General features: G+C 34.6%; 6 protein-coding genes and 1 pseudogene across 7 annotated transcripts in view; 2 read left to right on the top strand and 5 right to left on the bottom strand.

Annotated features, from left to right (window-relative positions):
* Positions 1-2,375, bottom strand: part of LOC120209230 — a 2,514-nt gene extending 139 nt beyond the window's left edge. Inside the window, exons 1-4 of one of the 2 annotated variants that reach the window (XR_005524380.1) lie at positions 2,137-2,375; positions 1,496-1,690; positions 1,338-1,402; positions 1-502 (exon numbers count right to left, since the gene is read on the bottom strand). The exon at positions 1-502 is cut by the window's left edge and continues 139 nt beyond it. Coding sequence is in view for 1 of the 2 variants with exons in the window: in XM_039208290.1 (XP_039064221.1) it covers positions 185-502; positions 1,338-1,352 (333 nt within the window). In the remaining variant the exon portion in view is untranslated. Of the gene's footprint in view, positions 503-1,337; positions 1,403-1,495; positions 1,718-2,136 lie in introns of those variants that run through there. The other variant, XM_039208290.1, reaches the window with a different exon arrangement.
* A 15,763-nt stretch (positions 2,376-18,138) lies between these two features.
* LOC120209224 (endonuclease 2-like) lies at positions 18,139-19,933 on the top strand. Its single transcript, XM_039208283.1, has 9 exons — positions 18,139-18,284; positions 18,371-18,542; positions 18,625-18,732; positions 18,834-18,889; positions 18,972-19,055; positions 19,127-19,219; positions 19,342-19,409; positions 19,515-19,588; positions 19,702-19,933. The coding sequence occupies exons 1-9, from the start codon at positions 18,165-18,167 to the stop codon at positions 19,794-19,796; spliced, it is 870 nt and encodes a 289-aa protein (XP_039064214.1). The 5' UTR covers positions 18,139-18,164; the 3' UTR covers positions 19,797-19,933.
* A 3,456-nt stretch (positions 19,934-23,389) lies between these two features.
* On the bottom strand, positions 23,390-24,580 carry LOC120209222 (transcription factor MYB62-like). Its single transcript, XM_039208281.1, has 3 exons — positions 24,334-24,580; positions 24,108-24,237; positions 23,390-24,035 (listed from the first exon to the last, which is right to left on the bottom strand). The coding sequence occupies exons 1-3, from the start codon at positions 24,485-24,487 to the stop codon at positions 23,447-23,449; spliced, it is 873 nt and encodes a 290-aa protein (XP_039064212.1). The 5' UTR covers positions 24,488-24,580; the 3' UTR covers positions 23,390-23,446.
* A 7,571-nt stretch (positions 24,581-32,151) lies between these two features.
* Positions 32,152-42,742, bottom strand: LOC120209236 (annotated as a pseudogene).
* A 6,284-nt stretch (positions 42,743-49,026) lies between these two features.
* On the top strand, positions 49,027-51,524 carry LOC120209221. The gene is made up of 2 exons (XM_039208280.1): positions 49,027-49,824; positions 51,498-51,524. Exon 1 carries the CDS (start codon positions 49,089-49,091, stop codon positions 49,821-49,823), a length of 735 nt encoding a protein of 244 aa, XP_039064211.1. The 5' UTR covers positions 49,027-49,088; the 3' UTR covers position 49,824; positions 51,498-51,524.
* Positions 51,525-55,594: 4,070 nt separating this feature from the next.
* LOC120209228 lies at positions 55,595-56,840 on the bottom strand. Its single transcript, XM_039208288.1, has 3 exons — positions 55,987-56,840; positions 55,826-55,903; positions 55,595-55,742 (listed from the first exon to the last, which is right to left on the bottom strand). Exons 1-2 carry the CDS (start codon positions 56,704-56,706, stop codon positions 55,883-55,885), a joined length of 741 nt encoding a protein of 246 aa, XP_039064219.1. The 5' UTR covers positions 56,707-56,840; the 3' UTR covers positions 55,595-55,742; positions 55,826-55,882.
* Positions 56,841-63,391: 6,551 nt separating this feature from the next.
* On the bottom strand, positions 63,392-64,067 carry LOC120209227 (zinc finger protein GIS3-like). Its single transcript, XM_039208287.1, has one exon. The coding sequence runs from the start codon at positions 64,016-64,018 to the stop codon at positions 63,392-63,394; it is 627 nt and encodes a 208-aa protein (XP_039064218.1). The 5' UTR covers positions 64,019-64,067.
* Positions 64,068-72,089: the final 8,022 nt, after the last annotated feature.

Genomic DNA, 72,089 nt, shown 5'->3' with positions numbered 1-72,089 from the left:
GACACTACACCGTCAACACACCTCAAACTATCTTCCATCTTTGCGGGATGGTTTCCTAACACCACACCTAAACTACGGCTCTATGCTTCATTTTCTTCAACAAACTCATTTACATTGTATACAAAGAACCCCCTCCGAAAGTATTTACATCAGGGGTGGGTTCTAAGCTCCTCTTCATCGTCCTCTATGTACTTTTCTTGTTTCTAAGCCAGTGCAGGGATGCCGCAATTTCGGCGCAATCGAACCCCTCGACTCTCACCGCTGGTTTGTTCCCAAAACTTGCTCGAACACGGCCCCCTTTCCTTGAACCGGACGATGGAGACGAGGACAGGCCCAAAGGAGGTGGGATCAGAGACAGCGATATAAGTGAGGTGGTGAACTTCTCATCCCCAAATCGGGAATCCTGTATTAATGGGTTAGCTACTCTGCTCGGCGGCGACCCACAAAAAAATGGGGGCGGTGACGCTACTTGTGTAGGAGTCTCCTCCAGTCCACAGTCACCCTGTTATATTCCAAAACCAAGAGCCATAAGGATTTTATAAGAAACGATGTACTAAAACGTGAAGTTCTAATAACTATATTCTTTAGGTAACTCTAGTGTTCACCAAGTGGAATGCTGGTAAACATATTTCTAGCATTGAGATGCCGCGCCATTGTTTATGGGACCAAACCTTAGTTTCCTTTATAATTTAAAGAATGATTTACTAGTGTCTAGGAGGGCTGTAAACGAGCCGAGTTGAACTCGAGTATTGTTGAGTTCAAATCGACTCAAAAACTCCAAAATGGAGCCCGACTTGACTCGAAAACTTCACGAGCCTAAAATTTTCAAACTCGAACTCGAAACCATGAATTGAAGCTCGAAATGAAAAAAAAAATCTTAAACTTAACCTGATTAAAGCCTCAAACTCGAACATGAACCTTAAATACATAAAAACCTTATATTGCATTTTTTTTAAAAATAAACATTTAAATGTTAATATATAATGGTTGTCCCTTGTTCTCATATGTAATGGGGTAAAGGGGAGGTAAGATAGTAGGATGTCCCTTGTTAATGTTATCAATAATTTATTTTAAAAAATAAAATCGTAATATATTATATTTTCGAGTTGCTCGAGAGCTTTTAGAGTTGAGTCTCAAGTAGTTTGTTTCGACTTGTTAAAAACTCTAATTTGAGCTCGAGCTCAAGTCAAGTCCTATTTATCAAACTTAGACGGAGTCGATATAACTCATGATCTGTCTTGTATATCATTTACCGGGTGTCTAATGCCATTATAATTCCTACTTGTTAATAAGTTCATAATTTATGAATATAAATCAATTAGCAGAGAGAAGCATACCTTTGTAAGTACCATATCCAGAACATCACTCCCTGGTTTTGAATCACAAAACTCCCCCTTGATGACTGAAAAACACAGAACAATTTGCCATTTCTTTGCTTTAGCCTATATGGGAATATAAGTAAAAGTTGAAGGGATTATAAAGAGGGGAAAATTACCTAAGTTGCCATCTAAGTGGCCTAACAGGGTGGTCGTTGAAGGAGGTGTTCAAGAGACTCAAACGACGTGGTTTTGGACAGACCATAGTCTCTCCCCGATCCGTAACCATAACTGACATCGGAATGGAGCTTTGCATCTCCTCACGGCTGATTCCAATGGCGTTTTTATGGATCACAAACTGCTTCATCATCCACCTTTCACGATTTTTTCTATCGATTATTAACAATTATTTCCCCTGTTCAGCCAGCAGCAACATGATTAATAAATTATCTTCCTAAAATAGAAAGCAAGATATAACTGCATATTTTTTTCAATATTAAAATCGCACAAAATCACTTCAAAGCAGTTCTAAATCCACAGATCTACACACACAATATAATAAAACAAATTATATTGCAATTCAGAGCAAAAAAAAAACCTAAAGTAGAGCGTTGTTTAATTTCTTCACACATCTACCGAGGCGTAACAAAAGTGATACGAAAACAAAAATTAAGCCTCCAGTTTCTAAATCTAGATTCCACTACAGACATGGTCCAGATCAAGGAAAACATGATTCATAGCCGACATTTTGGAGGGAAAAGGCCACAACTATACCAAAAAGATCAACAGAGAGCTAATGGAGACGAGGAGAGTAAATTACCTTAGCTTTTAACTGTACAGAGCCTCTGGAATTCTTGGAGTAGATGAATTAGTACAAAGAGAGCAACCCAAAAACTTTAGAAAAAGAAAATACATAATGGAGACAAGGGTACACCGTACACGGAAGGATGGAAAAAAGAGAGGTCTGGCGTGATTTATAGAAGACGCAAGAGAATCACACAAAATTGAAAACTTTTAAAAAATTAAAAAAGAAAAGAGAAGTCGTGTGGGAATTTGGGGCTGAGAAAATAAATTAGTTAATTAATTATTTTTTTTAAAAAAAAAAGAAGAAGAAGGAAAAGGCATGAGATTGAGGGGAGCAGCCACTTCACTGCAATCTGGTCTGATATTTATTTATTTATTTGTAAAATTTAGATTATTTTTTATTTGAGTAAAATATACAGTTTTTACTTTCTTTTTCATTTTACTTATCGTATTTTTAATTTTTTAATTTTATTCACTGAACTTTATATATTTAATCATTTTACTCACTCTGTCGTTAATTTTTTAATAGTATTATGACATAACACAAGTATCAAAACTACGAAGTCTCGAAAAACTCAAATATACACTAAAACGACGTTTTGAATCCTCTTCTTCTCCCATTGCCACTGTCGATCACCGTGTCATTTTTTATTTCAATCGTAGTTGATGGTAGTCATTCGGTACCAAAATTTATGGGTCGGTTCGTCTCGACCCCATGAGTTCAAATATGGTGGTTGTTTCACCGAAAAATGTCCAAAAATTCGTGAATCTCGATTGAAACGTTTCGGCTTCTTCACTTTTAATCTCTGTTTCGTTGACTTCAGAGTAAGTTCTAACAAAACGGAGGTCGGATGACTCAATGTGTCGAGGCGAAGAGACCCATGAAATTTGGGACCGAACGATCACCGTCTACGGTGGGCGGCGGTGATATTTGACCACCTTCCATTTTTTATTTTATAGTTGGATGAGTAAAATAGAAAATAGAATAAAGTTTAGTAAGAAACGATGTAATTTACCATTTATATTTTTAATTATTTTATATTAAATAATAATAAAATAATAACACATCATCACACCGTTATAGAGATAACGATAGATTAATTAAAATGATTCAATATGTAAAGTACAATTGAATAAAATTAAAAATTAAAAATATAGTTGTCGGAACCGTCTTTCGGTTGGACCCCGAGATTGGGCTTCGACTTGAAATGAGTTGATTAGAGTCGTCACCGACCACTTTAAAACGAATTTAGGTGGGCCAGACACCATCTTACCTGATATGCGTTGTACCAGAAACGTGTCGGGTTCGGGAGTCAATTACGGTCAAGGAAGGATTAGCACCCTTGAACCGCCCTTTCGGTACCAATTAATTTGTCGGTTGTCTTTAATTGCGAAAATTGGAATTTAAATTGAAATTTAGAAATTCGATTCAAATTACTTACCTTGGATTGATTGTGAATTTCTCTAAAAAAGGGATCGGGAATGTTAGTCAAAGAATAATAAATGTTGAATAGATCAAAGAAAAATGTAGAAATAAAAAAAAGAAAAATAATCATTAAATCAAAAAAAGGAAAAAAATAGATAAAATAGAGAGGAAAAAAATAAAAATAAACTGATGAAATAAAATGAGATAAAATAAACAAAGATAAATGAATAATAATAATAATAATGCTAAAAATAAAAAACAAATAAAAATATAGAAATAATAAAAAGGATTAAATTGAAATAAAATCAAATTTGAGGTTCAATTTCAATGTAAATCGAAGAATGAATGATTTTCATGGGCAAAATGAAATGTACAAAATATACGGGGGACCAAAATCATAGTTACTCCCAAAAATGTGGGACACGCGTGCGAGATTACCAGATGAGGAGGACTAAAGCTGAGATTATCCCCGAAAATTTTGAAAAACACGGTGATAAGGGGTTCAAAACGGCGTCGTTTTGATTCCTAGATTTAAGCCCCAACAAAACCTCAAATCCCTCATTCCTCTTCATTCTCCACTTTTCCCTTCTCTCTCTAAAAATGAGAGAACCGAAATTTCCCTCGCCTCTCTCTAGCCCGGCCAAGATCCGGTGGCCTCTCCACCGCGCCGGCCATCACCGGCGGTGGCCAAAATATCTGAACCCCCACAGAATGCTCTCCTCCGCACCGTGAACCCAAACCCAACCTCTAAATCCCCAAAACACACCCCAGTAAGCGTAGATCTAAGATAAAAACCCTCGGTTCCCACCTTTTTCCGATGAGACTCTTCGACTTCCGGCGACCGGCTCTTCTCGGTTCCAACGCTTCGATCGGGGCTACCTTCGGTGTTTTTTGGTATTTGTTTTTTTGGGTTTTGTTTCTGTATTTGCCTTGTGGTTCGTGGTTTTTGGTGTTGTGATATTTGGCTGTGTTGTACCGATGATGGTTTTGGTTTACTGTGTTGTCTGTTGGTCTGGTTGTGTTTGATGTTCGACGTGGGTCTCGACGATTTTGTTCGATGATGTCCTCGTGGGTTTTGTGGATCCTGTTGTGTACTGTTGATGGTTTTTTCCCGTTGATCCCTTGTGGCAGTGTTGATGCCTTGATTTTATAGGCTCCCGTTGGGGCCATTTCCGGTCGTGGTTGGAGTTGATCCCGGATATTTCGGGGTGGTTTTCGGTGATCTCGGATGGTTCAGTCCGAGTAGCTCCGATTTTGGTGCTGCACGTGGTCAGAATTCTCGGCTGACCGGTGACTTTAGATCTTCTGGAACCCTTGATCTCGACCGTTGGATTGGGTCAGATCCAACGGTCCAAGATCATATGCGGCGCTGGACATACGTGATAACCCTAATCTGCTGTTGGGCTAGTTCAGGCCCGCTTAACCAATATTGAACCCTGGTCTTGGACAGATTGGACCCCAAACGGATCTGAAACAGAAGAAGTAAAATAAAAATAAGTAATAATAATAAATAAAAAGAAAAAGGTAAATAAATTAAAACAAAAGAAGAACATTTTCTAAAAATCTATATAATATATTTTTAAAAACATTTAATATTATATTATATATTTTTAAAAAAATATTTTCAAAATTATATAGTTTTCTAAAATGTTTTAAAAACTATATAATATATATATTTTCAAAAATATTTTAAAAACTATATATTATATTTTATTTTTAAAAACGTTTTAAAAAATTATATAATATATAAATGTTTTCAAAATGTTTTAAAAACTATATATTATATATTTTCAAAATGTTTTTAAACTATATAATATACATGTTTTCAAAAATGTTTTAAAAACTATATATTATATTTATTTTCACAAACGTTTTAAAAAACTATATAATATATAAATGTTTTCAAATATATTTTATAAAATCCATTTGCAAACTATATAATATAGATATATATATGAAGATAAATAAATAAATGGACGAAAATGAGTGTCTACAACTGCCCCTCTTTGTCCTTTTTCGTGGAACGAAAAATAGGACAAAGATAAAAAGACACAAATTTTCGTTCAGTGGAGTTGAAGAATAACTCCCTGTCGAATTGGGTTGCGGATGGCTCCTCCGTCGCGAAGTCGAGTCCATCTTGAAATGATATGGAATTGAAGCTGTGGTCTGGAATTTGAATTGGAACGTGACTTTTCGTTGTCCAATTGTAGTCAATCTTAGTCTTCTTCTCGGTTTAAAGACCTTGGTTTAGAAATCCGACTGGAAAGTAGTTCTTTGACTCCACCATGTGATTGATAGGCCCTTGAGCTGAATAAAACCGAACTCGAAAGGTCTTTGTCGACAGATGGCTTTTCTCGACTTAAGCTATGCTGTCGGAAAGCAATTTTTTGTCACTAAGGCACGGTTAACCCAGGTGTTCTTCTTGACTTTGAAAACCTCGATTGCAGCCGGAAAGTAGTGTGATTGAGGTGTCATCGAGCTGATTGGAATCGAACTCGACAATTTTATTGACAGATAGCCCTTCTTGCCTTGAGCTATTCTGTAAGCTTGATTTGCCTCTAAGTTGAATATAATCGAACTTGAAGGTCTTTAGCAGATATCCCTTCTCGACTTAAGCTATGCTGCAAATGATGTGCCGTTGAGCTGAGTGTAGTCGAACTCAAAGGTCTTTTGTTGGCAGACAACCCTTCTAGACTTAAGTTGTGCTGCAAATGATATGCCTTGGAGCTGAGTGTAGTCGAACTCGAAGGTCTTTGGTTGGCAGATAACCCTTCTCGACTTAAGTTATGCTGCAAATGATGTGCCCTCGAAGCTGAGTGTAATCGAACTCGGGGGTCTTTGGCAGATAGCCCTTCTCGACTTAAGCTATGCTGCAAATGATGTGTCGTTGAGCTGAGCGTAGTCGAACTCAAAGGTCTTTTGGTCACAGATAACCTTTCTAGCCTTGAGTTATGCTGTAAATGATGTGCCCTCGAAGCTGAGTGTAATCGAACTCGGGGGTCTTTGGCAGATAGCCCTTCTCGACTTAAGTTATGCTACAAATGATGTGCCTTGGAGCTGAGCGTAGTCGAACTCAAAGGTCTTTGGTTGGAAGATAACCCTTCTCGACTTAAGTAATGTGCAAATGATGTGCCCTCGAAGCTGAGCGTAGTCGAACTCAAAGGTCTTTTGGTCACAGATAACCCTTCTAGCCTTGAGTTATGCTGTAAATGATGTGCCCTCGAAGCTGAGTGTAATCGAACTCGGGGGTCTTTGGCAGATAACCCTTCTCGACTTAAGCTATGCTGCAAATGATGTGCCTTGGAGCTGAGCGTAGTCGAACTCAAAGGTCTTTGGTTGGCAGATAACCCTTCTCGACTTAAGTTATGCTGCAAATGATGTGCCCTCGAAGCTGAGCGTAGTCAAACTCAAAGGTCTTTTGGTCACAGATAACCCTTCTAGCCTTGAGTTATGCTGTAAATGATGTGCCCTCGAAGCTGAGTGTAATCGAACTCGGGGGTCTTTGGCAGATAGCCCTTCTCGACTTAAGCTATGCTGCAAATAGTTTGTTTAAAAAATGGCTTCCCTTAACGGGTTGAAGCCGGTCATGATTCTTCAGGTGGTTCCTCTGAGCGAGAACCAAGTAAGACAATCTTTGGATGACTCCCATTTTATGGGAAAGCCCGTTGATGAATTCTGACAGCCAAATATCTTCCGTTGTGGAATTGAAATCTGGCTTGAAGACATAAACTGGAAACATGTTGCTCATTGTTGAGTTGAGCTGAACTGAATTTGATCTGAATTGGTTCTCGAACCCATCTGAAATTGGTTCTGAGATCTGTAGATATGTAAAGTCGGTTGAGGTGTAGCTTCTTGCTGCTGAGTTACACCATCGTTCTTTAAAGGTGCTTGCAAGTCGAGTAGCCTTTATCCTGAAGTCGAAGCTTGACTCTGAAAGCTGCAAAATTATGCATGCTAAAATGATGGATGTAATGCACCTAAGTATGTCTAAGATGCATGCAACATGAATAAATTATGTGTTATTTCTTAGATGGAGTCTCGTGCTTTGTCTGCCAATCTGGTCCTTGGAATCGATCGTGCCCCATTCTCTTTTCCGGGCTTTGGCTTTACAGACCTTTCATATCTGAGACTGTCCTGTTTGAAAATATTTTTCTCATTTTTCTTGTTTTAGGAGGGAAAAGGATGAAAATTCTGTAAAATATTGTTCGTAATTGAATCAAATTGTAAATATGAGTTCAAAGTATATCAAAGGAAGCAATAGCTCTTTTTATGATTTCAGAGTTACAGCTCTTTGACAAATGTTCAAAGGGATGAGTCGGCTTTAGGTTGGCCTCCTATTTTCTATGGTTCTGGCAAAAAGAAAAAAAATGTCATTTTTTTTGTCATTGTAACAGACTCTTTTCCTTGGCTTGGCTTTTTAATTGGATGCGGACAAAATGACGCAATTAGCATTATCGATTACTAGACCTTCTATTTCGGTTCTCCGAAATCTTCCATTTGTTCAAGTTTTGTAGGCTCCTCTAACAAAGGTAGTGCAGAAATATCGGTCTAAAAATAAAATCCTTGAGTGCTCGTGTGAAGTTGACTATAACAAGTGTTCTTTAACTCCCTTAGTCCATTTTTACCGAAACTCCTTATTTAATATTGCCATTATCTGGCTAGCTAAATCCATAAAGCCGGGGCATTTAACCAATTGCTCTAGAGGGACAGCCCAATATGTAAACACCTTTATCAGGTTAGCTGAAATCTTATCCATAAAGCCGGGGCGTTTAACCAATTGCCTTAGAGGGACAGCTTAATATTATAATCACTCTTATCAAGTTAACTGAAGGGTTCATCTCATCACAGCGTCTTCGGCCTGACAAGAGCAGTGGAGCAAACACCGAAATGCCAAGTATCTGAGCAATGTCATGGTTTGAACGTAATCTACTCATAAGGCCAGGGCTTTCAAGTTTCCTCTATAGCCAATTGCCTTAGTGGAATAGCTCAGCTTTACAGATTTAATTTCTTAAGATTGTCAAGAAGAACCTGTTATAGTCTATGTGTTTTTGAAAGTCATGGAATCTCATCTTTAGAGTTCAATTTCCAAGCAACTGACCTAAACTAGATTTGCTTACTCGACTATTCCATATGTGAAGATTATTATCATCACTGAACGTCTTAAATAAAAAAAACATAGTAATTGTCATATGCAAATGATGCCCCGTGTTGTCCGCACCTTATGAAAAGAAAGTGTTGTATTGGTTAATTGTAAGAGTATGGTACGGTGTTTGAGGGTATATTCTGGGTAAGGTCAAGGTCCTTGTTTTAAAACATGTTACTTTGTCAAAGATCCGAAACTTTGAACTATTCACATAGTTTCTTAATTCAAATAATATTCAAAGAATTGCAAGTTTACAAATGTGATTCATTGCTCGTCATCATTAAGGTAACATAAATTTATTCAAATGTTCTTACAAAAACTTGAAAAAGTGGAAAAAAAAAGTTCAAACAGAATGCCTCAAATGATGAAATGATCTCCCTCACTTGGATGCCCCCAAGTTGTTGAAGTCGATCCAGTTCTGGTTACGCATCTTTTGTACGACTCTTTTGAATGTGTAACAGTTCTCAATTGTGTGCCCTGGGACTCCGCCGTGATATTCACAATGCACATTCTCATCATACCACTTGGGGTATGGGGGTTTCAAGGGTTCAACCGGGTATGGTGACACTATATGGGTGTCAAGAAGTTGATGGTAAAGCTCTTTGTAGGTCATGGGAATAGGGTCGAAATGTTCCCTTTCCCTCCTTGGTTCTCTGGGATCTTGTTTAGAAGTACCTGACGGTATAGCTACAGTTGGTTTCGGTTTGGAGATCATAACACCTTTACTGGCATGGTTGATGTTGTTAATCTCTCCATCCCGCTCTCGCATAGGAGGTTTCCTACTGGCCTCCCCATCCTTAATTTTGCCTTGCTTTATGGCCGACTCGACCATTTCTCCAGCCATAACCAAGTCTGAAAAGCTCCCTGACGTGATCGCAACCAGGTGTCCAAAGTATGGGGTCTTCAGGGTCTGCACGAAAAGTTTTCGGGTTTCTATTTCATCCAACGGTGGATGAACTTGCACAGCCAAGTCCCTCCACTTTTGTGCGTATTGCCTGAAACTCTCGTTATGCTTCTTTTCCATGCTTTGTAGCGTAACTCGATCTGGCCTTATGTCATTGACATGCTTGTATTGTTCTAGAAATGACTTAGCCAGGTCCTTCCAGGTTTTGATATTTGATCGGCTCAGCTGGTTGTACCACCGAATGGCTGAGCCCGACAGACTCTCCTGGAAGCAGTGGATCAGGAGTTGGTCGTTTCCTCCATATCCTGTCATCTTTCGGTAGAACACGGTGATGTGAGCGGATGGACAACTATTTCCGTCAAACTTCTCGAACTCCGGGGACTTAAACTTCGGAGGAAGAACTAAGTCTGGGACTAGACTAAGTTCTGCTGCATCAATTTCATGGTAGTCATGGTCTCCTTTGACTACCTTCATTTGGTTCTTCAACTGTTTGATTTTTTCCTCCATCTTCTTCGTTTTGTCATCTTCGTCCAAATCCAATACATGGTAATAACCTGGATTGTTCCTAGGGTTAAATACAGAGGACAAGGGCTTTGTTTTTGCAGCAGATGAGTCCCCTCGAAGTTCTGGTAAGATTTCAGGTGAGATAACCACTTGCGGGGTAGGTTGTATAGTTACCCCTTCCGGTGAACCTGCCCCAGGCGCGCTGGTCTGTTGTAGGCCAACTAACTTGGCAACGATCTGATCAACCAAGGACTCTTGGTTCTTTGTGATTGTTTCCAGAGTATTTCGACTGTTCTGGTTTATCTTGTCTTCTAGCTCCTTTTGTAGTTTCGACATATTCTCCTCGATTTGTATAATTCTGGCTTCCATCATCTTCTTCTTCAAACGAGTGTTATGTGGATGGGGTGTGTCCAACGCTTGAGGCGGTGTATCCAGTATTTACTCCTTTTGATGAGACATGTATATGTTAGTTAATGTGAATGCAAAGAAAATAACAAAATGCAAAGAAAATAACAAAATGTAAAATGTCTAAATGCATGATGCATGAAATGATCGAGGCATTAATCCAAAAATGTATCTGTTATTAAAAATAATCCTTATTGGGGACAAAAGTGTTTTATCTTTTAAGAGACAAGAATATTCTGACAACTTCTGACATATTGACTAGTCTTCTGCGTTCGTCTGTCACCGGTTAGATAACCTGTCGAACCGCTCCGACTTATGCAGATGATGAGTTGTTTGCCCCAAAAAGAGTCTCGAAAGACTGCACCTCTGGCTTCCACTCTCTGCCGAGTCTGTTCCCTAGCAGCAACACCATGGGAGCCCTCTATCAAAGTTTTCTTCTTGAATTCGTCAACAATGACATTCAGCTTAGCTAGGGTTTCACCATCTTGTTCTCGTAGTTTTCGAAAGGAGCGTCCGGGTCAGTAACCTTTTCCTCGTCTTGCCGCTGCAACCTTTGCCTCTGGGTATTCTTTGACCACAGCTGGACTTCTGAGCTTTTCATCTCTTTGTATTACAACCCCTTTGTCCATTAATGCAGATTATTCATGTTTTAACAAACACATTTTTGGGGGATCAACACCTCTTTTAAATGATGCGAATGATATAAAAAAAATGCCAAAGAACAAAAATGGAAGGAGGAAAAAAAAGTTAATGAGATAATGATAATAATAAAAAATGATAAAAATGAAAAGTCCTACCCCACATGATATCTACCCCACATGCTTATTATTCCTACCCGGACATAATCTCTATCTCACATGCTAATTTCAAACAAAACCTAACCGCATGTTTGTCTAGTTCGCATGCTTTGAGCAAAAAATAAAGTAGGAAATTAAAGCAGCCTAGGGTTTGGAATGAGGTTTTGGGGTGGGCTCTAATTCCCTGCACTCTCCCGGTTTAGGTTCTAAAAAATGGTACCCGAGTTCTCTTTGTCGGTGCCCCCTTGGGCTTGCCAGACCCTTAGTCCTAAACCCATCACAGGCTTGTGTGGACTAAGTTAAACTCGAGAGGACACATTCCCTTATGCCCGCACGGTGAATAAATTCACACGAAGACATAAGGTATATGAATCCCGAAGGCTACTTGCTAGGCATATGCGGTGAATAAATTCACACGAATGCGTCGCTTTCACCCCCACTTAAAACAAGTTCGGAGCTCGGGTTTAGAGCTTGAAAAAATCTGAAATCATTAAAAAACGTTAGTACAACTATTTATTTGAAAAATAATCAAAGATAAATAATTGGAATCGAATAAATAAATTAAAATTTAAACTTACCATTTTCGCATAAAAGACAACCGAAAATTAATTTCGGCTTGACTCACTTACCTGTCCCCAGCGGAGTCGCCAAGCTGTCGGAACATTCTTTCGGTTGGACCCCGAGATTGGGCTTCGACTTGAAATGAGTTGATTAGAGTCGCCACCGACCACTTTAAAACGAATTTAGGTGGGCCGGACACCATCTTACCTGATCTGCGTCGTACCAGAAACGTGTCGGGTTCGGGAGTCGGTTACGGTCAAGGAAGGATTAGCACCCTTGAACCGCCCTTTCGGTACCAATTAATTTGTCAGTTGTCTTTAATTGCGAAAATTGGAATTTAGAAATTTGATTCAAATTACTTACCTTAGATTGATTGTGAATTTCTCTAAAAAACGGATCGGGAATGTTAGTCAAAGAATAATAAATGTTGAATAGATCAAAGAAAAATGTAGAAATAAAAAAAAAGAAAAATAATCATTAAATCAAAAAAGCAAAAAATAGATAAAATAGAGAGGAAAAAAATAAAAATAAACCGATGAAATAAAATGAGATAAAATAAACAAAGATAAATGAATAATAATAATAATAATGTTAAAAATAAAAAACAAATAAAAATATAGAAATAATAAAAAGGATTAAATTGAAATAAAATCAAATTTGAGGTTCAATTTCAATGTAAATCGAAGAATGAATGATTTTCAGGGGCAAAATGAAATGTACAAAATATACGGGGGACCAAAATCATAGTTACTCCCAAAAATGTGGGACACGCGTGCGAGATTACAAGATGAGGAGGACTAAAGCTGAGATTATCCCCGAAAATTTTGAAAAACACGGTGATAAGGGGTTTAAAACGGCGTCGTTTTGATTCCTAGATTTAAGCCCCAACAGAACCCCAAATCCCTCATTCCTCTTCATTCTCCACTTTTCCATTCTCTTTCTAAAAACGAGAGAAACGAAATTTCCCTCGCCCCTCTCTAGCCCGGCCAAGATCCGGTGGCCTCTCCACCGCACCGGCCACCACCGGCGGTGGCCGAAATATCTGAACCCCCACAGAATGCTCTCCTCCGCACCGTGAACCCAAAACCAACCTCTAAATCCCCAAAACACACCCCAGTAAGCGTAGATCTAAGATAAAAACCCTCGGTTCCCACCTTTTTCCGATGAGACTCTTCGACTTCCGACGACCGGCTCTTCTCGGTTCCAACGCTTTGATCAGGGCTACCTTCGGTGTTTTTTGGTATTTGTTTTTTTTGGGTTTTGTTTCTGTATTTGCCTTGTGGTTCGTGGTTTTTGGTGTTGTGATATTTGGATGTGTTGTACCGATGATGGTTTTGGTTTACTGTGTTGTCTGTTGGTCTGGTTGTGTTTGATGTTCAACGTGGGTCTCGACGATTTTGTTCGGTGATGTTCTCGTGGGTTTTGTGGATCCTGTTGTGTACTGTTGATGGTTTTTTCCCGTTGATCCATTGTGGCAGTGTTGATGCCTTGATTTTATAGGCTCCCGTTGGGGCCATTTCCGGTCGTGGTTGGAGTTGATCCCGGATATTTCGGGGTGGTTTTCGGTGATCTCGGATGGTTCAGTCCGAGTAGCTCCGATTTTGGTGATGCACGTGGCCGGAATTCTCGGCTGACCGGTGACTTTAGATCTTCTGGAACCCTTGATCTCGACCGTTGGATTGGGTCAGATCCAACGGTCCAAGATCATATACGGCGCTGGACATACGTGATAACCCTAATCTACTGTTAGGCTGGTTCAGGCTCGCTTAACCAATATTGAACCTTGATCTTGGACAGATTGGACCCCAAACGAATCTGAAACAAAAGAAGTAAAATAAAAATAAGTAATAATAATAAATAAAAAGAAAAAGGTAAATAAATTAAAACAAAAGAAGAACATTTTCTAAAAATCTATATAATATATATTTTTAAAACCATTTTAAAATTATATATTATATATTTTTAAAAAAATATTTTCAAAATTATATAGTTTTCTAAAATGTTTTAAAAACTATATAATATATGTATTTTCAAAAATATTTTAAAAACTATATATTATATTTTATTTTTAAAAACGTTTTAAAAAATTATATAATATATAAATGTTTTCAAAATGTTTTAAAAACTATATATTTTTCAAAATGTTTTTAAACTATATAATATACATGTTTTGAAAAATGTTTTAAAAGCTATATATTATATTTATTTTCACAAACGTTTTAAAAAACTATATAATATATAAATGTTTTCAAATATATTTTATAAAAACCATTTACAAATTATATAATATAGATATATATGAAGATAAATAAATAAATAGACGAAAATAAGTGTCTACAATAATAAATAAAATAAAAAAAAAGAATAGTGTATTTTTTTAATTAAATATTTAGTTTTTTAATATAACGAAGGCGGTGTCTGGCTGCCGCCGACAAATATCAAAGGGTTACAGATTCTTTAAAGAAATATCAGAAGAGCCAACAATTTTCTACTAACCAAATACCAAACCGACATGCTACGGACTGTATACATAATGAACAAAACAATTAATTATATGTGAATTGTTTATATTTATTAGATTAAATAAATAAATTTGAATAATTTTTTATTTTTTTAATAAATTAATGAATATAAATAAAGATACTGAACGTTCATTTCATTTATATTTATAAATTCATTTATTTAAAATTTATTTATTGGTTTATTTATATACTCGTTCCTTTTTTTATTTTCTTATATTTTGAATATTGGAAAAAAATAGATTAAATTCAACATCAAATTGTGAAGCCTAAAAACTTAAGGATTAATGACATAACTTTATTATTTTTTGGCTTACAAATACAAGTGGCAAAATAAACAAACAAATATGTTAATCAACGTATAAAAAGAATATATTTGTAAATATTAAATGAATATATTTGTGATCTTATCATTCGACCGCTCTTCGGCATAGTCGAAAACTTAGAAAATATAAATAAATTTTCTTTGTAATTTTTTTAATACAACTATTAATTTACTTTGTATTTATTTTTTCAAAGTAACGAGTTTCATGATGATCGTTGTCCAACTGTTATTTTTGTCGTTGACCAACGACTACAAAACGGTTATTTTTTTTTTACCAATAGCTACAAAACAGCTACTTTTTTTTAATTTGAAGGCGACGAGTTCATTTAATATTTTTTTTAAGATTTAAAATTTAAATTACTTTTATTATTTTTTTAAAAAAATTCTTTAAAAGGACTCGTCACCTAATAACTTGAATTTATCTCATTTCAAATAAATGTAAAATAATCATGATGTTAATAATAATTCATCACATTTATACGTTTTATAAATGTAAAATAATCATTATTTTATCTTACAAGATAAAATATATTTACAATATTTCTTTATTATTAACAAAGCATATACAAAAAAAAATAGTTTTTTTTTTCTCATTGGTGTGACGCTCGTCTCTTTTTCTTATGTATAACACGTTTTTATTTGTCTTTATGACATGTTTTCTTGTGTCTTTTGACATGTTTTCCGGTTGTTTGACTGTTTTTTCATTTATCTGTTTCTAAGGGTTGATTTCGTCACGAGTGATCTAGATGATGTTTATCTGATATCTTGTTGGTCTTTCCTGCTTTGGACCATTGGATTAGATTTGGATACTCGATTTGCATTCGTAGATAGCTTTTCACGTCGCTCGAGGCTGATTTACGGTTTGTCGGTGGTCCTCCAATAGTTTAATTTCCTTTTGTTGTTCGTTTGCCAATGCTATTAATTTTGTTTGTATCTATCTTTGTTCGTGTTTATTAATTAGATTTTTAATATTTCCTTGTATGATCCTTATGTGATCTTAAGTTACTAGTTTTGTTTCAATAATTATCGAAACTTTTGCTAATTATATGCTTAATTTACGATTATGATTGTAAATCTTCTTTGTAACTTAAGATATTTCATATTTTGAATAAAATTAGTTGTTTCTATTAAAAAAACAATGCATATACACCTTTCAAACATAAATGTTTAAATATAAAATCTCTATGGAAATCAACACTGCCCTTAATCATTAAAATCGCTCAATAAATTTTAATATTTCCTCTTTTAAAATACAAAGATATTAAAACATGAAATCTTAATAATAATTAATTTATAATAACCTAATTTCAGAGTGAATAAATTAGAGTATACCAATATCATTTATAATATTTACAAGCATGTGCCCCTTGAGGTGCTTTAATCATCGAATCTTTTCGTTCCATAAAATCCAAATTTACGTTCTCCATTGTCCTGCAAAATCCCGATAGTTCTGTTGTGCGGCAGTCTAATATACGGCTAAAGAAATACACTACTAGAAATGTTATTAGTTTTTTAATATTTTCGGTAATGCGCTTCCTAAAATATTATTTTTACCATAAATGTTAATTTCGCTAGCTAATATCCAATAAAAAAATAATGTTTTAGGTAGCATCCAATATTAACATTTTCGGTAGAAAAAAATAATGTTTAGATAGCGTCCAATATTAATATTCCGATAGAACAAATAATGTTTTAAATAAAACTTTATCGAAAATATTAAGAAAATAATAATATTTACAGTAATTTTTTTCTTTAACTGTATATTAAACTGTCGCACCTGATACTTCCTCTCAAAAGCCAATTATGAAAAAGATCATAAATTATATTATCCTTTGTTTAAACTGTAATTAAATATATTAAATTATTTTCCCCTTCCTTTTCATGTTCCTTTGCCTCCCAACCACGTTCCTTGGGCGGTCAAATTCATGCACCAACGACAAAAATAATCATATTATTAATTTAATTAATTTTTAATATCAAATTTAAAACTATTTAAACACGTGTCAAAGTCGTTGTATTATTTTAAAATTTAAAAGATTGATCTAAACTCGTCAAATAGTTTTAGAAATAGAAGTGAATGTTGTACTCTATAGACGTCTCGAGTTTGAGCAGTTACGTCTGTAAGGTATTTATGTTATCGATAACTAAAAAAGATTCTGAGTACATACTACCTAATAATCATGGACGAAGCTCTCTTAGGGGTCAAGGGGCCCGACCCTGTTAAAATTTATATATTCGATATAATTTTGATTTAATAGTATTTTGGTTCATGTAAAAATAAATATTTAAATTTTAAAAAATAAATATTTAAATTTAAAAATTTAAAAATTTATTAAATATTTAATCGTATAGGTGTCGGACTAAAGAATGATAAGTTTGTGTTCTCAATTTTTTGGTCTAATTACTATTTAAGTCATTGTAAGTTTAAATATTAGACAAATTAAATTTGTCTTTTGAATTTTGAGTTTTGAGTTTTTTTTTTTTTTAATTTAAGGTGAATATAAGGTAATATATGTACAAAGACTTTTAATTATCTGACAATAAACGCTCATACCCCTACATATGTGCTTGAATTTAAGACCTCAAGGATTATAACAATCCCTTAATCACTAAGGTCGCTTGGTTCATGCTAAATTTCAAATTTAAATACCTAATAAGTCTTTTTATATTTTTTTTAAATATTCTAATATTTCGGCATCTGTCAATATTTAATTGTAGCTCTATCCCTTCTAATAATCACTTCATACTATTTAATAAGAAATTATTGAACTAATTTATGTTCAATTTTACTATTAAATATTGATTTAATAACTATAAAAAAAAGATAAAATATTTTTTTAATCCTCTATGTTATTGTTTTTATTAATTTGACCCATGAAAAACTATAAACATAAGTGAATAGAAAGTTATATCGTTCTCAAGGATTTAGTTTGTTTTAAATATTAAGAATTAAATTGATCAAATATTTTCCAAATAAAATTCAACAGATATAAGGGAAGACACCAATATGGCAATATTTTCAAATCAAAAATAGTATAAGGGCTTAATATCATAAAGTTAAAGTATAGAGACTGAATTTTAAATTGTGAAATTGTATTAGAACGTCTAACGTATTTAAACCTATTTGGGGGGAACAAGGGTATCAATATGAACATGTGTGAACATATTTTTGGTATAATTCCAAATTTGACAACTAATTTGTCAGTGTCACAAATGAATGCAAAGCATAAAAAACAGTTGGATATGTAAAAGTTGGATCATATTTTCATACGTTTCACACTAACCCAATTCCTTCCTTTTATATATAATTTTTAAGTCGATAAAATTTCAGGGTGAACACAAATAAATAATTATCCGAGAAAAATTCGGGTTTCAGGATCCACCACTACCGTATACAGGGCCACCTGTAGCTAGTTATAAACGCAGCAAACCATCCACAGACTGGAGTGAGTGACTGGGAATGGCGGGCGGTAAAATGCAGATGGTGTTAGCTTTGTTCTTGTTTATTATGCTTGTTAATCTTCCTCCGATCCACGGCTGGGGAACCGATGGCCATTCCATAATTTGTAAAATTGCTCAGGTTTCGATTTCGACGCCATTTATGAATGCTCTTTTTAATTATTTTGTTTGCTGTTGATGACTGGAAGTTGTTTGTTTCTCCGGTAGTCCCGGCTGAGCGGCGCAGCAGTGGATGCCGTGAAGGAATTGCTGCCGAAATGGGCGGAAGACGATCTCGGGAACTCGTGTTCGTGGGCGGATCAAGTCAAGTTCCGTTACCCGTGGTCGTCACCTCTTCATTTCATTGATACACCTGAGAGCTGCAGTTACCAGTATACAAGTAAGTTTAGTACTCCTTGTTACTTGATCGAGAAGTTTAATCCCGACTCCGTCCCCATAAACGTATTAATTTCGATCTCCAGGGGACTGCAAAGATGAAGATGGAGCAGCCGGGAGGTGTGTTGCTGGTGCAATTAACAACTACACTTCTCAGCTTCTTACCTACAACTCTGCCTCAAACGAATCTCAATGTATACTCTTCACAATACCTACAAATAAAAAGTTCCTTATTTTCTTCTTATAGACTAAATTCTACGTTTTTTTTGTGATAAATCGATAACGTTATTATCAGATAACCTCACGGAATCGCTTCTTTTCCTCTCTCATTTCATGGGAGACATCCATCAGGTAATAACGTCCCCGAATCTCAAATCCATCGAAAATTTCGAGTTTCGCCGTAATAAATAACATCGACGTTCCGTTATCGCAGCCTTTGCACGTGGGGTTTGCATCAGACAAGGGAGGCAACACCATTTATGTCCACTGGTATACAAGAAAGGCAGTTCTTCACCATGTAAACCCTAAACTTTAACTTGTTCATAGGGTTTTTAATATGTACATTAACGCCAAAGATCAACAATACAGGTCTGGGATACCAATATAATTGAGACAGCCGAAGAGAGGTTTTTCAATACAAGCCTAGATTCCATGGTTGATGCAATCCAACAAAACATTACGGTAACGAGCAGATAATCTCAGTTGTCTGTTTTTATACGTAAATCGATCTTAAAAAGATGTAAAACTAAAAAAAAATATAACCCGTGTATATTATTTTTATTTATTTGATGACTGTGAAACAGAGTGAATGGGCAGATCAAGTCAAAAGATGGGAGACCTGTAATTTTAACAAGACAGCATGCCCTGACATGTATGTTTCTTGAGCCTTATTAGCAATGGTTTGGCACTTTGGTATCATATATGAAATATGTACTAATATATATATATATATATATATATATATATATGTTGGTAGATATGCATCTGAAGGTATCAAAGCAGCATGTGATTGGGCATATAAAGGTGTCCATCAAGAATCTGTACTTGAAGGTAGAACTTGAAGTTGATTTTACAGTGACGAATCTAGAAAAATTTCGTCGAAAATTTTTACCATTTGTCCGTTATGTTGAGACAAAACTAAAATATAGTTTTTGGTAATGTAGATGATTATTTTTTATCACGGTTACCGGTCGTTAATCGGAGGTTAGCACAGGGAGGAGTTCGATTGGCTGCAACTCTGAACCGTATCTTTGGATGAAAAAGGAGGCCTAAATGACCCATCCTGTTTTATTTGATTGAGAGTTGTGTATGAAACAAGCTCTATCTTAAGTTTATGAAATAAGTTAATGGGACTGAATTCGAATAGTTTAATTTTGCTGGACTTAAATGTGAGTTTCAGATCCATCTTGAGCTCAGCTAGTTGGCTCGGTTCGACCACATGGCATCATTACTTGGCTAAGTGTTGTTAATAGGTTACCAACAAAGGATCCGAAATGCGTCTATGTAATTCAGTAGATGATGTACGATGTAAGATGTAATCTGTGTTAAGAAACTAATTAATGGGTTTATTTTTGGAACTTTATTGTTTCCAATTCTTTTCCTGTGAAAAATCACTTTTAAATATAATTTTATTAGAAAAGGAGAAGAGATACAATTTAAAATTCATAACCCGGATAATAAACTGGTACGAGTTTAGGTTTGCAATTACTCAGTTTCCTTAAGATAGATTTTCGGCCACTCCTTGGTGCTTGAGATGTCTTCAGCGTTTGTCTCCCATGATACAACAACCATATGATCAACGAACAGTAGCACAATTTGCGAGATCACGAACTTTATATAGATAAAAAGAAAAGATTCAGAAGGAATCAATTAATACCGCTTTAATTATAATATATTCATTAACCGAAAGTCATACCATATTAATATTTTGATTAAAGGAAAATGACCCCTGAAGGGCCCCAACATTTGCATCACCCACGTCGTGCGGATGCACCTCCAATCCTAATGAGTTTGACAAGCTTAGAATTGCACCCTTGAGTTTGCCCACAATGCACAATTTCAACCCAAGTCATTCAATGATTAACAAGTGGATTTTTATATATAAATATTTCCTTTCACAATTCACAAGTACTTGCCTTGAGCATCAATTTCTCATTCATCACTAAATCGTTTTGAGCATATGAGATACCGTTGTAAAGATCTCACAGAGTAAAATATGAATCAGTAAATTCATTATTCAATTCTTCATCTTTACACTTCGAAAATATGCCTCAAAATTCCTAATTTATCACATTTTTCCAACACGTATATCAAAGGGTTGCATATTCACTAACCATTAAATTGATTCTAACATATAAACACCTTCCAAATTCAGACACATTTCATGCACCAATTTAAGCACCAAAATTTTCTCAAAAAATGAACCTACTTTGGAAATTAATTTCTAATATCATATATTCTTTTAAAAGTCTCATAAAATGGAATATAAAATCATGCTTTTATTATTTAAATTTCCAATTTTATTTATGAATAATATACATAAAAATCTTAAAATATCCATTATTTTCTTCCACCCATTTTAAGAGTCAATTCAGTAATTTTGAAACATGAAAAAGCTAAGCTATATATATATATTGACAAGTTACTTTATACCCCTACTGCTTTTCCTTTTATCATCCTTTATCCTCTGCCTATTGCCTACAACCAAGGCTCAACCTTTCTCTCCCACTCCTTATTCTTTTCTTTTTGAGACGTTGATCGTTGTGGAAGATGTGTCATGTCATCATATTTGGTAGTAAAATATTACCGTCAATGATTTTAAAAATCTATTTAGTTCACGAAATATAAAATTATCTTTAAAATTAAAATTTTTAGATTGTGATACGATTAGACACGATATCATAAATTATTATTTTATGAATCAAAATATGTTGTTATCGTTTACTTATTTTAAATGCAATAATTATTTTAAATTATTGTTTTCATTTTGAATGAGCAAACGATAAGCATCTTAAAAGTTAAATTACTGTTTTAAGATATGGGTAAGAAAATTTTTTCATTGCCCTTTTTTATTCTCTCTTAATTTTCCTTTTCTAAGAAATTTCTAATAATATCCATTATTTTTTTTAATAGAATCCAATCATCTCTTCACTTTAGTAGGTTACTAGTTTGTCCTCCATTTTCCATATACCGAGTCCCTCCATGGTTATTGGGAAATAGTGTTACTTACCCTCTATGGTACACAAATAAAAGGCTACGAGAGTTGGTGGATTTTATTATTATTTTTTGGAATAGTTTAGAGTATTTGTATTTTATTTTTTTTATACAACAACAACAAAACTCTATTCTCATATTCAATAGGATAAGGGGAGGTAGGGTAGTAGGTTGCCCCCAACGCCAGGTTGAGAGCAGTTTTCGTGAAAGACCTCCGGCAGTCAGAAAATTAAAAATAAAGATAAAATACAATGCATGTATAAATAAATAAATACATAGTTGAACAGTCTTCATATACAGTCTTCATCTGCGCGTCTGTAATGGGAAGTAATCACTTCAAATAAATCTCTGCGTAAAAATCTCTGCATATAGACAGAAACGAAAGTCCCGACTAAATTTAAAAAGAGGAAATATGAAGAGAATGATACACAGTAGTCAGTGATAGCAAGGTACGAGAAGGAATAAAGTCAAATAGGTTAAAACCTAAACTAAGGCTACACTACTCCGCTACCCTAGTTCTAAGCCTTCATAAATTCTAATGACATAAACGTATTTTATTTTTTTATAATGTATATATACCTTATAGATATAATTATTTGAATTTGAGTCTTGGAGAATAACAGAATTTGAGTCTTGGAGAATAACATTCTCTTTTATCGTTGAAGATACTTAATGAGTTTGCAGCTGGAATCTTATAATGGGAGACAAACACAAAATTTTATTGTATGGACAAGCTTATAATATCTTAGAAGATATGAACTTATAAAATTTAAAAATATTTAAAATATATAAAAATTTAAATTTTTCAAAGAAACGATGTTCCCAAATTTATCCCTTCTTATTAGGAAGGGCATGGGTCATGTCAGGTTGGGTTTTCGGTTAATCCGACTTGATCCGAAAATATATATCATTCACCCAAAATTCGATCCAACTGGAGTTTAGAGGTGACTTCACTCGACCCAAAACCAATCCGATTTTTAGAGATAAAATATGGATCTAATTGAAAAAAATAATATATAAAGGGTTATTATTATAATTATCCTTAAATATATAAGGTAAATTTATATTATTTTCGAGTCAGATTATATCAAGTATTTTTATCCTAAACTCGAACTTGACACAAACATATTTTTAGGATAAAAACAACCCGATCCAACCCTAAATTTTAAAAAAAATCTAATCCAATCGAATCAAAACATATGGGTTCGTGCCAATCCCTCCTTATAATTGTCAAGCACCTGTTCACATTCAAAAGTCTAAAACCCCATCCCATTGTAGTTTTCCCAAGTCCAAACTCAGCATACAATTCTCACCAAAAAATGGATGTGATGTGACTCCATTTGTGATCTTATAGCTTGTCATTTCTCTCCATAATTTCTTTCAATTAATTAGACACCATGGAAATATCCTCTCCTCCTACCTTTCAGTTACCCTTGAAGTCAAGGGGGAATCCATTAGATTTCCAAGTAGAAAAATACCATATATTAATGACAACAACCAAATAAGAAAAGATGGTAATCTTAATCAATATACAGTGCTTATAATAATACACCACATAGATAACTCTCCATTTGAACATGACCACTTTAATCGCCTTAAATGATGGCATTGGGGGGGTCATATGGCACACTATTTAACTATAATGCCTTTAATTGTCATTCAAAGTATTCATTCCAATAGGGCATATAGCCCTTACTAGTTTCCCATCTCTCCCAACTCCCTAAACTGCCATATGTCATCCAAGTTCCATAAATTATCTGTCATCTCATTGCTCATCCAATTGGCTTCGATGGAGTCCATGGTTGACGTGGATGCAAAGCTCAAGCCCTCCATGTCATAACCAGCAGGGCCACTGCTGTTTTCGATGTTGTAATAGCTTTGCTCAAGTGTCTGGTTGTTGTAGTTGTAGACATTTGGAGTTGTTTGGTGTTGGGGGATTTCGGTTTGGTCGGAGAAGTACGTGAAACCCGGCGGATAAATGGTTTGTTCGGTGGTGATGACCGAATTGTCTGTGGTTTGGTTTGGAAGTGGGGGGAATGTCGGCAATGAAGGGACCATGTGATCGGATAATTGACAGGGAACCGAGGTTTGGGTCGACGATGATGATGTCTGCTCGACCTTTTGAAGCAATCTCGGCATCCAAAAACACCGAACCGCGTCGAGGAATCTATTGCTGTTGGACTCGATGTTGAGCTGTCGTGCCTGTTTTTGCACCCTTGTTCTCCAGTAGTTCTTGATCTCGTTGTCGGTTCTTCCCGGCAGATGTTGCGCAATTTTCGACCACCTGCAACAATTATCCGACCATTAATAAACACAGAAATGTACTAAAATCAACAGATGAAAAGACAAAACATACCTGTTCCCCCACTTGGAATGAAGTTCAAGAATCAAGAGCTGCTCTTGGGGTGTCAGGTTTCCCCGCTTAATGTCTGGTTTTAGATAATTCAGCCACCTTAATCTGCAACTTTTTCCAGTTCTCTTGAGACCTGACGAACGTGATTTTATATTAGGATAAAATTTTAAGACGAAAACATATTATCAATAGAAAATACAGATGAATCGAGGGATGTTAGTTTAGTTACCTGCACATTTGGCCAACATGTTCCAACGACCTTCACCATGACGAGCAATGTAATGGGTTAGTAGAGTGTCCTCTTCAAGGGTCCATGGGCCTCTTCTAAGTTCACTGTCCTCTTCCATAGGACTGGACATGTTGTTCTCGTTGATATTAGCCATAGCTGCTCTTGTAGTTCGTCTTTGATTTCTGGGGTTTTCCCCTAAAGGCTCAAAGCTACTGTTATTATGGGAATTTCGAAAGTGGAAAGCTGAAATTTATAGGCTTTTTCCAAAGGGTCTAAAACAATGTTCGAACTAGAAAACAAGGAGAGAAAAAAAGAAGCATATACCATGTGATATGTTCATTGGGGCATCAAATTGTACAATAAGCCTATAAATCATAGGGTTGCAGAGGTGGCGATTAACAAAGCTAGAAGAACAGTGCCCCTGATGGACCCTTCAACTGTACATCATATAAGGCACCAACAGTGAAAGCCTTGACATTGGATCATTCAAAGTATTTGATTTTCTTTTATCACAGCATCATTCAATCAGAGAGAGAGAAAAAAGGGACCAAATCAGAGGGTTAATGATGGTTTAAATTAAGTACAAAGTGGGTCCTCACTGCAGCTGTATAGCCTCGTATTTGAACCTTAAAAGAGCAGTTTAGTCCTTGCACACATGCAAGTTTGACAGGAAAGTTAATATAAATCCATTAGCAATTACATGATGTATAAGTAACTAAAAGAAGAAAAATAAAGCCTAGAAAGAAGGAGAAAAGATGTTTGAAAATTGAAATCTAAGGAGTTTCTTATGCACAATGATTCCTTCCATTTTCATTTTTTCCAATAAAATAAGTCTTTAAAAGAGGATTAAGTATTAGTTAGGCATGATAAAAAAAATCTTTTAACGCTTGGTTGAATAATTAGCGTGACATGTTTTTTTATTAAGTAAATAGATATTACATTCAAGACGAATGTTTCGATTCAAACTCACATAAGATAAGAGAATATATGTATCATTGATAACTCGACTAATATTTTAACCCATAATACTATGTATCTAAAATGATGATGTAACATATGTTATCACTTTATATACATGACATATGTCATGTCATCACATAGTATGTGGCATATTATCGATAAAATTTGAATGACTTGTATGATTGTTAATCGTCTTTGAAGTTTACAGTTGATTTTGGACCTGAATAGTCTACTTTCATGGAATCGATCGATCCAACCAAATAAGTGGTGCAATTTTCCAATGTTTCTAGATTCACTTTAGGAGAAACGTGGCTGACTGAACAAAATATATTATTGGAGAAATTACACAGCTAACTAAACGTGGAATCATGGGGTTTTCCCTCACCAGGGGTAGGCGGCATATTGTGAAGCATTTTGTATCAATGACTTGGAACACTGTACAACCACAACTACCCTTCTTTTCTTTCCTATTCGGGTTATTTTAGGGACCGATGTAATAATTTTACGTTTGAAGATGAATTTATAAAAATTTAATAAAAAACGAATTTATAAAATTTTAAAAGAACGGAAACAGATTATAAATTAAAAAAATTAAAAATTTTAAAATCTTAGAAGGACGGCTATCTCCACTTGCCACCTCTATCTGACAAAAACACCCAGAAAATTAAAATATAAGCTCACTGAGTAATTAAAAAATAACTCGGTGCAGCTAATTTTGACCACGCTCTACTGTTCATTTCTTTAGATTCCTAAGACTAAATGATTTTGGAGTTTATGAATCCAAAGTGTTCCTTCGGCTTTATTATTTAATATCTCATTCTTTAAAATTTATTTTATAGAAAATAATATTTTTGTGTCACGTAAAATGAAGTCACGTCTTGCTAAAAAATAATTTTTTAAATGAATTTTATATAACGTATTTTCTCACTACATAATATAATAATTGGTCATGAAAAATGATCAAGATGCGATTTACATGACACATCTTTCTTAATTTTATCATTTTTAGTTTTTAATCTAGCTCATTGGTTTAAGGGTTTTAGATGAAGGGCTTTGAATGATTTTATAATAATAGGGGTATTATTGTAATTATTCATAAATATATAAAGTAAAATTATTATTTTTTTGGGTCGGGTCGGGTCGAATATTTTTCACTCTAAATCCAAACTCAAATATTTTTTAAAAAAATCTGACTCGATCGAAATGGATCAAATCAGAATCTATCATATTCGGGTCACATGCTCATCCCTAGACTTCAAGGCTATGAAAAGATTGAAAAGAGGTTGAGAAAAGAATAGTATACAAAAGTAAGAATCAATAATTGATGGATAAGAGCTTTTGTGGCTTGTAAATATTGGTGAGATTTCATGCATAAAGATGAAATACTGTTTTACTTTTCCAATCTGAGTTGATTGATATCCTATGGTGATCCATAAGCCCCATGATACATTAATTCTAAGAACATTTATATTAGAAAATTAATAATGTTATAAAAAAATATTTAAAATTATTTAGAGGTTTCGAGTTCGAGCATCAACGACTATGATGATTGAGTGTTCATTATCAAGTGATTGAGAATATTTAGAACAAATATTATTTTATAATAACCTTAGCTCAGTCAAAAAGATTGTCACGGGTTAGATCTGATCGAATTTCTGATCCAGTCAAACTAGATTCGAAATTAAACATATCCATTCGCATTCGATCTGATACAAACCTAGGAGGATTTCATCGGTTAAAAATTTCTAACCCGACCTAAATTTAAATTTTTAATTAAAAATAATTTAGTTAATCATATAAAAAATCATCAAATTCGAGTAAAATGTATATATTATTTACAAATGAGTAATAGTATTAGTGGGCAGGTAGGAGATGAAGAATGATAAAAATGTGACCTTATCTGGGGGCGCACGCGTGTTATTAAGGCAGTGGGGGGACAAGCCATGACTTAAGCTGATTAGGGAATGATAAGGTTTATCCCCATATGATTGTAGGGACCTATGGACCTATGTTTTTCTCTCTCCTTATTATATAAATGGATACTTAAACTTTGTAACTTTCCTAGATTGATATGTGAATTTAAACTCTTTTCTAATTTAGTACCCAAATTAACATAATATTATTCAATTAAATTAAAAGTAACATACAATCGGATTGATTATTAAAATGTCATATATATGATAACTTAAAATTTTTAAAAAGACGTTTTCCCCTTAACGTTCACCTAGGTCGATTCATGAATAAAGCCTTCTTTTGATGTGAAGTTTGTAGGATGGTGGAGGTAAAGAGATGGACATGGGCAGGGTTTTTGGTTCACCCGACCCCATATATAACTTAGAAATCGATTCGACTTGACCCGAAATAGTAATAAAAATATTATTTTTATTCAATAAAATAGCGACTTAATTGAAAAAAATTATATATGGAGGGGTATTATTGTAATTATTCATAAATATATAAGGTAAAATTATATATTTTTCAGGTTTAGTCGGGTCGGGTATTTTTCACCCTAAACTCGAACCCGACCCGACCCAAACATCACACTTAAAAAATTCGACCCAAATCTACTTTTTTTAAAAAAAAACCCAACTCAATCGTATCAAATCAGGTCAGAACCCGTCGGGTTCAATCTCATGCCCATCCTTAAAAATCCAACTCGATCGTATCAAATCAGGTCAGAACCCATCGGGTTCGGTCCATGCCTATCCCTATGGAGGTTATATAATCGTGGTACCAAATGACACGATTGATATGAAAAATAAAAGTAAAATCCCGAAAGCTGAAATTTCAGTCTGAAGCACTGAACTTGGGATGCCTTTTGACTTGATGAAACTGGGAATAATGATTTGGGTGGTGAAATTCTGAGCTTTTGTCAGTTCCATTTATTTGATGCTTAGCTTATCGTCCACTTTTGCACCGTACGGAGCTTAATTAGAAGAAAGCTTTTCCAATTGCACATGGAGACATGGGAAATCGGAGAAGGTATAATTCACTGTTAAAATATGGGGTAAAATACACAATTGTTCCCTTAACTATTAAAAATTACAAAATGATCACCTGATTATTCATCATGCTTACAACTCGTCATTTTCCGTTAGAAAATCGACGGTTGTTTAAGCTGAACGTCAATATGACGATTGTGATAAGATAGTCATTTGAGAGATGAAAATCAAAGAATGTCTAATTCACTCTTAAAATAGAGGGTAAAGTACACAAATGGTATAATAACTATAGGATACTGCTTTATTAGGTTATTTCACTATTAAAAGTTACAAAATGACCCTTTTGACTATAACGTGTTGTTTTGTTTAATCCACCGACTATTAAAAGTTACAAAATGCTCATATGATTATTCATCATGTTCTAAACTCGTACTTTTCTATTAAAAAATTGACAATTGTTTAAGTTTGACGTCAACATGATGACTAAGATATAATAGTCATTTAAGAGATGAAAATCAGTGAATATCTAATCCACTATTAAAATAGAGGGTAAAGTACACAAATGGTCCCCTAACTATAGGGTATTGCTTTATTAAGTTATTTGACTATTAAAAGTTAAAAAATGATCCTTTGATTATAAAATATTATTTTTTAAGTCCCTCAACTATTAAAAGTTAAAAAATAGTATTATTCATTATGTTTCAAAATTGACGGCTGTTTAAGTTGGACTTCAACATGATGACTGACATATGGTAGTCACTTGAGATTCTAGAATTAGATTTTATCATATCTCAATCAACAAGTTAACGTTTAGCTTAAAATATAGTCAATTTTTTTAGCCGAAAATGATGAGTTTGGAATGTAACGAATAATCAAGTGACCATTTTGTAATTTTTAATAGTTGAGAGACTTAATAAATTTGTATCCTATAGCTGGGGACCATTTGTGTACTTTACCCTGAAATATATTTATTTTCTTGTCTTATAACTTAAAAGGATTAAATTATTTTAGATGTTATTGTACTAAATATTTGAATCAATTTCACTATTAAATTTTAAAAAAAATAATTATAACAGTAAATTTTGAAAATCATTAATTCACTAATAATTTTTTTAATAGTATGAAGTGAATACAAGAATAACATATTCGAAATCTTTTTAATAGTTGATAATTCATTTACCTCTCGTAAATGTAACTGCTTAAATTTATTACTCAAAGAATGAATAACACGTTTCAACCACTGTAAAATCATCATTCGACATATTTTACAGCCACCCCAAATCTCAATGAATTTATTTCACAAAAACCCTAAATATCAATAAGTTTGATTTCATAAAAACTCACATCATATTAGGAAAAAAGGTCTAATCGTTGGATCAAAATCAAACTTGACCACCACTTTACATAGATAAAGGAAGAGGAAAAGCAGCAACGGAAATTAGAGGTGCCATCAATTCCAATCCAATTAAGGTATCCAAGTGAGAAAGCACAAGGAATGAAGGACCTAATATGGCGTAGGAAAAAGGGAAGATGCCATCAAATCCAAGGCTGGATCGAGGAATGTTGGGATGCGATCGTAACTTTTAGGGAGTGTTTAGTTCACGGAATGTAAGATTACCAGTGAGAATAAAAGATTATCAGGGAATAAGATTACTGTGAATGTTGTATTTTGTGTTTGGTTGGTTTAGCAGTAATGTAAGATTACCGTGTTTGGTTAAAGGAATAAAATATTATTAGAATGTATACTTGACCAAATTGTCCTTATTATATATTTGTATAATATTACAAATTGTAAAATATTTATATATTTTCTTTAAAAATTAAATTAATAATATTTATATAATTTTTTTACAAAATTAAAAATATAAAAAAGGTTTAATGAAAGGGTAATTTTTTTAAACCCCTGAACTTCATATAAAATTTTAATTATAAACTTTTTTTTTTTGTAAATCTAAAATAATTTAAGGATAAATTTGTAATTTAACATTCGTAGAATTTTTATTATTCAATGACAAAAGAATGATATTTTTGAAAAAAATAAAAATTTAAGGGCATTTTAGTCCAAAACGCCGGTAATGTCACAATACCTAAGGGAATTGATGTAATGATATGTTAGGACCGTCGGCGCACCCCATGGCGCAGCGGAAACAAAACTCGACGGTCTCACCAGCGATCCAAGTACGAAAAACTGAAATCGGGAGGAAGAGATGCGAATACTTACAGCGGGTTCCTTGAAAAACAACAAGAAAGTAGTGAATTCTGGTGGTGTAGATCGGTTCGAATCATAAGCCTCCACGAAATCACGTATCGGCCTCTACTCAGTTCACCCGATTGAGAGCAATTTTATTTTCCCCCAAAACAATTTTGAGAGAAAGTGGCTGAAGGTTTTGTGTGTGTTCTCCCCAAAACGGCTGCTAAACCTAACACACCCTTTTATAGCCAAGTTATCCTAGTCATATTAGGGTTTTTTTAATTATTTCAAATTAATTAAATCTATATTTAATTAATTGGAATTTAATAATCCTTTTATATCTAAGTTACCCTAATCATATCAGGGATTTTATTATTTCAAATTAATTAAATCTATATTTAATTAATTGAAATTAAATATTCGGGATTATTAAAATTTATATACTTAATTAACTCTAGATATATTTTAGTAACGTACAACAAATTGTACATTTTTGCTCGTTTCAATCTTAGGGTGTGACCCTGTAGGTTCTTGTAACATTAGAAGTAATTATTAGAACAATTCTAATATTACATACAATGAGTGACATCTAGCAATATATCATTGTCACCTAAGTTACAAGAAAATATGATTCGATATATCATCTTGGTGATTAACTCTTTTATGTATTTTATCCTTATGTCCTTTATATCTAGAATAAGCACAAGTCTTGGAATAGTCACACTTGTATATCTCATCTATTGTTTATTGATTTCTAGAGTAGACTTTAATTAACGAATAATTTATGATATCTCATATCAACTTATTCGAGCATGGCCATGCGTTTCTAGTCTTACTCAATCAAGTGGCCTATGATATATTTCCTATTATGTAGGAAGGACATATCCTATCTTAATCATACACACACACTACATATATTAAGATATATTTAATAACAGTCTTTATAGAGCAACCAGTTACGGAGCTTGTTTAGCTGCATCAAAACATACAACAATATATGTTGGGATAGTATTGATCTCAAGTCTAATGATCATACATATAGTCATCACCATGAGCAATGTTATGACTGTCACATAATAATCCAAGACATATGCTCATGGTGGGTCAATCCAATACATTGTTCTCTAACAATATAATAATGTATTAATTCTGACATCTCTATGTCAATGACAACTCGTTGTCATCAATCAATAACATGTTAGTCTTGAGCGTATTATTATTGTCCATGCCCATAATAATACTTAACTAGGGATCTTTTAATAATAACAATTATGTCATTATATGGACTTTATTATCTTCCAGTTTATGTTAAACTCACATATATATAACTAAAAATAATAGCGACAATGCCTTTGTTCAATAAATTCGGTAAATAAAAGTATTATTACAATCATCATATGATTGGTCTTTGGGCATACATGATATTCCCGGTAATATACCCAAAAAATCTACTATTGGTAATAAAATATTACCGGGAATGAGATTTCCGGCCAACCAAACATATCCTTGAACCAAACACCCCCTTAGAATTTTTCAAATTCTTTTACATTTTAGATTCTATATTTGTATTTTTTACTGATTATTTAATTTCACATCCCTTAAATTTATTAATATAATTTTTTAAGTTAACACCTACAGATATAAATTTCTGTGTCCGTCCCCGATGGAATCCAACCTCTTGTTAGATTCTGCAATTTTAAAAGAAAGATATGATGAAGAAGAAGATCATTCCCCATTCCCATTCCCATTCCCATTCCCATTCCCATTCCCATTCCCATTCCCATTCCCATTCCCGCACTAAATTATACTTGGAATTAAGCATGTGAGTGTACAGTAACAGTGGCCGAGTGAAGAAGGTTTTGAATTTTGATGATTGTGATTGTTATTTCAGTGAGCTCGTTCGTTCATGGTTGGTGGTGATGTGCTGTGATTCTTCTTCCTTTCAAGTTTCAAATCAAATCACCAGCTCTCACAGATAAGCGTGAAGAGACCAAACTCTTCTTCCCTCTGTTCTATTTATTTATTTTTCAAACCCCGAAATATACACACAGACACGTGTAAATGAAAAAACAAGCAAAGCGCTGGAGCTGAGCCCTAGTCAACCGAGGTGGTAGGTCCGGCGAAGTGAAAGGGCTCTCACGCTCACTCGCGGCCGTAGATTGACGTTTACTTACGAGGGCCTACAACATTCATTACGTCATAAAAATTATTGTTTCTATTTAATACATCACCACTCAAAAAATTTAAAAGTAAATGAATATAATACTTGTTATCGACCGTTTATAGAGGGAAGTTCAACCTTCCGATTTAATATACGGTTAAAGAAAAGTATTATTAGTTTTGTTATTATTTTATAATATTTTTGGTAAAAAATTATCTAAAACATTATTATTTCGACTTAAAACATTAATGTTTTTTTAAATTTTCGGTAAAGTGTCCAATAATAACGAAACTGATAGAAAAAATAATATTTTAGGTAGCGTTTTACCGGATATGTTAATAAAACCGATATAGATTCCAATAATAACAAAACCGATATAAATAATAATATTTTAGGTAATTTTTACCGGAAATATTAAAAAATAATAACAAAACCGTCAGGATCTTTCCTTAGCCGTATATTATAGCTGCCGTACGTAAGACTTCCCCGTTTATAGAGTTAGTTTCACGATGTATTTAACAATATAGGTATAAGATTTTAATATTTTTTAAATAATAGATATGTAAAAAAAATTATATTTTTTAACGTATTAAATTTAATTAAATTAAATTATTTTTTCAAAATAATGAAATGCACTTGGACCCTTCTGGGTTTAGTGCATCTGCCAATGTTATTTACTATTTTATACTTTTAAATAATTCGAGATATATGATAATAAATTTAAAAATTTTGTACAAATATCTATGACTATTATATCAAATAATTATTTTAAATAAAAATAAAATTCTATTAAAATATATCTCAAATATATTTTATTTAATTTTAATTATAAAAATATAGAAAAGGGAAAGTAAGACTAAACATATTTAAATATTTAATATTCTTTAATTTATAGAATAATATAAGTATTATATCAAATTGCTTAAAACAAATATTATTGAAAAATTAAATAGTTTAATTCTCTTTACATAGAGAAAATATGAATTATTAAAAAATTCCATAATTAAAAAAATTCCATAAAATGGTAATCTTATGGTTTATTTATTTTTACATAGAGAAAATACTAGCATCAAAATTAATGTAAAATGTATAGAAAATAGCAATATATATTTTCATGTCAATCTAAGTTAGAGTTAATTGCACCATGTTCCTTAATCTATGATCCTCTTTTTAAATTGGTCCCTAAATTTTTAAATGTTTTAATTCCATCCCAAAACTATGACTGTCATTCTATATTTATCATCAAACTTTTTAACGTTTTAGTTTCATCTCCAAACTATATCCTTCATTCTAAATTGGTCCCCCAAACTTTTTCAGCATTTCAATTTCATCCCAAATTACTTGAATATACTGATCACATTCCATATTAATAAAATCGTTAGGCCAAGTTATATTATTATATGTTTGAAAAAAATGATGATGTGGTATTAAGTCATCCAAGAATGAAGAAAAATAGAACCACACAAACAAAGCTATATATGAAACCTACCTAGCCATTCAAACTGAAATGCATCCCCTACAGCAGCACTTGCATGTGCTGGTACTGCACAGTCTCATTGTCGTATGCCAGTATTACATCTGTGCACTTTATGGGGAATGCATATCTGCAGAAATGGGAACATTGAAGCTACTAAACTAAAATCTTCAGAACAAATTAACATATATCCAAGTGTGTGTCTGTGTGTCGAAACGCACAATGTATACCTTAGCAAGACTGACTTCCCAGGTGCCAACCCATAGTAATCTTTACAATCTTCCATTCGGAAATCGGAGTGCTCGATATATGCAACACCTGAAAATGGCACCTAAAGTCAGCAGAGCAAGCAGTTAAAGTGTACTGACCGGAATAAAGTAAATTTGGAACAAATTATCGATTGAAGTTGGCACTCACTTTTGCAATTGAATTAAAGGATAATGAGCGGACAATGCTCAATATTGTTCCAATGTGGTTCTGAAGGAAAAATTGCAGATCATTCAAAGTTGATTTATAAGTTATAACTATTATTTATCCTCACCTTGTAAAAGGAAGATATGTCATTTTCTTCAGCATCAGGCCATTTCTTTGCATCGAGATCCATTAATGAGCCAGATTCAGGGTTGGTTATAGCTACCTGAGAACAAGAAGAAGAAGATGCATAGAGTGGAAAGATGGGTTTTGAATGAATAATTCAGACCAGATGATGACCTTAAGTGGGTGCAGCACAACCAATACACGAGGTGCTGTCCTATTTAATTCTTCTCTTATGTGATGCTCAAGGCGATCCAAGCGAATCAGACTACCATCACTGTGGCACATGTTAAAATATTAATGAAAAGCTCAGAAATTTTGAGAATGGGGATATGCATTTTCAACCTTCTAGTGATTCCAATTCCTCGAACAAAAGCATTTATCGCATTAGAAGTCACGCCCTACGCCGTAAACCAGCTAATGTCATGAAACGGGGATCATCCCAACCGTCGACATATTTGTTCGTCACAGTGTAATTCAACTAAAACACATCATAGTAGATGAACATTATATTTATATATAATAATCAAATCAATACAACTCAATGAAGCTTTCCATGCAAAAACATCTTGTTTTCTTTCACCTTTCATTTAGACATCACAGTGTTTGTAACATTCAAACGAGAGTATTCCCACACATAGAGCTGGTAAAGGTCAAGTGCATGTAACATCACAGTGTTGGATCATAAACTTGATCCATTATGGGAGCCTAAACCCAAACCCAAACTAAATTGATGTCATTACTTACATCATTTAATTAAAAATGTCATTACTTACATCATTTAATTAATGATGTCATTGCTTACATCAATTTAGTTAGGTGAGAGTTAGATATTTGTTGAATTTGTAATGGTTTAAATTAGTTTATTTGTGTGGTGTAGGATTGTTCTTGAGTAGTATAAATACCCCTTCCCATTTTAGTTTTAAGCATCAAGAAAAAATTAAGAGCTTCTAAGTGAGTGAAGAAGCAAAGTCTTATAAGAGTGAGTTGTAGTTCTTGTTTTTGAGTGAGGGTACTCTTGTAATATTTGTTTGAGTTTCAATAAAAGTTGTTTGTGTGAGTGTTTTATTTCCAACAAAGTGGAATCAGAGCGAGTTGGAAAGATCGAAGGTCTCGACAAGAGGAATCCGACGCCGCCAGAATTTTCTCAATCTGAGTTCTGACGCACCGCCATGCACCGCCGGAAGACTGCTGCCAGAAAATCGAGTTGACTCACCGAGTTGAGCCGAGTCAGCCGAGTTGGAGCCCTTGACCGAGTTGTCCAAGTCCCTCCAAAGTTTTTTTTTCATCGTTCCGGATTCATCAGTGCAATCGGATTTTACAAAATCTCATTATATTGAGAGATATGGCAAATGGTATGGCACCATTCCAAGTTCCGACACTCAACAACAACAACTATGACAATTGGAGTATCAAATTGAAGGCACTTCTTGGATCACAAGATGTATGGGATATCATAGAGAAAGGCTATAACGAGCATGCGGATGATGATGCTTTTGCTACTCTTACACCAGATCAAAAGACAACTTTGAAGGATTCAAGAAAGAGAGACAAGAAGGCTCTCTACCTCATCTATCAAGCATTAGATGATGATGGTTTTGAAAAGATTTCAAGTGCAAGCTCTAGCAAGGAAGCGTGGGAGAAGCTACAAACCTCTTACAAAGGATCCGAGCAAGTGAAGAAGGTTCGTCTCCAAACATTAAGAGGTGAATTCGAATCCTTAAACATGAAAGCATCTGAGTCTATTTCAGATTATTTCTCAAGAGTAGTAGCTGTTTCTAATCAATTAAAAAGAAATGGTGAAAAGTTAGACGATGTGAGGATAATAGAGAAGATACTCCGTTCGTTAGATCCCAAATTTGAGCACATCGTCGTGACGATTGAAGAAACTAAAGACTTGGAAGAAATGAAGATCGAACAGCTCCAAGGATCATTGCAAGCATACGAAGAGAAGCATAAAAAGAAGCATGAGTTTACTGAGCAACTCCTCAAGCTGCAACTCAAGGATATGCATGAGAGCCAACGCAATGATAGAAACCAACGTGGCCAAGGCAGAGGTAGAGGCCATGGACGAGGTGGAAGTCGAGGTCGTGGACGAGGCTGGAATTACAACAATAACAATTCCAACAACAACTATGAGAAAAGAGAAAGCTCAACACGAGGCCGTGGAAGAATTAATCCAAACTCAAAGTATGACAAATCTCAAATTCGATGTTATAATTGTCAAAAATTTGGGCATTATGCTTCAGAATGTAGAGCTCCCAACAACAAAATTGAGGAGAAGGCCAATTACGTGGAGGAAAAGACAGATGGCAAAGAAACTCTTCTTCTAGCACGAAAGGAAACTGATGGTGGCCAAACAAATTCCTGGTATCTTGACAGTGGTGCAAGCAATCACATGTGTGGAAGGAAAGATATGTTTGTGGAGCTAGACGAGTCAGTAAGTGGAAATGTTTCATTTGGAGATGATTCCACAATAGCAGTGAAAGGGAGAGGTAACATTCTTATCCGTTTGAAAGATGGGAGACATCAATTTATTTCAAATGTCTACTATGTGCCCAATATGAAAAGTAACATTTTAAGTTTAGGGCAACTGGTAGAGAAAGGTTATGATATTCATATGAATAATTATAATCTTTCTATAAAAGATGATAAGAATAACTTCATTGCTAAAGTGCCGATGTCAAAAAATAGAATGTTCTTGATCAACATACAAAATGATGTTGCAAAGTGCCTGAAAGCTTGCTACAAAGATGCATCATGGCTTTGGCATCTTCGATTTGGGCATCTCAATTTTGGAGGTCTAGAGCTATTATCTAAGAAGGAGATGGTGAAAGGACTACCTCACATCAACCATCCTGACCAGCTCTGTGAAGGGTGTCTAGTCGGGAAACAATTCAGGAAAAGCTTTCCAAAGGAGTCAGAGACAAGAGCTAAGAAGCCACTTGAGCTCATCCATACCGATGTGTGTGGACCGATCAAGCCAAGCTCTCTCGGTAACAATAACTATTTTCTTCTCTTCATTGATGATTTTTCAAGAAAAACCTGGGTATATTTCTTGAAACAGAAGTCAGAAGTTTTTGAAGTCTTCAAGAAGTTCAAAGCAGCAGTGGAGAGAGAAAGCGGTAGAAAGATCAAAGCCATGAGATCCGATCGAGGTGGAGAATTTACTTCCAGGGAGTTTCAAGAGTTCTGTGAAGCAAATGGAATTCGTCGACCAATGACAGTTCCTAGATCCCCCCAGCAAAATGGTGTGGCAGAAAGAAAGAATAGAACAATTCTCGACATGGCACGAAGCATGCTCAAAAGCAAGAAACTACCCAAAGAATTTTGGGCGGAAGCAGTATCGTGTGCAGTCTACTTGTCAAATCGATCTCCAACAAGAAGTGTATGGGGAAAGACACCGCAAGAGGCATGGAGTGGAAGAAAGCCTGGCATTTCCCACTTGAGAACCTTTGGAAGTATAGCCCATGTTCACGTACCAGACGAGAGAAGAACGAAGCTTGATGATAAAAGCGAGAGTTTTATCTTCATCGGCTATGATGCTAATTTGAAGGGCTACAAGTTGTACAATCCAGACAATAAGAAGTTTGTGATTAGTCGAGATGTGGTCTTCAACGAAGAAGGAGAATGGGATTTTAACTCTCATACAGATGACTTCAATTTCTTTCCTCAGTTTGAAGAAGATGAGCAGACAATGAGGGAGCAACTAGATGAATCTCAACAAGAGCTTGCAACTCCACCCACTTCACCAACATCAACCACTCAAGGAGACTCATCACCTTCATCATCGTCAAGTGGGAGTCAAAGTGAAAGAGTTGTGCAACGCACAAGAAGCCTTAGAGATTTCTATGAGGTAACTGAACGACAAGATAATCTTACATTATTTTGTATGTTTGCCGATTGTGAACCAGTGAGCTTTCAAGAAGCGGTACAAGAAAAGAAATGGAGAGATGCGATGGACGAAGAAATCAAGGCCATCGAGAAGAATGACACATGGGAACTTAACTCACTTCCCAAGGGACATAAGGTGATAGGTGTCAAATGGGTGTACAAAACAAAGCAAAACGCCAAAGGAGAGATTGAAAGGCACAAGGCGAGGCTAGTTGCTAAAGGCTATAGTCAAAAGGATGGAATTGACTATGATGAGGTATTTGCTCCTGTTGCTCGATTGGAGACTATCAGACTAATCATTTCTTTGGCAGCTCAAAACAAGTGGAAGATACAACAGATGGATGTAAAGTCCGCCTTCCTAAATGGAGTTCTTGAAGAGGAACTTTACATTCAGCAACCATCAGGCTATGAAGTCAAAGGGCATGAAGACAAGGTGTTGAAGTTGAAGAAGGCTCTTTACGGGCTAAAACAAGCACCAAGGGCATGGAATAGCCGAATCGACAAGTACTTCCAAGAGAATGGTTTCAACAAATGTCCCTACGAGCATGCTCTATATATCAAGATCAAAGATGAAGATATTTTGATCGTGTGCCTCTACGTGGACGATTTGATCTTCACTGGAAGCAACCCAAACATGTTTAATGAATTCAAGGATGTGATGATGAAAGAATTCGAGATGACAGACATGGGGCTCATGGCGTACTACCTTGGCATTGAAGTTAAGCAACAAAATGATGGAATTTTCATTTCACAGGAAAGCTATGCAAAGGAGATACTGAAGAAGTTCAAGATGGAGAACTGTAAGCCAATAAGCACACCGGCAGAATACGGGATCAAGATGACCAAACATGAAGAAGGCGAAAGTGTAGATCCAACATTCTTCAAAAGTTTGGTAGGAAGTCTACGCTATTTAACTTGCACGAGACCCGATATTCTTCACGCAGTTGGATTGGTTAGTCGCTACATGGAATCCCCAACAACCACCCATTTTAAAGCTGCAAAGAGAATTCTTCGCTATCTGAAAGGTACAATTGACTTTGGCTTGTTCTATTCAGTTTCTAATGATTACAAGCTTGTTGGATATAGCGACAGTGATTGGGGTGGAGACATAGATAATCGAAGGAGCACTACTGGATTCGTATTTTTCATGGGAGATATTGCATTCACATGGATGTCAAAGAAACAACCGATTGTCACATTGTCCACTTGTGAAGCGGAATATGTTGCTGCTACCTCATGTGTTTGTCATGCAATTTGGCTTAGAAATCTATTGAAGGAGATTGGTTTGATACAAGAAGAGCCTACCAAGGTTTGTGTCGACAACAAGTCAGCCATTGCCTTAGCGAAGAATCCAGTATTCCATGATCGAAGCAAGCACATTGATATTCGCTACCACTATATAAGGGAGTGTGTTGCAAGAAAAGATGTGGAAGTTGAATATGTGAAGTCACAAGATCAAGTTGCTGATATTTTTACCAAGCCATTGACCAGCGAAGACTTCTTAAGATTAAGGAACCTACTAGGGGTCACGAGATCAAGTTTAAGGGAGGGTGTTGGATCATAAACTTGATCCATTATGGGAGCCTAAACCCAAACCCAAACTAAATTGATGTCATTACTTACATCATTTAATTAAAGATGTCATTGCTTACATCATTTAATTAATGATGTCATTACTTACATCAATTTAGTTAGGTGAGAGTTAGATATTTGTTGAATTTGTAATGGTTTAAATTAGTTTATTTGTGTGGTGTAGGATTGTTCTTGAGTAGTATAAATACCCCTTCCCATTTTAGTTTTAAGCATCAAGAAAAATTAAGAGCTTCTAAGTGAGTGAAGAAGCAAAGTCTTATAAGAGTGAGTTGTAGTTCTTATTTTTGAGTGAGAGTACTCTTGTAATATTTGTTTGAGTTTCAATAAAAGTTGTTTGTGTGAATGTTTTATTTCCAACAGCTTTCCATGCAAAAACATCTTGTTTTCTTTCACCTTTCATTTAGACATCACAGTGTTTGTAACATTCAAACGAGAGTATTCCCACACATAGAGCTGGTAAAGGTCAAGTGCATGTAACAGCCAGTAATATGAAGCACGCCTTGTCTCAAATTCAAGTGTGCATAGCTACACACACGCACAAAAAAAAAGGTAAATATGTATATGAATGAAACAGCATTTCAAATAATTCACTGACTGCAGAGTATAAGGAATTCCATAAATTGTTAGGAATGGCAGTAAGAAAATTGATGCGTAAGCTGCTTACGTATAGGGAGGACCAACATGCTTAGATTTATCATGGTTATTGATTAATCCCTGAACAGTTAACTAAAAAAAAGAAACAAATTCTATAACTTTGGGAGTATTGGACAGTACACATCCCTAACATCCAAACATGAGGATGATCATAGGCCAGGAAAAATTATCATTTTATGAAGATGTCAACAGTCCAAGGCAACATGAGAAACAGTTTTCACAATTATTTTTGTGAAAACTGTCTCTCATCTTCATGTCATCAAAGAGTTTCAATGACTCAGCAATTGGTCTATCTCTCCGAGGGCTGTTCATCTTCTTTTCCCTATACTCCTTTATCTCTTCGGGGGTCTAATACCAAGAAAACTAGTGCCGATTAGGTCAATGGAGCATTATCATGAAAGATTAGATTAAGTGCCAAAAAAAGGCGATGTGTTTATTGCTCCGCCTTATTAAAATTGTCAAGGACTAGAACCTGGTGATCAACATATGCATGACCACTTCGTATCAGCTTCACTGCTAATTCATACAAATCTTGGAAATAATCGCTGGTGTAAGTTATCTGCAAAAACTCCAACACAAAACAGGCATCAACCATCAAATATCTAGTAGAACATTGGCATTATAATGTGAAGAAATTTTAACCTTGAATGGTTCCCAACCCATTCGCTGTACAATTTCTTCGATGTGATTAATATATTCTTTCTTTTCAGCTTCTGGGTTTATGTCATCATATCTAAAAATACCAAATATGAGATTAGAAAGTCAGGTACAGCTAGAAACTTCAGTAAACTATTTGAGTTGACAAAGGATACTCAGAGAATTCAAAAGAGCACCATCAAATGCCGGATGAAGATGAGAAAAAAGGGAATTTATTGAGAACTTCCAATAATAGCAGAAAGAGCAATTTTCACCTCAGATAGCAGCATCCACCCCTCTTTTGCAAGACCAAAGTCAATAAACATTGCCTGAGAAATATTTGTAGCATTATAAACAATCATTGCAAGTCAAAGAGAATATCCAGAAAGTGTCTGTGTCCATTCTGATTGAATCCTCAATAAGACTTACTTTGGCGTGTCCAATGTGCAGATATCCATTTGGTTCAGGAGGGAAGCGGGTAAAAACTCTTCCCCCTGTCACCTTCAAATGCTTGTCAAGCGTCTCTCTTGTATTGCAACATCTTAGGACAGAGCCATTGCTGAAAAAAAACTTCTGTGTGCACCTAATATCCACAAGAGAGATACTGTTGATTGGAGAACCGAACTTATTTTCCAATGAAATGGACAATATAGATCATGTGGAACCCTCCTTCAGACCCATCTTTTCCCTTCATTTCTTCTATTTTCCAATTATATTTATTTTAGAACTACGGCTAGTAGGAGTTCATAAATCACTGAATTCATTCTATTTAAAGAAATAGAATTATTATCAGTAAATTTCAGTATGAAAGCTCTCCTGGTTGAGTTATGCAATCAACTTACATGTGTAAATCCTAAGGAATGCCGGACTTAGGTTATGGATTTTCTCTAATCCACCTTACATGTGACTCCAACAGAACTTAGGCGTCAAGCTTAGGAGTATCCATCTTTCCTCTAATCAGTTTCCCTATTCTCATAATAATTCATATCAGAAAATTGCTTTTACCATACATCCCTTGCTGTCCTAATAATATTTTCCTTTCAGTTCTGTAAGACTAGTTTGTCGATACCTTCATGTTATCTTCTGGGGCCGGAAAGATTGAGAATGGGTTAAGTTCTTCTTCAAATGGTTGTTCGGGAGTCTCATCAACAGCAAGGTTTTTTCTAAACAAGTACAGATGTCAGGAAAAAAATATAATCAGAGAACAAATATGTAAAATATGAAAACATGTACTGATGCTCACATCAACTTTTGCAGGTTTCTCTTTCTTTTCCTTCTTTTTTGAAGGTTTCTCATCATCTGCTGCCGTCCTCTCACCAAGTAATTCATACATTTTCCAATCTACAAGTTTCTTAAAACAAAAATTGGAAAATTATACTAAAATGCACATCAACAAGTTAAAAGGTGCAAGAATATCAGACAACATCTATAAAAATAGGGGGACAAGAATAAATTTGAAAACTGATTTTGAAGGAAAAATATCTAGGCTCCTATGTTCACACGGTCTGTGGAAAAGCATGTGTAAAGTCCACATATACGTACAAGCCTGACGATCTGTATTGCACTTGCATATTTCTCTAGGTGTGTAGGCTAGCAAAGGTGTTTTGATCCTTTGCATATGTTTTCATGGGTATAATAGAAAGACCATGACAGAGTGAGAGATAACAAACGGGTCACAAAATGTTGCTTAACATACCCATATTATTATTTTTGGATAATTAAGATTTTATTACCCAAAATAGCAACGTTATGCTACAAACCAATCAACCAAACAGAACAAATATGTGCACAACCTATACAAAATAAATGATTGGTAAAACTATAAGCCCCAAGCATTACAAAAGAAAAAATTAGTGTTATCTAGCCTATTGATGCTTTTCCCCCTAAGACAGAGTCGAACGGCATCAGAAATTTTAGTAAACAATTGTTTAACATATCTAGATCGAGCTTGGAAAATTCTTTGATTTCTTTCCTGTCATAAAATATAGATGAAAGAAGACCACGCTATCTTCAAAATAAAGTTGATAAGAGACTTTCCTTTCCATGAGATGCTTGCTCTGTCAACCATTTCATCCCATGACAAATTTGAATAGTTTAATCCACTCAGGTTCAAAATTGAATTCCATAAGCAGACTGCTAGTGAATACTCAGAGAATAAGTGGTTCCGGGTCTCTTGAGAGTTTTTGCAGTTAACACATAAAGAATCTGTGTTAATTCCCATATTTTGCATACGGTCTCGAGTAGGCAATATGTCTTGAAGAGTCACCCAAACAATTAAACTATGCTTCAGAATATGCATTGGAAACCAAATAAGTTTATGCCAAGGGACTTTCTGCCCTTTTGTTATAATCTCATCCCAAATTTCCTTCACCTTGTACGAATCAGAAATAAAAGGCATTGCTTCTGTCCTCATTTTAAGAATTCTGCTGGTACTCCAGCTGACGTTGAAACCATGTTTAAAGTGCCAAAAATTTTGCTCTTTAATGACGTAGCTTTTTAACCATGCCACCCAAAGAGAACCTTCACCAGCCAACATTTTCCTTATGAGACTAACAATACAAGCTCTATTCCAACTTGTTATGTTTTTCAACCCAAGACCCCTTCCGATTTAGGGAGGCAAATTCTATCCCAGCTCACTCTAGCTCCAGCAGCAGGTTTGTCCGAACATTTCCAAAAAAATATGGAACAAAGCTGCTCCACATTTTTAAGGATCGATGCAGGCAATATAAGTTGTCTGCACCAGTAATTGCTGACACTGAAAATAACATATTTAATCAACTCGAGTCAGCCAACATAACTGAGGTTCATAACATACCAATGATGGAGTCTTTGCTTAATTTTTACAATAAGTGCTTCGGAATCTTTCTCATTCAACTTGCGGGTTACTAGAGGTATTCCGAGGTATCTGACATGGAGACATCCAATTTTGAAGCAAGTTAATTGTTTGATGTCCTCAATTGTTCGTGAAAAAATTCCAACAACAAATATTTCACATTTGGATGAATTGATCTTGAGACCTGAGATATCTTTGAAATGGTCCAGAACACTAAGAACACCAGCAACAGAATCAGAATTACCTTTGCAGAAAATCAGGAGGTCATTTGCAAATAAGAGGTGAGTGAGCCCTATCTTCTTACATTTAGGGTGATAACCAAATAAACCCTTACTAGCAGCCAGGTTGAGCAATTTGGATAAGACATTAATATCAATAACAAAGAGATAAGGGGAAAGAGGATCCCCCTGCCTAAGACCTCGAGCCCCTTTAAAATAACCAATCAAAGTGCCATTGAAAGATATGTAGTACCTTGCTTGTGTAAAACAGGCTTCAGTCCATTCAATGAATTTTTTAGGAAGATTTAATGCTTTAAGAATGGCTAAAATAAATTCCCAATGAATGAAATCAAATGCTTTATGAAGATCAATTTTCAGAGTGCACCTAGGTGAAATGGAATTCCTACCATAACCTTTAACCATCTTTTGGGCAAGAAGAGTATTATCCACGATGTTTCTACCTCTGATAAAAGCTATCTGGTTTAAAGAAATGAACTCGTGAAGAAAATCAGTCAATCTTTTAACAAGAATTTTGGAAATGGATTTGTAGATAACAGAACAACAGGATATGGGCCGAAAGTATTTAACAGTTTGGGATTTGGAACTTTAGGAGCAAGAGCAACAACAGTAGAATTAAAAGCTGGAATTAAGGAGGCATTCGAAAAGAAGTGTTTAACCGCATCAATAACATCCTTACCCACAATATTCCAAGCTTTCTTGAAGAAAAGAGGGGAAAACTCCTCAGGGCCAGGGGCTTTATCATTTCCTTGGTTAAAGATGACATCTTGAAATTCTTCTACAGTAACTTCTTTAACAAGGCTAGAGGAAGCTTCATAGGACAAATTGTAGTTAAGAATATTTTTGACGAGGTTAGGATCAATTGCTTTAACCGATGGATCGACAGTTCTAATAAGATTAGAATAGAAATCAATCACTTCTTTTGCCATAGAGTTAAAAGATTCAAGCCTATTTCCTCTTTCATCCACAAGAACTCTAATGGTATCCCTCTTGTTTTTGAAGGCCTATATTTTTTATTTTATATTAGATGTTTATTTATAATTTTTAAATTATTTCACTCTAACATTCTAAATTCCTAATTTATTAAATTTTGCTACCATAACATTCTAAATTTTTAATTTCTTAAATTTTTTTCACATTAACATTCTAAATTATTTTATAAAATATTTATTTTAACTTCGAAATACTTGAAATTTAATTATATTTTTATTTTATTATTTAATAATTTTTTTAGTTATGTAATTTGAATTTTTGAATTTTATGTGCCAATTATATATTATAGAATTTTAAATTTTAGAATTTTATGTACCAATGTGCATTGTTGGGGAAAAGGATAATAAATAAATATTAGACAAGGGAAACTCTATATAGGGATCGCAATGGGTCGGGTCGGGTTTTTGGGCCACCCGACCCGACCCGAGAAGAAAGGGTTCTTCACCCGTGACCCGACCTGACCCGACAAAATTAATGTTTCACCCGACCCGACCCGACCCGAATATATGACTTAGAAACCCGACCCGAAATAATAATAAAAAAATTTAATTCAATGAAAACAGTGACTTAATTGAAAAAAATTATATATGGAGGGATATTATTGTAATTATCCCTAAATATATAAGATAAAATTATATATATTTTTCGGGTCGGGTTAGGTCGGATTTTTTACCCTAAACCCGACCCGACCTGAACAGTGCATTTAAAAAAAAACCCGACCCGACCCGAACCCGAATTTTTTTTAAAAAAATCATACCCGATCGGGTCGGGTCGAAACCCGTCGAATTCGGGTTGAGTTACCATCCCTAACTCTATATGTCGGCTTTGGACACGAGTATTGTCTCAGGATTCCAATTGTTCTCTCTAATAATGCCTTCACAGACACATCCCTCTGTTACCCCATTCATGCCTTCTTCCTCTTGTCCCTTCCCCTTAGCTTCTTTACTAAATAATGCTCTTAGCTCTTTTTATGCAAGAAGTTTTCTTCAAAAATTTTGAGTAAGCTCTATCAATCACCATGCTGCTGTCTCTATCGATTGGACACCTTGAAAGCTCTTTTCCTTTTAAAACCCAAAAAGGGTAAATTATGCACTTAAACTATTAATTTTAGTCTGTTTTATTACTTAGATTTCGATTTTTTTCAAAATAATGTTTAACGTTTAGTTTACATTTTATTTTAGTATCCACTATTAAAAACTTAACGTGCTTACTACCTAAACTATCAGTTTTAGTCCGTCTAGTACCTAAAATTTCATTTTTCCCCAAAATGTTAAATTTTGAACGAGATATTAAAATGAAATAAAAATTAAAGTTTTTAATGATGGAATGCTAAAATGAAATAAAAACTAAACTTTAGGCATGATTTTGAAAAAAAAATTAAAAATCTAAATACTAAAACGGATCAAAACCAATAGTTTAGATACTGAGCGCACCTAAAAATTAATTGAAATTCCATATAATTGCCTTCCAATTTATTTCAACAAATGAAATTTTATCTTTTATAAAAAAAGATAAAAATTATATCACACATATATATATATATATATATATTAAATTTTACAGATATTTTTTTGCTAATTAATTGTTCAGAAAAGTTTTTTAAAATTAAAAAGCAATTTTCACTTGTATAAGGCAATGAAGGTTGGATCTGACGGCACTAGAGGTCAATTGGGTTGAAAAAAAGGCCAAATCTGGCTTGAGTTTCATCTTGTGTCGAACCAACCTGGCTTATCGTAGTCAGGTCAGCCAGTTTGCCATACTCAACTTCTGGTTAGCTTAGATTTGCATTAAATAGGTGAAAATAGAGAGATAAATAAATATAAAAAATATTTTGTTTTACTGATATTTTTTTTTGATTAATTTAGAGTAGAGATGATGTATATGTTTACACTCTTAGTTATTTGATGTTAAATGTTAATATTCTTAATATATTTGATGTTCGAACTTGAAACTTCAATGAATAATAACATTTCCTTAATAAATGTGATATCTTTTAAAAGTTATTATTATTTGAATTGAAAAACACGTGATGCTATTGTGCATATGTTGCTACATAACAAAAGTCGTAATAAATAAGATTAATTATGATACCAGCCCATGTACTCGTCATACGTTTAGAGTTTATTCCCTTAGGGTCCGTTTGGTTCACGGAATGTAAGATTGTTATTGGGAATAAAAGATTACCAGGAAATAGGATTACTGTGAATGTTGTATTTTGTGTTTGGTTGGTTTAGCAGGAATGTAAGATTACTATGTTTGGTTAAAGGAATAAAAGATTATTGGAATGTATATTTGACCAAATTGTCCTTATTATATATTTGTATAATATTACAAATTGTAAAATATTTATATATTTTCTTTAAAAAATTAAATTCATAATATTTATATATTTTTTTTACAAAATTTAAAATATAAAAAAGGTTTAATGAAAGGGTAAAAAAAATTTAACCCCTGAACTTCATATAAAATTTTAATTATAAACTTTTTTTTTGTAAATCTAAAATAATTTAAGGATAAATTTGTAATTTAACATTCGTATAATTTTTATTATTTAATGATAGAAGAAGGATATTTTTGAAAAAAAATAAAAATTTAAGGGCATTTTAGTCCAAAACGCCGGTAATGTTGCAATACATAAGGGAATGGAGGTAATGACATTCCCGGTAATATATCCCAAAAAATCTACTATTGGTAATAAAACATTACCGGGAATGAGATTCTCAGCCAACCAAACATGGGAATGTGGGATTTCCATCCTATGGGAATCCTACAATCCTTGAACCAAACACCCCTTAATGTTCAAACCCATTTATATGAGAATATTTGTTATTTTTAGAGGCCACATATTTAAACACCGACGGTAAAAATGTTTGAGGTTTTATTATTAGATGGTAGAGAATTTTTAGAATATAATTTAATTTGTAACTAGGGATGTGCATGAGACCCGAACTCGATGGGTTTTGACCTGACCTGGTCGGGTCGGGTCGAGTTTTTTTTAAAAGGTGATGTGCGGGTCGGGTCAGATTTAGTTTAGGGTGAAAAATACCCGGCCCGATCTGACCTGACCTGAAAAAAAATATAATTTTACCTTGAATATTTAGAAATAATTACAATAATACCCCTCTCTATATTATTTTTAATTAAATCACTGTTTTTATTGAATAAAATAATATTTATTTCTGGTCAGATCGGATCGAGTTTGAATTTTATCTCAAAAGTATAATCGCGTCGGGTCGGATCGAGTGAATGATGTAAAATTTTTGGGTCGAGTGGGGTTGGCCGAAACCCAACCCAAACCCGACCCATGCCCATTCCTACTTGTGATAACCATATATTAATAAAAATGTTTATTCCCTTAATTTTAAATTTTATGGAGTTAATCCTTTGTTGTTTGATGTGATTAGTTAAAATTCAATTGCCAAAACAGTTGCACTGAATTATATGACACTTACATATTACTATTATTTTAATAATTTTGCCTATATATGGCATTATCTTAATTATTTATATATTATTTTTTGACAATAACTATTTATATATTATATATACACGTAAATCTGATCCAAGTAATATTCTGTCCAAATAATAAAGATTTCACCTCCCATTGGCCATTGTCGAAACATGTTTCTATGGCTGAGGTGACAGTGCCGAGCTATGGCAATTGAAGTTTTGTCAGAGATTTCAAGCCCAAGGATCTCGTTTTCCAATGATCTCGACGGTGCAGATTCCATTGAAGAATGCCGCCATCGGAGATTAGACACGTCGCTACTGAATTCATCGTCGGATTTCGATTTCTGTTTCGAGAATACTAGTTTCGTTCAAGAACTACCCTCCGCCGATGAGCTCTTCTCCGATGGCAAGATTCTACCGATCGAGATCAAGCGAAAACCCTTCGTCCTTAGACAAGATCATCGTCGACCGGAGACGGTTGCGGCTAGTGTCTCGACGGACAACGCGGGGAAGGTCAGAAGGTTGAAAGAATTTCTATCGATGAGCATCGACGCCGAGGACGACAAGCCCGCATCGAAGTTTTTCTGGCAGTTCAAGAGAAGCAGCAGCCTCAACTGCGAGAGCACTCGAAGCAAAAGCCTAATCCGATCACTCCAATTCATCACGCGCAGCAATTCGACGGGTTCGGCTCCGAACCCGAAAGAAACGCAGCAAAAACATACCTTCCTGAAGCAGCCGTCTCTGTCGAGAAAATCATCGGCTACGTATTACACTGACGGGAATTCGACACAAAAGCCGCCATTAAAGAAGAGTTGTGGTACTGTTCGAGTCAGCCCTGTTTTGAATCTTCCGCATCCGATCATTTCGAATGTGAGTGCGAGTTTTTTCGGGTTGGGTTCTCTCTTCTGTAATGGTAAGGTTAAAAGGAAGAAGAGATGAAGAAAATTTTACAGTCGGGTTCCATGAAAGAGATGAAGTAGATCGTATCAGAAGCACATGGGGTGTCTGTGTTCAAGTTTTAACGTGAGTGAAAACAATTCATGAAATTGATGATGATGATGCATATGAACATGTAATTATTGTTATGGACCCATAGCATCAATCCTTCTTGCTTGTTGTTTTGATTGGTTTAAAAAACTCACAATGCAATAAGTAATTAGATTAGGACCCATATTAACGTGTCTTGTCTCTTGCTCGGTCTAAGAGATAACCAATCCCCTCCAATAATTATATAAATATGAGAAACATTCTTTTTAAAAAATATGTAATAATTTTTGAAAATTAATATCATCGAATGATTTTTGAAAGAGATTAAATAGTAAAAAATCGTAGATTTTTTTTATCGATTTTGTGTGAGTTTTATGATAAACTAAAATAATTCTTTTTGAAAAGTTAGAAGATAATAACGATATAGTCACACAATAAATGATTTAATGACTCAATAATAAAAGAAAAATATGAAAATTTTAGTGAGAAAATTGAAACTCGTAATCCAGTGACTATAGCAAGACAACGCTCAAAAGTTTAGTGGCTAAAGAGGTAGTTTACCCTAAATAAAATGGTTTAGACTAGAGGTGGCAAACGAGTCATGCAAATCGGGTTTGGGTCGGGTTATTTTGGACTGGGTTATTTATGGTCTATAATACATTCGGTTTAATTTTGTTTGTGTCAGATCGAATCTGGTTCGGGTGTACGATAAATCAGATCGGGTCGGGTATCAAGTCATGTCAATTTTCGGGTCGGTGATTATTGGATGAGTTATTTTTCGGTTCGGATCAATATCGAATTGGTTGATTTTTAGGTTGGATCAATATCAAATCGGTTAGATTTCGAGTCTGATCAATATTAGGTCAAGTAAATATCATATTGATTGATTTTCGGTGTAGGTCAACCTTTAGATCATGCCAATTCTTGTTGAATTGATTATAAGTCTAATTAAGTATATAAAGAATTATTGATATATTCTTGTAAAAAGTGGTTTCTTGTTTGTTAATCTTATCATTTATGTTTGATTTCAATTCTCAACCATTCAATATTTTGGATTAAACCAACATTTAGAAATGATAATTTGACACAAATACAATCCTATAATACGTAATAGAATTTGTTATCAAAATTTTATATTGATCTTGTATGAAAAGTTTATAATAATAACTATTTGATAAAGAAATAAAATTTTTAATAAAAAAATACTTCCAAATATAAATTTAAAATTTTTATTAAATTTTAAAAAAATAATGCATAACTTTATTTGTAAAGTTATAGTCGTAACATAAGTAAATTTTATATTATTTTTATTATAAATATAATATTGTTTCATTTGTTTTAGTTATTTTCTATTATTTTTATCATAAATCTAATATTTTTATTACAAGTAAGATAATTAAACTTTATTTATTAATTTTTTTAATCTAACAATCAGATTCTTACTTTTATATTCCTCTTATGTAATAACATAAGCAACCTTTCTATTATTTTTATTACAAATTTAATATTTTTAATAAATTATCAATTTTATTTAAATTAATTTATTATTCGGTTCAGATTGATTTCTGTTCGGGTTACTTTTGGTAGGGTTAAAATTCGGTTCGGGTTTCTTTCGGTCATGGTTAATTTCGTTTTCGGTTCGGGTTACTTTCGGTTTCGCTAAATTTTGGGTCAGATATGGGTCGAATATAAGATAAAACTTGATTATTATACTTGGGTTAATATCGAATATTGAATCAAATAAATCAATTTAAATAATCGAATTCGAATCAAATTTGTCAGGTCTAGTTTAGACATATAAAACACTACGACTACGGTGCTGGGGTGCTGGCAAGTCTCTTAGGTCGAGCATAACACTTCCCTATGGTGCTCTGCTTAAGCTTGGGATGAAAAATTAAGCTTCAGCCATGTGTATTTGAATTTTTAAATATTAGCTATTATTTTACATTGGTTTAAAACTGAATGGTTTTAGTGTCACATCGGAAACCGACCTTAGCTCAGTCGGTAGAGCGGGGACTATAGTTTGTAATCGCCGACATCCTTAGGTCGCCGGTCCGAATCCGGCAGGTCGGACTTTTTAAGTTGTTTTTCTTAATACGCTAGTTCATTAATAAGTCTTCTTCTAGAGGGAAAAACAGTCCCGAGGTAAATTTATTTTACCATTTACCGCAAGCTGCGCACTTATCTAGTAGTAAAAGTAAAATCTCTATTGCTCTTCTTCTTCCTCTTCTACCACGTTTCGTGGCTTTCGCCAGAGTTCTCTTTGACCGGATTCTGGTGCACACAAACAGAGAACTGGTCAGGGGCCGATGCCGTGTTGTTTGTGTGGGTTCCATATTCATTATTTTTTGTTTGAGGGATTACGTCATCCTGTGCTGCGTATGCCTGTTTTTAGTAGGATTGGCATGGGTCGGATTTTTGATCCACCCGATCAGAGAATAAAGGAGTTTCCACCATAGACCTGATATGACTAAAATAAGGTTTCACTCGACCCGACACGACCCGAATATATAATTTAGAAATTCGATCCGACTCGAAATAATAAAAAAATATTTTTATTTAATAAAAACTACGACTAAATTGAAAAAAAATTATATATAGAGAGTATTATTGTAATTATTCCTAAATATATAAGGTAAAATTATATATTTATTAAGGTCGGATAAAATATTTTTCACCCTAAACCCGATCCCAACCCGAATAATACACTTTAAAAAATCCTACCCAAATTCACATTTTTTTTAAAAAATTGACCCGATCGAGTCGAGTAAAAATCTATTGAGTTCGGATTGAGTGTACATCCCTAATTGTTAGGAGGAATAAGACCCCGCCAATAGTTATTACTGTTTAAATCTCTTTACAGGTGTTTCTTAATGTTGACAAAAATATGCGTCATTAAAGGTAAAACTAATAGCAAATCGGTTGAGTTATTGGAGTCGATAGTAAAAATAATTTAGCCCAAATCCTTTTATGTGGCACGCGAATGATCCGTTGTGGATGACACGTAATGGAACCATTAAATGAATAATGCTTTAATCTGACACGTTTCATCTGTTGATTCTTTGGGTTCAGAACATTATGCCATTTAAGATTGGGATTAAGTTTAAGCTAAGAACAATGTCATAATTTCAAGACAAATAAAAACACATCTGACCGCACGAATTAAGTAATTTTAGTGGTTAAAAAAATTATTATTATCTTTGAAGATTTTAGGTTCGAGCACCAACAATCGAAAGATATTTGAATATACCATTTGTAGATTAATAAAAATTAGCTGACCTATTCCCATATGTAATGGGATAAGGGGGAGGTAGAGTAGTAGACTGCCCCCAACGCTAGGTTAAGAGCAACTTCCATGGAAGACCTCCGACATTTATGAAAAAACACCTTTAATGTTGAACTAGATAATTATTTTGATCTTACTAGAATAAAATATTTTAAAGTTAATGCTCAAATTAAGAAATTAGACAAATTAAAAACAGAATCAAGATCAAATTACATTAAATGAAAATCCAAGGAAACAAATCATACTCAAGTAATGATCAAAATAGAAGAAAACAAAATAGGGTTCAAGCGCCACAAATACATAACTTTACAAGGATCCATGCACTAATTATACCAAATTTGTTAATTACTACGTAGAGACTTCCGTTAAGTGTTAACGACAAATGGCTATATTGAAACCATTTAAATAATTCAGTGGTCATATTTACACAAATTTGAAAATGATAGTCATTTTGTTACTTAGCTCATATTTATGTGGTCATTTATGTAGTTGACCCAAATTTAAATTTCTTTTGAAATATTTTTTATAATATTTCATTTTAAGGTGAAAAAAATCTATGTGAGCGAAAATTAATAGTTAATAATGTTTCACTACAAAATAAGAATATTTTTTCTTTAAAATGAAATATTAAGAGTCGAACTGCTATAAGAAAAAATAAAGATTAAAATAATTATTTATCAAATATTATAATTCTTTTTATCCTAAAACAAAATGTTGAACAAAAATATTATAAAAAATAATAATTAAAATAACTATTTTAATAAATATTAAGGATTAATTTTAACATTATGCCTAATTTAAAATCCTAACAACACATCTAATAAGCAAAGGATAGTAAAGGGGGCTAGGAGAGAATATGATCGGACAAGTTTTCATGCTCAATTTGATTAATTAAATCAAAGAGCAGCCTCTCACAATATGGGTAGACATTTCTAATTATTTTAGACAACCGTCGGATGCAGTCAGGAAGGTATAGTCGATTACAGTCGACGGTGTCAGAAGGAGAGGACGACCAAAGAGGAAGTGGGTAGACTACTTGAGATTTGATTTGAAGGATTTAACTCTTACCGAGGACTTAATCTCTGATAGGAAAGTATGGAGACTTAAGACTAGTATAGTCAAGTAGTATGTATCACAACCATAGGGTGTAGCATCTCTGTCTTTTTTTAATGTATTTCTTCTTTTTAATGCATTTCTTCTTTTTAATGCCTTTGTAGTAATTTTCATGACTTCTACTTTTTATACGTTTATGTCATTAGAATTTATGAAGACTTAGAACTAGGATAGCGAAGTAGTGTTGCCTTAGTTTAGGTTTTAACCTATTTGACTTTATTCCTTCTCGTAGCTTGTTATCGCTGACTTCTGTGTATTATGCTCTTCATGTTTCCTCTTTTTAAATTTAGTAGGGTCTTACGTTCCTGTCTATATGCAGATATTTTTACGCAGTGATTTATTTACAGAGATTACTTCCTATTATATACGTGCATATGAAGACTGTTCAACTATGTATTTATTTATTTATTTATACATGCATCGTATTTTATCTTTATTTTTAATTTACTGACTGCCGGAGGTCTTCTACGTAAGTTGTTCTCAACCTGGCGTTGGGGGGCAACCTACTACCCTACCTCCCCTTATCTCATTGCATATGGTAATAGTGTTTTGTTGTTGTTGTTGTTGATCACAAGCTTTTAAGATTATCTCACAAAGGTGATTAACTAATTGAGCAACTCGAACTTGATTCAATAAAAGTTTGATAAAAACTCTATTCAGGTTAATTCGATTCGAACTCAAGCTCGACTCAAGACCTTACCGAATTGAATTGAGCAAAGTGAAACTCGACTCGATAAGTTCGCGTACAACTCGTTAATTTTTTTATATAATTTTTTAGTAGTTATCTTAAAAAATTATTTCATACACTCAAAATAAAAAAATTATTTATTATTTTAATGCATTTGTAGATTATTAATTTGGAGCGACTTTAAAATTACTTCATACACTCTTTTGAAATAAATTTTGGTTAAATTTATTAATTTATGTTTATAGTATTAATAGATTTTACTTATAATTAAAAAAATAAGGTGAAAATTTCGGTGAGCTTAACAAATAATGAGGCAAGCAATGAGCATCGAGTTTAACGATTAATGAGCAACAAGTTTTATTAACGACCACGAGTCGAACAAAATTTTAACGAACTTCAAGAGCAACAAAATCTTTTAACAAACACTGTCCAACTCACGATCGACTTGGTCACTAAGCAACCCTAATCTCACACATTCACAACATACATCATAACTCATAGTTAAGTGAAACTCAAACTCTAATATTAATCAAAGTATTAATGAAAACTTAACTAACTAAATTATAATCGAAATTTACTAGTTGAGCATCATCTCCTACCAACACTTTCTATTTAGAAACCAACACTTTGCTCACAAGTTCATTCAATTAAGATTGAAGAGGAGGAAGAAGAGGAAGAATGAAGATCATAATAAAACTGAAACTAAAGCTTCCTTTTAATGAAATTCCCAGTTCATAAAGGTCTGAAATTTTCCTCCCAGCTTGTTGCTGCTCCGTAATTACTTCTGTAAAAAGAAGGTTATCAAAATCAAGCTCATGAATTTAGGTTCTTTAACACTACAGACCAACAATTTCAAATTTTTCTTACCTTGCCGTTTTCGCCGGTCTCCGGGACGTTGTACGAATCCTCCAATACCTCCGACAGCTACATTCTGGGAAACAAAGACTGCGACCCAATAGAGAAAATTCAAAGTGAATAATGAAAAAAGAGAAAGGATTGTAGAAAACAATGGCGGAAAATTAACTCACATCCAATTGTTTCTGAACGTGGCGTGCCCGTTTCTTCGGTCTACTCGGAGGGCGACGCCCGGTTATCGCCATGAAGTCCTGCTCGATCTCTTTCTTTGAAAGTGAGACCAAGAATTTCGGTCGTGGTCTTTTCTTATCGGCCACTGCCGCCAACGGAGGACTATAAATGTTGTTAGCTCCTTCCCCGACAATCGTAGTCTGCGACGCGGCACGTCTTTTCCGGAGATTCCACGGCCTCTTCGCTTCCACCTCTACAGCCGGCGATTCCTCCTCCTCTATCTCTTTTCCCTTCCGTTTACTCTCCTTCAACTCATCGTCAACGGGAACTTCGTCTCTAAAAACCGCACCCATGATATCGTCCGCCGCTGTTTTCAGATCCTTCATGATCTCCTCTCTAACCGCCCCGATCCCCTCCGCCGCCTCTCCCGTTGACATCTTCAACTGGCCCTCCCTTCCACAATCGTGTTTCTTGGGACACGACTCCTGTTCCGGCCGTCGCATTCCACCACCCTGTATCGAAATCCCGAAGGCAGATCGGCGTACCCGTATCACATGACGACGGGGACGGCGCAATGAGTCGGCGGGAGCGGAAGCATCACCGAGCTTGAGATGCGTTTGATTGCTCCACTTCAAACAAGGCAGGTTGAAATTATGCAGTGGCTTCGATCTCTCGGGTTCCATCGCCTTGTCTCTCTCATTAGAATACACCATTGATCGCATCCAAAAGATGGAGCGAGCTTAAACTCGAAAACCCCAGGGAAAAAAAAAGATGAACCTTTTTTGTTTGAATTCGTTTAGATAATCGCCGGGAAGCAAAGCTAAGTGATTGAGAGGTTTTGATTTATAGAATAGTGCAGGAGGGCGACTTTAAGCTTTGACGTTTGGGTTATGAGATTTTTTCTTCTTCATGAATTTGGAAGTAGGTGTTTCGAGTGGGCTAGTGGTTGGGTTCGGCCATGACACAGTTCCAAGAATTCGTTCTGATTCGTTTGGATTGATTCGAGTCACATACCTAATTTTAATGACGAGCCTCTCACAGATATTTTACATATACAAGAACTCGAAGCTAAGATTTTTTACTTATACAAGAACTCGAAGCTACTCAAACCGTAAGAAAATGTTAATTAATAACTATGCTTTAAAATCAGCAATGGCCGACTGGTTAATTAATAACTATGCTTTCATGGTTGTGAATTTTGTTGGCCTTAATTTATTTGGTCCTGGCCCGATGTTGTGGAAATGAGCCCAGTCCTTGTGGTTAATTTGTTTCAAACTTATAATATATTTTTTGTCACTTCAACTTATATGATCCAATCAAACTAAACTGCTCATATCAAAATGGGTGCATGTTAATGTGGCCATTTTCCATCATTTCTATTCTACTTAAAAGGATTGGCTGATAAGGGCAGAGTTAGAAAATTTATTGAGGGTAAAATTTAAAAGTTGTACGAAGATTTCTTTTAAGTGGATGAAAATAAATAATTGATGTTAATTTATATTTAAAAGTATCAATATTTTTTAAAAAATATGTCAATTTTATTTTATGTGTACAATTTTTATGTTAAAAGTATCAATGTCACACTCCAATTATGAGGTTAAATTTTTCGTAATTTAATTCCGGGGATTAAATTAAAATTTTGGTAAATTTTGGGGAGTAAAATGAAATTTTAATTAATTTTGAGTCTAAAATCAGAAAATTTTAAAACTAGAAAGACTTACAACATAATTTTACCTTTTCCCCGTTTTGGATGGTTTATCGGGAAAACCTTGATCGTCAATTCGTTAATGACCAATGCCCCGTTTGCTACACCGCCCATATCATTGTGTTCGTGGTGTCGTCTCGAGTCTAACGGTGGTCGTTTCGTTGTCTACATCGTCGGCGTGTAGAAGGGTGAACGAAATCAAATTCTCGACGTTATCAAATCGAGCCATTCGTCGAGGTGAACCGAGCCTGGTAAGTGTCTTAAAACACTTTAAAATGATTTTTAAAGTTTTTACGAATTTTTACGACGCCCGAAGTCGCAACACATGCCCCCACCTGACCCATCTGACTTGTATCTGACCCGACCCGTAACCCGTCGGCTCAAACCCATAATCAAACCGACCCAATCCGAACGTATTGACGCAAACTAGTCCAGTCGAGCCACACCACACCGCATTGCACTTTATTGCAAAGCATCGCTAATCGCACCGTTAGCCGTTGTTTGATCATCATCGTTGATCGTTGACCAACATTGACTTTTCTTGAAACCTTCCTTCTAACATTTTTAAACATCCTAAGTCCAATTTTACAGTTCGTTTTGCCAAATTCTGACACGAAATCTCTAAATCGAGCCCATTAATCCGAAAAGGCTTAGTCATTTTAGCATTTGATTTAGGATTAATTTTTCATGAAGGTACCTCTCTGACCGAGGGTCAACTAGATTCAGTTTTTCACGTCTGATAGACCAGCACGTTCCACGTTCTTTGAGAGTGACTAGTGGGTTTCCGTAAATTATTTAATTAAAGTCTGTTATTTATTTTCTATTAGGATTTTAAGATTGTTTTTTTGATTTCGTAGGGTTTAGCACTACCGTTGATCTTGATAGGTAGACTCGAGAGTAGGCTACCATCCCAGACTTTTAAAATCAGTACATGTGTGTTCCTATTTGGTGTTAAGTATTGTTTTAAATTATCTGTCTAAACTGTTTTGAAATATAAATATTCTGATTGCATGACATTTGTTTTACCGAATACTCAGACTTATGATCTCTGATTTATCGTATTTTTTATATGATATTTGGTTACCATATTTCTTTATCTGATTCTGAAAAATGGCAAGTTTTAATGTTTTACTTAATTAAATTATCGTTTCACTTAAATTCATGCATATTTACTATCATTGGGTGTAACGCCCCGAATCTTGGGTTATAAGTTTTAGGTAAACCTGAGATAGGTATTGGATTAATTTCTAGCTTGGGAAAATGTTCGACCCAAAATAAAGTGGATTTGGGCTTGAGATAAGCCCAATAGAGGGTAAAAATGATGTTTTTAGGTTACGGCAAAAACCAAGAGGGCCCAGAATGTTTAGACCCTTGTTCAAAATAAAGGCTAATCACCAGTTATGAAATAGTGATCTCACTTCTGATCCTTGCTTCTCTTTTTCTTTACCTTTGTCTTCTTCTCTCAAGATCCCTTATTCTTCTTCTTCCATTGTTTTTTTAAGTAAAAGGTGAAAACTTTAGTTCCCTTCAAGCATTTTTCACCAACACCAAGGTAAGAAATGAAATCTACATTCCATGAGCTTTCTTTCAAGTTCTCAATTTCATCTTTCTACCTTAGTTTCAAAATATGGGTTTAGTAGGGGTTTTAGGAACCCAAGCATTTCCAGTTTAGGGAGATTTAAACCTCTAGAAGTATTTTAAATACTCCTTTGAGCTTTCCATCAATGTTAGTAATCTTTGCTTTGATTTTTAGTAGAGATGGAGATTGGAGAGAGAGAGCTCCAAAGCTAAGGGAAGGACAAACTTGTTCTAGGTTGAGCCTTGGACACTCCCAATAGCCTAAAATCATCAGGTAACTCACTAATGGCTTATCTATACTACATGTAGCTCATTTAAATGAGATTGGTAAGTTGTATAGGCTTGAAGCATGTTCATGGTAGATTGCATCACTTGTATGTTTTCAGTATGTTTAAAAACTCTTTATATCCCTTAATATCAAATAAAACACTTAAATTCTTGTTGGGGGCCTTAATGGGACATTTGGGGTTGAAATATAAGATTTTTTATGTCAAAAAGAGTACCTAACAACGATGGTTTTGATATTGTATGAACAATATCGATATTATTCATCAGTCAAGCATATATTAGAAAGATTTACAAGGGAAGTATCAATACTCATGCATGAAGTATCGATACTGAGACCCTGATTTCGATACATATCAGGTTAGTATCGAGACTCATAACTCAATATCCAATCGGTACTCACATAAAGTACCGATACCTTACCGAGCGTACATGTGGGTGTATGGTTAAGGGGAACCTACATATTCTAGGGTTTGGATGTGGGTAGTGTTCATGTTTTAAAAATCATGTTTTATAAATAAACTTTTTATTAAAATATATTATATGTATGTTTTTATACACTGTAAGGAGCACACTGTACTTTTTAACTCATTCTTTAATTTTTAACTCATTCTTTAATTTTTAACTTTTTAGATAGTACCAAACAGTAGGCTAGCGAACTTGGCATCAAGAAGACCAATCTCTCCTCACTTTTGTATCAATGTATATTTATGTATGCCCTTTTTGCTATACTTTGGTGACACGTCTTTTTACTACTATCTTCACGCATCTGTATTATCGATATTTTGCTTCTAGCATTGATATCTCTGTATATTTACCTTATGGACTTTTCTGATGGTTATATATTTCAATAATTTACCGTTACATGATTTTATTTACTGAAATTGATTTTAAATGAGTTTAGAATTTGGAAATGATTTCAGTACAAGACATGTGACCTTCTAGATTCGGGCCTACCGTCTAGGTCGGGTCTAAGGGGTTACAATCAATATTTTATAATTAAATATGTAAAATTTATGAATATTTTTAAGTGTATGAACATTTGTCAAATAAAATTTATTGATCGAAATAAGTTTGTTTTTCATTGACCTTTGATGTTTTACTTTTTTTTTATTTAGATGGAGAGCTGCATTCCATAAAGATTTTGGATGATGATTTATTTATTTATTTTTTTTGTGAGGAGATGAAATAGAGGTAGAAGAATATAATCAATAGAGGTGAGAGAGTAGGAAGAGAGAGAGAATCTTATCCCTCGACGTTATCGAATTGAGTTCTCCATTGTTCAACGAGGTAAACTGAGTCTTGTAAGTGCCTTAAAATGCTTTTTAATAATTTTTATGAATATTTCTGATGTCTAAATATGTCACACTACCGCCACTATGCATGGGGGAGGTCCACCACTTGGTGGGCTTCCAGAAGCTGGTCAGACCCGACCCACTGTCCCGATTCAGCCAGGTCGTAACGACCCGTCTGGCTTGTATCCGACCTGTAACCCGTCAGCCCAAACCCAGAATTGAATCGGCCCAATCTGAACTTGTTCAATTGAGCCGAACCGTGCCGACCTGAATCAATCCAATCGAGTTACACCACACCGCAATGTCAACTGCATCGTATCACACTACACCATTGACTATGCCATTTGACCGTTGACCGACGTTGCTCGTTAACCGGCGTTAACTTTTTGAAACCTCTCTTTTGATTTTTTCGACGTCCTAAGCCCGATTTTGCGTTATATTTTACCAAATTTTGACCTCAAATCCCCAAATCGATCTCATTAATCCAAAAAAGCTTAGTATTTTTAGCATTTCTGCTTATTTATTTGGGATTTAATTATGAACTTGATATGGGATTAATTTTTCATGAAGGTACCCGTGACTCCCCTGACCGAGGGTCGACCAGATCTGGTGCTTTCCGTTCGATAGATCAACACGTTGCACGTTCATCGATAGTGACTAGTAGGTTTTTCTGATTCGTAAGGTCTAACACTTTCACTGATCGTGATTGGCAGTCCCGAGAGTATGATACTATCCCAGACTTTTATGTTTTAAACTTTATGTTTGAACTGTTTTGAAATATAAATATTATGACTACATGACATATGTTTCATCGCATACTCTGATGTCTGATCTCTTATTTATCGTATATTTCTAATATGATATCTGGTTACCATATTTATGTACATGATATTGAAAAATTGTATGTTTTGATGTTTTATTTAATTAAATTGTTGTTCTCACTTAAATTCATGCATATTTACTATCATTAGGGGATATGATTGGAGGAAGTATCTAAGGCCTAGTCTATGACATGTAAGGCCTTACCGTAGGCTCCTCTGCTTTGTGCATTGGCTAAGACCTTATCGCAGGCCCTCATGCTATCAGCATAAGGTCCTTACTGGGCGTACATGTGGGTGTATGGTTCAGGGGAACCTACACATTCTGATGTTTAGATGGGGGTATTGTTCATGTTTTAAAAATCAGGTTTTATAAATAAACTTTTTATCAAAATATATTATCTGTATGTTTTTATACACCTAAGGAACACATTGACTTTTTAGCTCATTCTTTAATTTTTAACTTTTCAGATAGTACCAGATAATAGGCTAGCAGACTTGGCATCAAGAGGACCGATGTATCCTCACTTGTGTATCACTATATATTTTTGTATGCCCTTTTTGCTATACTTTGGTGACATGTCTTTTTACTAGTATCTTCACGCTTCTGTCTTATCGATATTTTGTTTCTAGCGTTGATATCTCTGTATATTTACTGTATGGACTTTTATGATGGTTATATATTTCAATATTTTACCGTTACATGGATTTTATTGACAAAAATGGATTTTAAATGAGTTTAGAATCTAGTATTGATTTCAGTATAAGACATGTGACTGTCTAGAGTTGGGTTTACCGTCTAGGCCGAGTCTAGGAGGTTATAATCCATATTTTATATTTAAATATGTAAATTTTATGAAGATTTTTTAAGTGTATGAACATTTTTCAAATGAAATTTATTGATCGAAATAAGTTTGTTTTTCATTGACCATTGATGTTTTATTTTTCTTATTTAGATGGAGAGTTGCATTCAATAAAGATTTTGGATGATTTTTTTTTGAGGAGATGAAATAGAGGTAGAAGAATATAATCAATAGAAGTGAGAGAGTAGGAAGAGAGAGAGAGAGAATCTTCACCCTCATGTTTGTTTGATGAACTTTTATGTTGATCCTTTGATGTTTAGTGTTTGGCTGAGGATCATCATGCATGTTAGTATGCTGGCAGACTACACAAGTATAACTAAAAGACTTAGTAATATGAATTTTGGAGAATGATCCCAATAGAGAATAATTATGATGATTATGTAATATCTCTAGAATTGAGAAATTTTTATTGTTAGAGATTTAATAATTTTTGGAGGAATTTGTTTTGAGTTATAATAAAAGATAGTCTGCTACGCTCGACGAATATCGATGAGTATCATTAACTATGAGTATTATTAATTTAATTTATATAAATTTAAAATTATAAAGGTCTCAATGTATAATTCTAAATTAGTTAAAAAAATAACGGTAAATTATTTAGAATAAATGTTAAACTATATCATTGATCACCTAATTATTTTTTCTTTTCATTTTGATTACTTTTTTTGAAATTTTATCAATCAAAACATTCAACTAATTAAACTTGTTTAATTAAATCACTTGTTGTTGATATTTAACGTATAACTTGAATTTGTTTTAGTTATAATAAGTATCAAAGAATGCGAGTGTGTGCAGTTTATAGGTGAAAATAAATAAATAATTTTTTAAAAATGTACAGAGAAAAAACTAAGTATGATACAGAATCAAGGCGGAGATGGTGCAAGACTAAGATGCAAATCCGAGCTCAGCGAATCATCAAAACTACTGCCACCATGGTCTCCTTTTGTAAACCTACTCAAAGAGGGGCCATCAAAGGTCCTTCCATGGTTGGCCCCACCACCGTCACCACCACCATAAGATACTCCTGCTGGCGCCCTCCCACCACCGGCAGTTGGAATCAAACAACCGAGCGAGTAGTGGAAAAGCGGAGGAGGCCCTCCTCGTGGTAAGTAAACCCAAGATGGCCCCGTTGAAGCTGGCACCACAAAGGGTGCAGCCGAGGCCAACAGATGCGGCGGAGGAGCGAAAGCAGAGATCATAGGATTCGTGGCTTGCATCTGAGCACGCTTCAGCTGCTGCCTTTCCTTTTTATGAGCATTTTGGTGACCCCCCAAGGCCTGGGAGTTGGCGAACCCACGGCAACAATACTGACACTCGTATTTACGTTCACCTGAAGGAGTCCCGGACGGTGGAGCTTTGACCGTGTTCGTAATGGTTATCGATTCCGACCCACCGTCGTCTTCGGATATGTTGAAGCCAAAGAGCTTTAGACGAGTAGCGGCGGCGGCCGTGTTGCTTTTGGTGTTAACCAGGTACTCTAGCTCCGCCATGCTATAAAATAAGATACAGAGAGGAAAAGAGAATAGAGAAAAGAAGGCAGCTATATGGTGAAGTAGTGTAAGACTTGCATGTGTGGGGGTATATATATATATATATATATATACAAGATGAAAATCAAGTAAGAGTTGCATGTGAGGGGGCGAGTGAGCGTAGGCTTAAAATTTTAAATTATTATATATTTATTCAATCCCATAAAAATTGTATTTTGTTAATTTTTAAAAAGTTAAAATTTTTAATATTTGACTATAATTATTTTAAATATTTTAAGTAATTAAATTTTATAAAATATATTTAAAAACTATTGAAAATTTTTAAAATATAGTTTTACATATTTTTATGAATTATAAATTTTAAATAATAAAATAATTAGTCAAAATTAAAAAATAATAAAAAATCAATAATAGATCATTTTATAGGACAAAAAGAATATAATTTTTATTAAAATTTTATTTTCACACCTTTTAGAATTTTAAACACTCTATTAAGTTTAATTTTCAATAATTGTTTTAGGATGTTTGCGTGATTGACGTTAAAACTATATGTGTCTATGTGGATTCCAATAAGCAGGTAAGAGATGGGACGGCTGTGATGACTCGTTCATGTATCCGTTTGTGTAGGGACAATATTTATATAAAGTTAGAAAAAAAAGACGTAATTAAAATTATTAATTATAGATTTCGAGTGTTTTTCTCGAAAAATTATTTTTTAAATTTAATATTCTTTATCAGGCATCGTTCAGATTATATTTCTCGATCTAACATTATTTGTAGAAAGGTGCGCCCTTAAAGCGCGTTGTACGCTGATTTGGCGTCACGTATGGTAAGACGCGCCCCTGAGGCACGCCTTATGCTGACATAGAATACACGTGTGTAAAGCGCGGCCCCTGGGGCGCGCCTTAGGCTACGTGGGAGTATAGCGTAGGGCAGGTGTCGCGCCTTACCTTTAATTCTGACACAATTATATTAGGCGCGGACCAGGGGCCGAGTCTTAATTTTATCTGATATAATTATGTAAGGCGTGATGCAGGTACCGTGTCTTGTAGCTTTTTCCAGCTATAAATACTCTTTCCCCCCGATACCCTCACATCTCCTCTTAACAGAAAAAAATTAATACAAAAATTCGACAATCTTCTCATATTTGATTCAAAAGTTCGTGCGGTTTTTCGTTATAAGGTAATTTTGTGATAATTTTTTATTATACTTATTGTTTATTATGATTATTTGAAAAAATATTCTAGTAATTGTTGTTAATTAATTTCTGTGTTTGTAAAATTAGAAAGCTGGAGAATACGTCGAAATAGTTTTGCGGTACATGTAATAATATAAAATTATATTATTTAAATTATTTACGTTTATGTGTTATATTTTCGTTCATATATTATTTATTTAATCAGGTTTGTTTCAGTTGTTTTTTTACAGATATAATATTGTCACACTTTTAAACTCAAAGAATGGCGCGATTTTCAGCTATTGTTTATTATGATAGTGAAATTCGAGAAGATGAAATCGGCGTTGTTTTTGTATCAAATGAGCGTGTTAAAATATCATTCAAGAGAAATATAACTCTTGAGGAGCTGATAACGAAGATTTCGAGGAAGATTCATGTTGGAAGTAGTAGAAGAATGTCGTCGTTGCAGTACAAATTTCCAACATCATTGTTGCCATTAACTTATATAGCGTTCGAACTTTTGAACAATGATTATGTGGAAATAATGGTTGAAGCTCAAAGTAATTATTCAGACGCCGATATTGAGATGTATGTAAATTTTGTTCAAGTGCGTGTTGTTCGGGATCAATCATTAAGCTCCCACTATGGGCTGGCTGAACATGTTGACAGCCCGACGACAATAATGTGTAATGCTTTTAATACCATAATAGAGAGACATTCATCCGCAACTCCTTACGATATGTACCGAGGTGGGTCGACGAACAATCCGTATGGTAACATCGCGTCCAGTTCAAAGGGAAGACATTCATCTGCAAATCCCTTTGACCTTAATATGGAGATGCTATCGACGCAACAATCTGTGCAGTTTCCATTTCACACGATGACTTCAAGCTCTAGGAGGAGGCATTCGATTGTGAGCTTTTGCGATCTCAATGTCGATATGCCTTCTAGTTCAAGGGGAAGGAGTGTAAGTAGTAGGTTCTTCGACCTAAATGTAGAGAGCATGGAGAAACCATCATCTCCACCAGAAGAACCTCTTTGTGAGCCTGGTGCGGATGGTGCTGAGACTGGACTATTCATTCACCCATAATCACCGCAATTCAACTTCGATGATGATGATGATGTAGATGAAGTTCCAGGAAATGTGGCACAAACTGACCCTCCAACACACATGTATGAAGTTGATTATGGTGCAATGTATGGGCCAAAATTTACTGATATGCCTCATCTCGGTGACTATGGATATTACTCATCAATAAATAATGGTGAGTTATCTTGAGGCATGGAGTTTTCAAGCAAAGAAGAAGCGGTGATGGCTATAAAAAATACAATATCCATAATTCTATTCAGTCCAGAGTCGACCGCTCTACGACCGAAAAATATGTAATTTACTGTGCCTGACGCAAAAACGGATGCAATTGGATGGTTCGCGTATCGAAGAGGAAGAGGAAAAACAACATATGAGAACTAATAGTATACAACAATTTTCACACATGTTGTGTTGGAGGGGTCAACCAAGATCATCCCAGCTTGGACTCTGAAATGATATACAAGCCATCATGCCCATGGTAAAAACAAGCTCTCATATAGCTGTTGCAGTGTTGATTTCAGATATACAATCGCAGTATGAGTACGATGTCTCCTATAAAAAAGCTTGGTTGGCAAAACAAAATGCCATTTTCAAACTTCATGGCGAATGGGATGCATCTTACAACGAACTTACAGGCTGGTTTAGGCTGGTGCGGAGGTTGAATCCTGGGACAATTGTGGACTTCGAAACCTCCTATGCATCATAATGATCGAGTTCTCCGCGATCGATGCCAATTATATCGGGTTTTTTGGACTTACCCACAGTGCGTTAATGATGTCAAATACTACAAGCCTGTGGTCCAGATTGACGGGACTTTCTTGTATGGAAAATACAAGCAAGTTTTATTATTGACAGTTGTCCAAGATGGCAATTGCAACATTCTTCCAGTTGCTTTTGCTATTGTCGAAGTAGAAAATACATATTCTTGGGTTTTTTTCCTCCGAAATTTACGTGCACATGTTGTCACAAGGGAAAAAATCTGTGTCATTTCAGATCACGGAGCTGGGATCAAAGCAGCAATGGAGGCTTTGGGTCCAATGTGGCAACCACCCTTTGTCCAACATAGGTATTGTCTCCGACACATTGCTGCAAACTACCATGGAAGATACAAGAAGAATGATGAGCGCCAATTACTTGTGCGCATGGGTAAGTGAAACTGATGTAGTTTGTTTTCTTTCGATCATTTTGATCAGGTTAGTAAGTTATACATTTTTTGATCAGGTTACGAGCTACTTCCTCGAACGTATGAATCAATACTTCAAGATTTGCGGGCGAAGAACGATGAAGGATACGATTACATCAACCTCATCGATAAAGAAATGTGGACGAACGCATATGATGGTGGATACCGATATGGACACATTACGACCAACTTGGCAGAGTCAATTCAACCTTAAAAGGTGCACGTCACTTACCTATAGCGACTTTGGTAAAGACTACATATTTTCGTTTGGGGGTGCTTTTTACGAAGCTCGGGGGATAAGCTAAAACCTGGATGCAAGGCAGTTATGTCTATCACCCTAGATTAGTTGCAGATCTACAGAAAAAAATTGTTGCATCAAATGGAATGTCTATAGCAAGCTTCTCTAGAAGACATGAAATGTTTCGTGTCACAGAGTTGTCGCGACCTCTTCAAGGGATTGAAGTTGTGTCATTAAGAGTAAATCTAAGGGATAGAACGTGCGACTGCAGGTTTTTCAAGCTCTGAAGTATACATGCTCTCATGTGATAACAGTTTGCTCGCATACACGTTAAGACTATAACCATTTTTTGGATCTCGTATACTTACTATATGAAGTTTTTAAGGTATACGAATTTGAGTTCCCCCCATAGGTAATGACAAAGACCCTGATGAGGTACAAGATTGGTTTTCGATTGTACCAAATCCGAGTTTATTGAGGGAGCGTGGTCGTCCAAAATCCAATCGAATTCATTGCGATAAGGATATTCGAGAAAGATCTAGACAAGACAGAAGATGTGAGCATTGTAGAAACTCAGGACACACAAGAAAAACATGTCCACTTCTTTTGTCATCAATTAACAATTGATGAGGAAATGATGTAGTTGTTTATCAAATAATAATTATTGTACTTTAATTTGTATTTACTTCAAGTTAATGTTATTCGATAACCGCTGATGAAGATTAAAAAAACGATACAATTACATGAGATTGGACGTTGGCGTTATATTAACGAATAACTGATATTAACGATACAATAAGTATTAAATGGTAAATGATAACCAAATTACAATAACTAATATTAAATGGTAATAAACAAAATTAAGCAAAATGGATTAACAAAAAGTCCAACAAATTTAACAAAATAAATTAAAATAAATCCAACCATATTAACGAATTAAAGTAAGTATTAAATGATAAATAAAAAAATTACAATAAAAAAGTCCAATAAACAACTACAATAAAAAGTACTAAATACAAATATAATAAAAAAAAATCTATCGATGCCTGTGACGCGAATGTGTTCCGCAGGGCAGTGGCTGTCGGTCTCGAGGAGGATTTCTTCGTATCACTGGTTTTGACTCCTCGCTGTCATCACCATCATCATCGTCGTAGTCGTCGTTCTCGTCCTGAGCAGCTAAATTTTGTTGATGAGGAGCTGATGACGATGAAGTACCTCCATAGAATAAGGACCCTGGAGGTGTATGACTGACTATCGCACCGGCCTGCAAAAACTGGGAAAACTCATAAAACCCAGACATCGCTGAGTGGGCAAACTGTACAAGAGGTGCCTATACTGCGACCATAATAGCCTCTAAGAGGGGTCATATAACTCTGTGAAGGTGGCGGCTGCGGGGTCATAAAACTAGGTGATGGCAGCGGTGGCGGCATCGGGTAAGGGAATGACAATGGTGACATAACATATGGCTGAGATATATAAGTCGCTGTAGACGGTGGCTGCTGTGAAGGTCCTGCTGGTGCAGCTGAGGATGAATCAGAAGCACATGCTCTCCGTCCACGAGTCGGAGGACGATGGTGCTGTGTCGGTGAACGTCTCTATCGACATCGTGGAAATGTCCGCCCTCGTCCATCATCGGGAAGCAGAAACGTTTTTCCGTTATTGTTGAACCACTCATAATAACTGTAGCAACCATCAAGAGGTCAGTAAAAATGGGCTCTCTACGGGGAAGGCGTCGATGTAGATTCTCCCACAGCACGACCCACTCATGATGCCTTATCACCCAATCTATATCGGTCTTGCCACGTCTATCTGTGCTATGCAACTCGTCCATATTGCGAGCTACTTCCGGAATTGGTTGAAAACAACCAAATTACCGGAGCACGCGATCAGTGGAGTGCTACTCGACGGTCGCATAACAGATCAAAGGGATCATCGCCATCCAAACATCTAATGAGCCCCTCAACTCAGGTGGGATCACCATCCTCACATCATCATTAGAATATGACACCCATTCAAACTAAAACAAATATATATATTTTTTATCAAAATAATAATCTAATTATACAACTATAATCTAAAATCGATTTTTAAACATTAAAATGCATACATGTGTGCCAGCCTTCTGATCGATTAACACCCTAATTTTTTCTAAATCATCAGGTAACTCCTGATGATTTTTCCTATCAGTAGACCACATATTTAAGAAAAACAAAATTTATTATACACTCTATAAAATGAGTAATAAACGAAATCAATTTTATAATTACCTCAATAGTAGCGGAAATACGAATAAGTTCTTGACAACGAGACATAAAAAGGGCAATCGATACCATGCCCAAGACTGCAGCAGCAGAAGACATCTGCCGATAGCATTTCTCCTGTTGTCAGTGGCTCGACATATCTCCCTATACAATAAAACCAAAATTGTCGATCCCCAACTGAGTGATCCGGCCAGATAAAAGTCGCTAAGATGTCGCAACCACATGCAGTGAACTTGGTTGCGTGATTTGTCCGACATCAGCAACCCTCCTATCAGCTGCAGTATGTATGCCCATGCATACAATTTAACTTCATCATCAGAGGCGTCCTCGCTCAACTCCCGAAAATTGACATCTAACCAATTTAACGGTATCCGACCACCGTTAAAATTTTCCGGGACACGTCCTAGATTTTCCCAGCACAAAGTAGTCCAAGAACACTGCGCGATCCATGATATCACATCTCCATCCACCGGAAGCCCCAGGTGCATAGCAACATCCTCAAGTGTAATCGTGCACTCTCCGCACATAAGATGGAATGTGTGGGTCTCCGGCCTCCACCGCTCTACTAAGGCAGAAATAAGGTCTGGTTTTATCTTACAGTAACTCTGATATCTACCTATGTAACCGAATCCAGCATCTACCTAAATACGACAAGACACAACTAGGTATCACTAACTTAAGGTTCCTAATAAAATGATCTAATACACAGTCATTCTCCTAAAATTAAAATTACAAAAATTAATTCTTAATATAATAATCATTCATTAAATAAATCAACAAATTATTACTAATAATTTAAATTAAAATGTTAAAATGTTGTCGTATTAGCAAAGTGTCGAGATATATGATTTCCAACCAAGCGAAGTAGATCGTCTTCTATTTTATATATGCAAAACAATTAATTAAGTAAAATATTAAATAAATTAAATACAAAATATTAAAAATATAATAAAATATACTTTAGACAGAGATTATAAGAGTATTTAAGAGAAATTGAGAGAAATTGGTGTGATGAAAGTGATTGTGGATGGGGGTATTTATAGGGAAGGATTGGGGTGTGAAGAGTCGGGGTAGTTGGGTAATTATACCTAAGGCGCGTGCCTTTCTGACGCGTGGCAGATTTACAGGTAAGGCGCGGCCCCTGCACCGCGCTTTACACACGTGTATCCCAGTCAGCATAAGGCGCGCTTCAGGGGGCGTGTCTTACCTCAAGTGGCACCAATTCAACATAAAGCGCTCTGCAGGGAGTGCGCCTTTCTGCAAAAGGTGTTAGATCGGGAAATATAGTCTGAACGGTGGCTGATCGAGAATATTATTTGGAAAAAGATGATTTTTCGGGGAAAACACCTGGATTTCGATTGTAATAAAAAACGTTAAAAATATTAATATTTTAGGTAACAAAATTAATATTTTAGGTAGTACTATACTAAAAATGTTAAAAAATATTACCATTTTGATCACTAACGTTTAAAACGATTAAACTAACAGCCAAACCATTTAAATAGTTCAATTAAGCCACGCCATCGCCTATGCTATAAATTAATGTCAAGTGGTTTGATTCAAGGAAAACAAAGTACCAGTGGTTTGATTCAAGGAAAACAAATTAAACATTCAAAAGATCTTAAAGGGGAGGGGGATTCGTTACAGGGACCTTAAGAGTCCTTGGGCAGTCCTTTGCCATTAGACCAAACTACCCATTTGCTTTAAAATTACACAATATTTTATATATTAAATTATTAAAACAAATCTAATAAATAAATTATATTTTACATATATATTAAATTATAATTAATTTAAGACTTAAAAATGAATATGATTTTAATATTTTTATTTTAATTTAAATTATTTTATTTAATTATTTATATTCTCTAAATAATTTTTATTTTATTTTATTTTTAATATAATTTATATATTATTATTTCAAAAAAATTAGAAAATAATTTAAATAAAAATATTAAACTCATTTTTATTTTGTATTTTGAATTCTCTAAATAATTTTAAATATAATTTTAATTTTATTATATTTTATATATTATTATTTTAAAGTAATTATATAAAATAATTTAAATAAAAAATATTAAACTCATTTTTAATTTTAAGTTTTACATTCAATATAATTATA

The sequence above is a fragment of the Hibiscus syriacus genome, unplaced genomic scaffold (assembly GCF_006381635.1).
Source record: "Hibiscus syriacus cultivar Baekdansim isolate YM2019G1 unplaced genomic scaffold, ASM638163v2 tig00018474_pilon, whole genome shotgun sequence".
In the NCBI taxonomy this organism is placed as follows: Eukaryota; Viridiplantae; Streptophyta; class Magnoliopsida; order Malvales; family Malvaceae; genus Hibiscus; species Hibiscus syriacus.
The sequence above is the reverse complement of the archived record's forward strand: the minus strand, read 5'-3'. Positions and strand labels throughout refer to the sequence as shown.

Bases quoted from the DNA above. Each gene is read 5' to 3' on its own strand.
- LOC120209224 (XM_039208283.1), top strand. From the start codon at position 18,165: ATGGCGGGCGGTAAAATGCAGATGGTGTTAGCTTTGTTCTTGTTTATT. The intron at 18,285-18,370 runs GTTTCGATTTCG...TTTCTCCGGTAG, and splicing joins TAATTTGTAAAATTGCTCAG to TCCCGGCTGAGCGGCGCAGC. The intron at 18,543-18,624 runs GTAAGTTTAGTA...TTCGATCTCCAG, and splicing joins CTGCAGTTACCAGTATACAA to GGGACTGCAAAGATGAAGAT.
- LOC120209222 (XM_039208281.1), bottom strand. From the start codon at position 24,487: ATGGCTAATATCAACGAGAACAACATGTCCAGTCCTATGGAAGAGGAC. The intron at 24,238-24,333 runs GTAACTAAACTA...CACGTTCGTCAG, and splicing joins CATGTTGGCCAAATGTGCAG to GTCTCAAGAGAACTGGAAAA. The intron at 24,036-24,107 runs GTATGTTTTGTC...TAATTGTTGCAG, and splicing joins CATTCCAAGTGGGGGAACAG to GTGGTCGAAAATTGCGCAAC.
- LOC120209221 (XM_039208280.1), top strand. From the start codon at position 49,089: ATGGCAATTGAAGTTTTGTCAGAGATTTCAAGCCCAAGGATCTCGTTT.
- LOC120209228 (XM_039208288.1), bottom strand. From the start codon at position 56,706: ATGCGATCAATGGTGTATTCTAATGAGAGAGACAAGGCGATGGAACCC. The intron at 55,904-55,986 runs GTGAGTTAATTT...ATTGGGTCGCAG, and splicing joins ACGTTCAGAAACAATTGGAT to TCTTTGTTTCCCAGAATGTA.
- LOC120209227 (XM_039208287.1), bottom strand. From the start codon at position 64,018: ATGGCGGAGCTAGAGTACCTGGTTAACACCAAAAGCAACACGGCCGCC.